We start from the raw sequence: 72,089 nt of genomic DNA on the forward strand, positions 1-72,089 counted from the left end.
CCAGAATCATTATGACATAAGGCTCCACCCAATTCCTGCATGTCTGTTCTCTTCCCCACCCAATGATGACCCTTTTCACACTAATATATGTCATGTAAGGGGGTGTAAACAGGGCTACCACTCATCTATTTCTGGATTTTGTTATGGGTCTATGGGATTTCTGAGCATACTAGAAGATATAAATGGTGCAATACCTCTCTAAGATATTGTATACCAGATGTGTTTGATCACCATTATTCCAACAAGAATACTGTACATAGCAATTTTTAATCAGTACATATTTACCATGTAATTTCCTTCACTTTTTAATTTCTTGTTCTGGCACCAGTTTTACTTCTGCACTTTATTCATAGTAAACACATTTCTGAACTCAGTCACAATCTGAATTTAAATGCAAAAACCTTTCAAGAGGTTTTTCTCATTTACCAGCACAGTGTAAAATGAGAAATGAACTGACCACAGAAAATATATGTTGCGGAACTGAGTATTTAACAACACAAAAAGCCTAATCAGTTCACCTTGCAATTGAAAAGCATTGAACATATATCACGACTGTTCTTTAAGGCCTCAATGCATATAGGATGTTTAAAAAATGCTCATCCTCTTGGCAGCAATGTTTTGGCAGCAAAAAAAACCTGACGCTTGTAAAAGTGTCTAATGCTTTTACAAGCATTTAGGTGCGTTTACAGGTGTCAAGCGCTGGGGTGTTAATTTATTTCATTGGCCAGAATAATTGATTCTGGCCACTGAAATTAACATAAAAGCTCTAAATGCACCTAATGTTGGCACGCGTTTAGACGCATTTACGTGTGTCAAGCGTTTTTTCTGTCAAAACGCTGCTGCTTCTGGACACACTGGCAGTTGGGTTTTTTCCTGCCTCTAAACTCTCCTGCCACTAAATGTTGCTAAAAGTCTATGTGTGCTAATATGGAGGGGCGTTTGTAAGCAGAAAAAAAAAAACCCTGACACCCCTGAGAGCTGCTGTAAAAGCATCCTGTGTGCATGAGGCCTAATACTTTGCTTTTTAGATCATCCAGAATTTTTTTTTTGTAATATAATGTCACAAGATGTGTGAATGTTGTATAAACCTTTCATCTATGTTTGTCTTGCAATTACATATATACACAAGGGTAACTATATTTGCTTGTTACATATGCTGGTTCTGCTTCCTGCTTTGCAGTATAACACAGTGCTCCTTCTTGCAATGCAAATCTATGGATCTAGTGAGTCCTAAAACAATGCATGATATCTTATCTCAGCAGTTGTTAGGCAGAGCTCTCTCTAGTGACAAATCTACAAATTAAACACAAAGATGAAAATATGTAAGAGTAAGTTTGTAAAATAAAAAAGTATAAATATACTGTATTTACTGCATATTCCTGAATTTGTAATATAATACTTTGTTGCTCATAACAGCCAATCATGTTTTTAAATTTGTATATAAAAATATGATTGATGGTGGTGGACAGATTTCTGAGTATCAGTGATGTTCTTTTAGGTCTTCTCTGGTCACTGATATGAACAATGTGTCTGGTACTGCTGGACTTTTCTGCAATTTGGTGGCATTAATGTTTTACTCCTAACACTAAATTTCTATGGAGAAGCCCACAAATGTTGGGCTCAGTTGAACTACACAGGTAAGGCTTAATGAGCAAATTACAAGAATGTTAGTTCTGACTTCATGCCAGTACTTCCCACTCCTTCCACTAGGTGTCAGGCCCATAGAAATCAACTGGAGACTTCTGTACCTCCAGGCCAGTGAAGATGGCATTTCACAGTACTGCCCTCTGCTGGACAAAATGTATAAAATGGGAAATTGTATCTAGGTCAGTGTTTTTAAACCTTTCAGTCAAGGCACCCTATAGAACTGTGTACAATCCCAGAGCACACAAATCTCAGGGCTCATTCACACCAGGAGGTGCATCGGAGCATGTGCTTTTTTTCATGTTCACGCACATAGCATTTTTTAATGTTCAGTGATCTTAGGTTATAAATCCTCTCCCAATATAATCCCCTCCTAGCACACTCCCCCCCACACACAGAAATCACCCCTTCTAGCACAAATCTCCCTCCAAATCCCCCCTCCTAGAACAACCCCCACCCCCCAAATCCCCCCTCCTAGCACAAACCCCCCCGCTCCCAAATCTCCACTCCTAGTACAAATTCTGCTCCAACCCCCCCCATTCCCTCTGCTAGCACAACCCCCTAAAATCCCCCCTGCTAACACAAATCCCCCATTAAATCTCTCCTCCAAGCACACACCCCCAAAATCCTCCTAGCACAAACCCCCCCAAATCCTGAGGAAATCACGTGATACGTGACGCAACGCGTCGGACGATTACGGAGATGTGGTGACATCACTTCCGGTGTAGGCACCATTTGGGTACACCCAGAGAGTACACCCAGCATTTCACACATGAGGCTCTGTAAGCTTGTTTTTATCAATGGAAATGTGAGTGAGCAATTTGCTGGTTTATGACATTTAAAATAAACATACAGTATTACACTATGGGAGGATTTATTTTCTTCTTTCCAATATATATGTGAGTTGGCTGATTTTATCATCCTGTCTAAAAGAAGCTTGGATATCAGGATTGGTCATACCTATTGTTCCATAAGGGGGATACCACCACTACTGCTAAACCGGATTCTTTTATGCTGATTGGCCGTAATGCTGTATCTTATATTGTGGAGGCTTATTGGCCCCTTGTGGACGCTGCATGAAGGTGAGGAGGCAATCTAGCCAGTGACGGATCTCAATTTTCCACCTATTTCACCTGTATTACCGTGGAATTTTTTTTCACTTGTTTGAAGAGTTCACATGGGGAAATTTGTTGCTCATTATTATTATACTATTTAATGTCACAATATTTGTGGCATTAAGTGGCTAGTAGGGGTTTTTTATGTTTTTTTATTATTTTTCAGCACATTATGATATATCGTTGTGACACTTTTTCTGTGTTTGTGTTCACACAAATAAGTCCCAATTAGGGGTTTGATCACATGAGTTATATATTGTTTATTTTGGTCACTTATCACATTTTATAACACATTTATGTGGAAGGACTTTTTGTGGTCCAAAAGTTTTGTTTTGAGTCAGGTTTTTATCCTGACAGTCTCACTGTATATTATTCACACCAGTTGTGAGTCTTCTAGTCACTTTTTCAGGCATATTTTATACCATTTACTTATCACTTTGTTTATTTGTGATTTATGTCAAGTTTTTCCCCTGTTTAAGGGATGTATGTACATTGTCTCACCATTTCTTCAGTGTGTGATGTTTATTTTTCATTTATATATTTTTTGCATATTATCACATGACATTGTCCTTTCTTGATGTGTATATTTCTTTTTGTTAGAATTTATTTGAGATTTATGGTATTTAAGTGTATTTAGGTTCTGTGTTTGGAAGCGCAACACCATTTTCTTTTTTATGTTTGCAACGTATTCAGGTATATAGCCAGGTGATAGCAGCTTCCTGATCTTTATATTTATCTTTATTCTGAGTAGCGCAGGTGGTTTACATAGAGAGTACTACACCACTCAGTGCCTGGCCTGTATCTACCCCTAGACAAGTTCTTTATGTACTAGATGCGGTGCCTTCACTAGCACTTTTGGTCCTGTCCTATCCTTTGCCCCTTTTGTGAATCTGTGGTTGGTGCTCTCAATGATACAGTATATATGCGATCCGGCCTTATGATTGGAACCACTTCTGCTGTTTTATTTGGATGATATTTTGTGTACCACATTAAAGTGGTACTTCACTATCTCAATCAGCACTGACTATTTTTAATCCTAATGCTGCTAGCATTAGTAAATAGATAGGAAAGTATATCATATTTACTTGTTTTAAACTTTTTTTTAATTTCTTCAATTACTCCTGCTTTCCATGCCTAGGCAAATGATGTCACACATCCTAGCAGTCTTTAGGAGGGGAGGGAGGGTTCTCAGCTCAGTCTATGCCTGAGCTAAGGGCAAATGCATTACAGGAAGTAAATGCTATCATCTGTCCTTACTAAAAATGCAAAGAACAGAGGTATACCGCTCAGGCAAACAATCCAGATCAATCCACGACAGGTGCAAGCTCCGGCTTGCCACCACACACGATGCAACAGGAAGAAGGGTCAGCCGCACACCGGAGGATTGATGAATATAGTGCAGGGGTGGGCAAACCTTTTGACTTGAGGGCCGCAATGGGTTCATATATTGGACCCGGGGGCCGGACCAAGAGTAGATGAATGATGTGTATGTGTCATCCATAGTAAGTATAGTAATATTCCCCCATAGTAAGCATAGTAATTAATCCCCCATATAGTAATTCATCCCCCATAGTAATTCATCCCCCATATAGTAATTCGTCCCCCATATAGTAATTCGTCCCCCATATAGCAATTCATCCCCCATATAGCAATTCATCCCCCATATAGTAATTCATCCCTCATATAGTAATTCATCCCCCATATAGTAATTCATCCCCCATAGTAATTCATCCCCCACATAGTAATTCATCCCCCACATAGTAATTCATCCCCCATATTAATTCATCCCCCGTATTAATTCATCCCCCATATAGTAATTCATCCCCCATATAGTAAGTCCCCCATATAGTAAGTCCCCCATATAGTAATTCATTCCCCATATAGTAAGTCCCCCATATAGTAATTCATTCCCCATATAGTAAGTCCCCCATATAGTAATTCATTCCCCATATAGTAAGTCCCCCATATAGTAATTCATTCCCCATAAAGTAAGTCCCCCATATAGTAATTCATTCCCCATATAGTAAGTCCTCCATATAGTAATTCATTCCCCATATAGTAAGTCCCCCCTATAGTAATTCATTCCCCATATAGTAAGTCCCCCATATAGTAATTCATCCCCCATATAGTAAGTCCTCCATATAGTAATTCATTCCCCATATAGTAAGTCCTCCATATAGTAATTCATTCCCCATATAGTAAGTCCTCCATATAGTAATTCATTCCCCATATAGTAAGTCCTTCATATAGTAATTCATTCCCCATATAGTAAGTCCTCCATATAGTAATTTATTCCCCATATAGTAAGTCCCCCATATAGTAATTCATTCCCCATATAGTAAGTCCCCCATATAGTAATTCATTCCCCATAAAGTAAGTCCCCCATATAGTAATTCATTCCCCATATAGTAAGTCCTCCATATAGTAATTCATTCCCCATATAGTAAGTCCCCCCTATAGTAATTCATTCCCCATATAGTAAGTCCCCCATATAGTAATTCATCCCCCATATAGTAAGTCCTCCATATAGTAATTCATTCCCCATATAGTAAGTCCTCCATATAGTAATTCATTCCCCATATAGTAAGTCCTCCATATAGTAATTCATTCCCCATATAGTAAGTCCTCCATATAGTAATTTATTCCCCATATAGTAAGTCCCCCCTATAGTAATTCATTCCCCATATAGTAAGTCCTCCATATAGTAATTTATTCCCCATATAGTAAGTCCCCCCTATAGTAATTCATTCCCCATATAGTAAGTCCTCCATATAGTAATTCATTCCCCATATAGTAAGTCCCCCTATAGTAATTCATTCCCCATATAGTAAGTCCCCCATATAGTAATTCATCCCCCATATAGTAAGTCCCCCATATAGTAATTCATTCCCCATATAGTAAGTCCTCCATATAGTAATTCATCCCCCATATAGTAAGTCCTCCATATAGTAATTCATTCCCCATATAGTAAGTCCTCCATATAGTAATTCATTCCCCATATAGTAAGTCCCCCATAGTAATTCATTCCCCATATAGTAAGTCCCCCATAGTAATTCATTCCCCATATAGTAAGTCCCCCATAGTAATTCATTCCCCATATAGTAAGTCCTCCATATAGTAATTCATTCCCCATATAGTAAGTCCCCCATATAGTAATTCATCCCCCATATAGTAAGTCCTCCATATAGTAATTCATTCCCCATATAGTAAGTCCTCCATATAGTAATTCATTCCCCATATAGTAAGTCCTCCATATAGTAATTCATTCCCCATATAGTAAGTCCTCCATATAGTAATTCATTCCCCATATAGTAAGTCCTCCATATAGTAATTCATTCCCCATATAGTAAGTCCTCCATATAGTAATTCATTCCCCATATAGTAAGTCCTCCATATAGTAATTCATTCCCCATATAGTAAGTCCTCCATATAGTAATTCATTCCCCATATAGTAAGTCCTCCATATAGTAATTCATTCCCCATATAGTAAGTCCTCCATATAGTAATTCATTCCCCATATAGTAAGTCCTCCATATAGTAATTCATTCCCCATATAGTAAGTCCTCCATATAGTAATTCATTCCCCATATAGTAAGTCCCCCATATAGTAATTCATCCCCCATATAGTAAGTCCCCCATATAGTAATTCATTCCCCATATAGTAAGTCCTCCATATAGTAATTCATTCCCCATATAGTAAGTCCCCCATAGTAATTCATTCCCCATATAGTAAGTCCCCCATATAGTAATTCATTCCCCATATAGTAAGTCCCCCCTGTGTCAATTCACTTACCTTTGCTCCGCGCGTTCCTCTCGTATTCCCGCGCCGTTCTGGTCTTCAGGGAGGACTGTGAGAGAAGAGTTCGTCACGCTGCCCCGCCTACATCCTGGCTGCCCCGCCTACATCCTGACAGCTGCAGAGTCCTGACGCCCGAGAGGAGGGAGGGGGCGGCCATCCGAGAGGGGGGGCGGCCATCCGAGAGGAGGGGAGGGGAGAGGAGGAGAGGAGGAGAGGAGGTCGCCCGCCCGCCCGAGAGGAGGGAGGGGAGCGGGCGCCCGGCACACAGGAGAGCCGCATCTAAGTTTGTAAAGAGCCGCGGCTTGCCGACCACTGGCCTTGCGGGAGCCTAGCTCCGCTGGCCGGATTAAAAGGTCCGCCGGGCCGTATACGGGCCGTAGTTTGCCCATTGCTGATATAGTGTATCATATTGATCCATAGGACACACAAAACACCAGGACATGAATACAGGACCTGTTTCACACAATCAATCTCGTGCTTAATCATAACAAAGAAAACAACAAAAGTGCTGTCTTATATAGGAGTTAGTTAATAAAGGACACCTGTCCTAATCAGCACTCCTGAATCCTGAGGGTACGCCTACTAGTACATTGTAACAAAACATATAAAACCATTGTGTCAAAAACAGTGATATCAGAAAACAACAAGGAAGGAAGAAAAGAAAAAAGAAAAACGAAGTGGAATAAAAAGAGAAACAAAGAAAGTTTGTTTTTCTTTTCTCTTTTCTTCCTTACTTGTTGTTTTCTGATATCACTGTTTTTGACACAATGGTTTTATATGTTTTGTTACAATGTACTAGTAGGCATATCCTCAGGATTCAGGAGTGCTGAATTCACAAGATCGTGTGAAACACGTTAACAGGTCCTGTATTCATGTCCTGGTGTTTTGTGTGTCCTATGGATCAATAATATACACTATATTCATCTATCCTCCGGTGTGCGGCTGACCCTTCTTCCTATTGCATCGTGTGTGGTGGTGAGCCAGAGCCTGCACCTGTCATGGATTGATCTGGATTGTTTGCCTGAGCGGTATACCTCTGTTCTTTGCATTTTGAGTAAGGACAGATGATAGCATTTACTTCCTGTAATGCATTTGCCCTTAGCTCAGGCATTGACTGAGCTGAGAACCCTCCCTCCCCTCCTAAAGACTGCTAGGATGTATGACATCATTTGCCTAGGCATGGAAACAAGGAGTAACTGAAGAAATTTAAAACAAAATTTAAAACAAGTAAATATGATATACTTTCCTATCTATTTACTATGCTAGCAGCATTAGGATTAAAAATAGTCAGTGCTGATTGAGAGAGTAAAGTTTCACTTTAACGTGGAACACAAAATATCATCTAAATATTACTAATGATTGCTAAACAAAGGTACAGGTATACTAACCTTCTATTTATCAAAATTGACTATCTAGAGACCAATTCAGTGAAAACATTCAAGCAGGCTAACTAACATAAAATATGTGCTAGCACTGCAACAAAAGAGAAAAGAAAATGGCAAACTAATCAAATCCCGGGAATCTATTCCCATATAACACTACAGCAAGTTGCAGAAGGCAATCGCAGAAAAACTTCATATGTTTCACAGCATTAAATCACCTCACCAGAAGCTTCAGATTAATGTTAAAAAATAAAATTCACCTTTCCTGGAGCTTTTTGTGAGAATTAGAAAAATGAAAAAACAATAAAAAGTTATAAAAACACACATTTACGTTTACATATTCAATGGCAATAAAAAATTAAAACATAAAAACTTTCTGGGGGGTCTCGTTTTACAGATATGTTATCTAGTTCTTCTTGTGACAGATTCACTCTAAACTTTTTTTGTTGAGTAGAAGGCATAGAAAATTCAAATAAGTACAAAGAAGAAAATTAATTTTGCATTACAAGCACTTACATACTAAGTTTTAGTATTTCATATTCGGAACTTTTGTTTAGCTTTACTTACTTTGAAGAAGAGTCTTGGCAACCTCATCACACATTTGATCCTGCATAATTCATCGTGCATCAGTCATTCTTCATTCTGCACCCAATGCAGCCGAATTGTGCATCTGATGCAACTCCACTGTGTTTGACCACTTTCTGCCTCTGATACAACATCAGCCTGTTTTTAATACAGCCTTATCATTATATTGTAAAGCGCTGAGCTGTTGGCGCTATATAAATCCTATATGATAATAATAATCCTGCATTTGATGGAATGTCAAAGTGTGTTTTATACAACTTCATTCTCAATCTGAGACAATTTCACTGTGTGCCTGGTCACAGCCTTATGTCCAGCCAAATCAATCACATTTGTCTGTGGCACAGCCTCATTCTCAATCCAAGCCAATGTCATTGTCTTCCAGGCATAGCCTCATCATATTTAACATCTTTCAAGAGAATGAATTAGCTCCAGAGCTTATGGAATGAGGTGAGGCTCTTATGACTTCTGTCATCCAGTGATGTACAAGCAAAAAAAAAAATGCATGTGCTTGTGTATTCTTTGCAATTTGAAACTTCACTACGTTCACTAAGCTTTAGAGAAAACTCCCTTGCAAAGTGAACAGTCTATTTGTCTTTAGTAAATCAACCCCTTATAATCACTAGAATGTCCGGGTAGATACCGATGCCCTGATATCCCTTTTAGGAACTCGAAATGGCAGACCACTCTCTGCTCAGTGTGTAACCAGTTTGTCCTATGCTCACCTGGTTTCCAATTATGTCTGTTTTGGTATCAGCTTTACATCTCTGCATAGCTAAAAACCCACACACATTTCATAAGAAACTTAGATACTTTAACCTTCTCATGCATTTATGTTTTATTAACCATTTAGTTATCATCCATTGGAATTGTGCACAGAGGTCTTTTGATACAGTTATCAAAAACACACAATTTCAGAGTACACACAGTTTCAGCAATATGTACAGCAATTGTGGTGGATGAGTAAAATGATTTGCATTTCTTAGGGCGCTATCACACTGCTCTGTTGAAAAAAACGTGCAAAAATGTTTATGCATTTTTGCCACGTGTTTACTACATTTTATTTCTGGTGCTTTTTCTGGTTGCCCTCGCCTGTGAAAAATGGATATTATACTCAAAAAAAGAACCAAAAACATAAATGTTTGATACGTTTTCCATTCATTACAATGGGGAGGTGTGTTTTTGTTGCTTTTCTTTACCGTACCAAACATGCACAAAAAATGCAGCAAGCAGGACTTTTAAAAGAGCAACTCATATACAACTGACCAGTGTGAAGCGTTCCATAGTATTTCAAGGGATGCATATTTTATGCATTTTTCTTTCACTTTTTTTAACTAAATATTTGAACAAAAACTGATCAGTGTGGTAGAAATCTTAAGATTTGCACAAAGATTTTCACAAAGATTTAATTAGAGACGATTGGGTGGCACAGTGGATAAATGGTTACCACTTCCGCCTGGCAGTACTAGTGTTGTTGGTTCGAATCCCAGCCACGGCACCACCTGCCTGGAGTTTGCATGTTCTCCCTTTGCCTGTGTGGGTTTTCTCCAGGTACGCTGGTTTCTCCCACACTCCAAAGACATGCTGGTAGGTTAATTGGATCCAGTCTAAGTTGGCCCTAGTATATATGTGTATGAATGTAAGTTAGGGACCTTAAATTGTACGCTCCTTGAGGGTTAGGGACTGATGTGAATGTACAATATATATGTAAAGTGCTGTGTAAATTGATGGTGCTATAGAAGTACCTGAAATAAATACATGTGAAAATAATCTCTGTTATAGGATGCATAATCACCCAAATGATCAGACAGAGTAAAAGCAAGTTGCAGTTTACTGAACAGGTGCAAAGTTAAAATCATTAATGCAAAATAATTTCAGAATGCCAAAGAGCATGCATGGACTGCAGAATTATACACAACAGGTTATTAAAACTGCACAAATATAAATTTCTCTGTGTCTTAGTCAGGGTAATCTGGTTACAGTCTAGCCAGGAATCACACAGTTCACTTAAGTAAAACAGTTCAAAACACAGACAGCTATTTCTGCTTTGCCTCATGAACAGCATTCCTTTCAGTGAAGTCCAGAGTATTTCAGGTAACACAGGAAAACAGCTGGTGGGATTCTAAGACTGAGAACACCCCATGGCAGAGGCAGAGGACATCCCACTGACATTGATATATTCTGATAGCAATCAAGAGGGGCTCCCCACAGTAGCAGGGTCTTTTGGAGAAGCTGCATTCTAACGGACAACCTTCAGCTGTTCCATTGGCTGAAAAACACTTGTCTAGCTTCCTGTGAACTGGCATTGGGGGATCCCATGAACCCCAAACTTTCACTTCACCAATGCACACAGGTACATGAGTGTAGTAATAAATATGTGCACGCTGAAAAAAATCAGGTTTCCTCTACTGGCACACTGTTAAGTATCCAGGGAAGTCTGGGGAAAGAGTTCCCCAGGAAAAATCACTGGTATCCAAATAGCAAGGAGCAGGGAGGCTCCCTACTCACCACTCCCTTGCTATATGGATATTAGCTCACATGTAGGCATCCCCTAGCTGGTAGTAGTGTCCCTGCTATGCAATCAGAGCCCTACAATAGACTGAGACATTCATTCCGATACTTGCTGCAGCCTATGAACACTGACCTCTCTGTGTACGATGGGGGGGGTCCTAAACTATTTCTTTCCTTATCTATACAACTTCCTAAGTCCCCATAGCTCACTTTTGTGTAAGGCCCTGCTTACTTATGTAGTTACAGATTAGGGCTCCATGATCTGACTATCTCACCATAGGCCTGGTACGTGACATACATATACTTGCTATACTTGCACCACCAGTATGACGATCACTTTCCCTAACCACCAACTTTTTGGCCAATCAACTTACAGATTCCCTGCTCATCAGAGCGAAATCTGCTCCATGTTAAATGGGTCTTAGGTAAGTAAAAGTGCATTTTGTTGTCCTCTAGAGGTAAGTGAGCAGTTAACCCTTGCAGTGCAGGGGCAGCCCCACTGCAAGGAAGGAGCTTCCGTTTCCCCAGAGTTAAGCTTTAAACTCATATCACAGTTGAAAAGAATACTATAACATTTATCATGACTGTTTTTTAATGCCCATAATTTTAGTACATTAAAACAAAAGTTGAATGAAGAATAGTTTTTTTTTCTTTCCTGCAATGCTAATGAATCAGCCACAATGATGAGACAAGTCTGTCTTGTAAACTGGTGGTAACATGTCAATTCCGTTGTCAGTTGTGTATAATGAAGAAAGTGTTGACTGAGGTAGGACTGTTGGAATTGGATCAATTTCAGAGTACGTATGTTGCTCCTCTAGGTTTTCTTTGTTCCCTGGTATGAAGGGTGTATCTGGAAGTGCTCGAGTGTCCTGCAGATCAGTGGTATTAACTTTATGTTCAGGAACCTAAAATGAAAAAAAAAAAGAGTCCACTCAACTGGTTCTGTGATCTACACAGGGAAAGGGAAGATAATTACAATAATTTCAGTTTTAACTTTCTGTTGTTTAAAACCCCTATCTGATCCATTTGTGAGATATGTCTTCCTTCCATCCCTATTTCTCCATTAGATGTAAGAATAACAAATGTGTACTGGAGTCTCAGCCACAGAGCAAGGAAAAGGCCAATGAGTCCAGACCATTGCACTACTGGATTACTACACTAGCAGTACCCAGAGAAACCACATGAGTAATGTGTGTAGCACTTCTGCTGAAAGTATGAATTGTCTAGAAAACTAGAACTACTAAAATCGCAACAACCAACTTTCTGAAAGAGGGACACCTTTTAGCTCAAGCTATTTTGCTAAAACAAATTATTTTCACATCCCAATCCACAATAACATATAGGTAAAGAATACCTCTCAACTTTCTGAAATGATAAAGAGGGACACCTTTTGGCACACAGTACAGTGGATATAAAAAGTCTACACACCCCTGTTAAAATGTCAGGTTTCTGTGCTGCAAAAACATGAGACAAAGATAAATAATTTCAAAACTTTTTCCACCTATAGCCTCCCTGGCGGTATTCCCTAGTGTAGCTTGGGGTAAAGTTTCAGTACCACAAGCGGTAACCCCGAGCTACACTTGGGAATACCCTGCAGTGCTGCTCCGGGATCCCTTAATCACTTACCTTGTCCTGCGCTCCCGCGATGTCCCTCCTGCAGTGTCCCCAGCAATGTAATCCGGCGGATGCTGGCATCTGTCTTCTGGGTTCTGTCCCCTGAGAGCGTTAGGACGTACAGGGGACGGAACGGCGGGAAATTTGAAAATGACAAAAAGTGACATTCACTAAAATCACTAAAATCACATAGTAAAACATTACTGTATCAAAGCATTTCACATACATTTTGTCCCTAGTGCTTTGTCCTGTGCCCTGCCTGCATTTTTACCGTTCTTTCTGCCTGGAAACTGAGAAACGTCCATGGCGTCCAAAAAGCGTCCTTTTAGGTCAAAAGCGGTTTTAGACCAGCTAGAGAACAGCGATAGTAAATCAGAACTACTTGCAGAATTGAGTGATAATGATTCGTGGGGAAATTCATCATCAGACACTGAAAACGATTTTGCGACTTTGCTCAGTGATGTGCGAACTTGGTGCTATATTTCAAATTTCAGTGTTTTTGGTTTGATTATATTATTCAATTAAATTTATTATTATTATATTATTATTTTTTATCATTATTTATTAAATTATAATTTATGATTTCGTGTTTCAAGTTTTATCATACCCGGGATGTTTACTAGACTCTTGTTCGGACAGATTTCAGTGAGTTATTCCTAAGAATTACAGGCCTACAATATAAAACGCCAAATTTCCATGCAAAATAATGGTACCGCTTTCAGCACCAAAAATCTGAAATAATCATACCGCCAGAGAGGTTAATGTAACCTATAAACTGTACAACTCAATTGAACAACAAACTGAAATCTTTTAGGTGGAGGGAAGTAAAAATAAAAAACTAAAATAATATGGTTGCATAAGTGTGCACACCCTTAAACTAATACTTTGTTGAAGCACCTTTTGATTTTATTACAGCACTCAGTCTTTTTGGGCATGAGTCTTATCAGCATGGCACATCTTGACTTGGCAATATTTGCCCACTCTTCCTTGCAAAAACACTCCAAGTTTGACAGATTGCAAGGACATCTCCTGTGCACAGCCCTCTTCAGATCACCCCACAGATTTTCAATCAGATTCAGGTCTGGGCTCTGGCTGGGCCATTCCAAAACTTTAATCTTCTTCTGGTAAAGCCATTCCTTTGCTGATTTGGTGGTATGCTTTTGGTTGTTGTCATGCTAAAAGATGAAGTTCCTCTTCATGTTCAGCTTTATAGCAGAAGCCTGAAGGTTTTGTGCCAATATTGACTGGAACTCTTCATAAATCCCTCTACCTTGACGAAGGTCCCAGTTCCAGCTGAAGAAAAACTGCTGCCACCATCATGCTTCACTGTGTGTATGGTGTTCTTTTGGTGATGTGCAGTGTTGCTTTTGTGCCAAACATATCTTTTGGAATTATGGCCAAAAAGTTCATCTTGGTTTCATCAGGCCATAACACATTTTCCCACATGCTTTTGGGAGACTTCAGATGTGTTTTTTAAAAATTTAGCTAGGCTTGGATGTTTTTTAATTCATAAGAAAAGGCTTCCGTGCCACTCTACCCCATAACCCAGACATATGAAGAATACGAGAGATTGTTGTCACATGTACCACACATGTACAGTGGGGCAAAAAAGTATTTAGTTAGCCACCAATTGTGCAAGTTCTCCCACTTAAAAAGATGAGAGAGGCCTGTAATTTGCATCATAGGTAGACCTCAACTATGAGAGACAAAATGAGAAAAAAAATCCAGACAATCACATTGGCTGATTTGGAAAGAATTTATTTGCAAATTATGGTGGAAAATAAGTATTTGGTCACCTACAAACAAGCAAGATTTCTGGCTCTCACAGACCTGTACCTTCTTCTTTAAGAGGCTTCTCTGTCCTGCACTCATTACCTGTATCAATGGCACCTGTTTGAACTTGTTATCAGTATAAAAGACACCTGTCCACAACCTCAAACAGCCACACTCCAAACTCCACCATGGTGAAGACCAAAGAGCTGTCGAAGGACACCAGAAACAAAATTGTAGACCTGCACCAGGCTGGGAAGACTGAATCTGCAATAGGCAAGCAGTTGGTGTGAACAAATCAACTGTGGGAGCAATAATTAGAAAATGGAAGACATACAAGACCACTGATAATCTCCCTCGATCTGGGGCTCCACGCAAGATCTCACCCCGTGGGGTCAAAATGATCACAAGAACGGTGAGCAAAAATCCCAGGACCACACGGGGGGGCCTAGTGAATGACCTGCAGAGAGCTGGGACCAACGTAACAAAGGCTACCATCAGTAACAAACTACGCCGCCAGGGACTCAGATCCTGCAGTGCCAGACGTGTCCCCCTGCTTAAGCCAGTACATGTCCGGGCCCATCTGAAGTTTGCTAGAGAGCATTTGGATGATCCAGAAGAGGATTGGGAGAATGTCATATGGTCAGATGAAACCAAAATAGAACTGTTTGGTAGAAACACAACTCGTCGTGTTTGGAGGAGAGAGAATGCTGAGTTTCATCCAAAGAACACCATACCTACTGTGAAGCATGGGGGTGGCAACATCATGCTTTGGGGCTGTTTCTCCACAAAGGGACCAGGACGACTGATCCATGTACAGAACAGAATGAATGGGGCCATGTATTGTGAGATTTTGAGTGCAAACCTCCTTCCATCAGCAAGGGCATTGAAGATGAAACATGGCTGGGTCTTCCAACATGACAATGATCCCAAACATACCACCCGGGGAACAAAGGAGTGGCTTCGTAAGAAGCATTTCAAGGTCCTGGAGTGGCCTAGCCAGTCTCCAGATCTCAACCCCATAGAAAACCTTTGGAGGGAGTTGAAAGTCCGTGTTGCCCAGCGACAGCCCCAAAACATCACTGCTCTAGAGGAGATCTGCATGGAGGAATGGGCCAACATACCAGCAACAGTGTGTGCCAACCTTGTGAAGACTTACAGGAAACGTTTGACCTCTGTCATTGCCAACAAAGGACATATAACAAAGTATTGAGATGAACTTTTGATATTGACCAAATACTTATTTTCCACCATAATTTGCAAATAAATTCTTTCCGAATCAGCCAATGTGATTGTCTGGATTTTTTTTCTCATTTTGTCTCTCATAGTTGAGGTCTACCTATGATGCCAATTACAGGCCTCTCTCATCTTTTTAAGTGGGAGAACTTGCACAATTGGTGGCTGACTAAATACTTTTTTGCCCCACTGTACCTCCTCTAATGTTGCTCTAGGTCTCTTGGCAGCCTCCCAGACCAGTTTTCTTCTTGCCTTTTCATCAATTTTGGAGGGACATCCAGTTCTTGGTAATGTCACTGTTGTGCCATATTTTCTCCACTTGATGACTGTCTTCACTGTGTTCCATGGTATATCTAATGCCTTGGAAATTCTTTTGTACCCTTCTCCTGACTGATACCATTTAACAATGAGAACCCTCTGATGCTTTGGAAGCTCTCTATGTACCATGGCTTTTGCTGTAGGATGCGACTAAGAAAATGTCAGGAAAGACCTACTAGAACAGCTGAACTTTATTGGGGGTTATTCAGAGGCACTTTAAAAGATGGCAGGTGTGTACTGACTCCTATTTAACATGATTTTAAAAGTGATTGCTTAATTCTGAACACAGCTACATCCCAATTTATAAGAGAGTGTGCACACTTATGCAACCACATTATTTTAGTTTTTTATGTTTACTCCCCCCTAAAAGATTTCAGTTTGTTTTTCAATTGCGTTGTACAGTTTTTTAGGTCACAATAAAGGTGATAAAAGTCCTGAAATTATTAAATATCCACTGTATGTAGGCAAAGGACACATCAATGCCAATGCCACTGCCCAAGTTACATGGACCACTAAGATCAAATACACATAAAATTATTGGCTAAACCACACAAGTGCATTTCTGACTTGTTTAGTGTAACTTTTGGTAGTAAACTGGTACTCTTTGTATTTAGATATATACATTTAGATGTATGCATCAATACAAAAAAAGGAATAACTGAAGCTACACAAGGGGCAGAGAGATTTGGTTTCAAAAGAGGGATAGTTCCTCCAAATGTTGGACATTTTGGAGCTATAGCAAAGATATAAAAGATACGCAGACCGAAAGGATACGTTCACTTTTTGGAACATGTTGCATGTTACACCCATTTTTAGGGTTGCACTTGTAACATGTCCCCAATGCTGCAGCTGCTGCCTGCGGTAACTGTGACAGAAGTACAGGAAGATTGGTTTCAGGGGGAGGAATAGTGCCCCATCATTGATGTCAGTTGGAGGAATAGTGCTCCATCATTAGTGTCAGTCTGAGGAATAGTGTACCATCATTTGTGTCAGTGGGGGGCATAGCACCCCATCACTGGTATCATTCAAAGGAACAGTGCCCCATTGTTGTTGTTAGTGGAAGGTATAGTGCCCCATTGCTGGTATCAGTGGGAGGAATAGTGCCCCATTGTTGGTATCAGTGGGAGGAATAGTGCCCCATTATTGATATCAGTGGGAGGAATAGTATCCCAGTTTTGGTGTCAGTCAGAGTATTAGTACCCCATTATTGGTGTCAGTGGGAGGAATAGTGCCCATTATGAAAACTGTTGGCACTATATAAATCCTGTATAATAATTAGAGATGAGCGAATTATTCAAAAATTCGGTTCGGCTGATTCTCCGAATTCGCCGAAAAAATTCGCTTCGAGCCGAATATATTCGCTGCGAATTTAACTTATAAAAAGGGTGTTTCTAGGCTTCAGAGAGCCTTTATATTAGTGCAGAACACTGTACCTTTAATTTAAATGCCCTTGGAGTCTGCTGGGGAAGAGAAATAATACTGTCAGTCAGTATGACATGCAGATGAGTGCCGTCGATCTTAGAATCACCGCACACTTCACTCATTTGGGCAGTCACGGGGCCAAAACCAGAGTGTGGAGCCACAGTGTGGCGGTGGAGGCAGCAGCAATGGGAGGCCATACAGCACCCTATGACAAAATGGAACCCACCAGCAGTGTGAGGAGACCTGAAAGTGGCACATGGCAGAGTGTGGCGATGGAGACAGCAGCAATGAGAGGCCGTACAGGGACCCATGACACACTCTGGACCTGGCAGCAGCATGAGGAGGCGGTACAGGGGCCCATGACAGATTACGGGCCTGGCAGCAGCATGAGGAGTCTCTTTGACTCTTTAACTCTTTGAACGTACAATAGTGGTTGTGAAGCAGAAAGTCAGTTTATTTAGCACAATCGGTCAATTGCAGCTTGCCGTTGGCTGTAAACTGTACGTTTATGTCACTGGAATGCACTAATCACCCAAAAAATATTACCGCCACCCGGCGTGTATATGGATTTAGCTCTTTGAACGTACAATAGTGGTTGTGAAGCAGAAAGTCAGTTTATTTAGCACAATCGGTCAATTGCAACTTGCCGTTGGCTGGAAACTGTACGTTTATGTCACTGGAATGCACTAATCACCCAAAAAATATTACCGCCACCCGGCGTGTATATGGATTTAACTCTTTGAACGTACAATAGTGGTTGTGAAGCACAAAGTCAGTTTATTGTACACAATCGGTCAATTGCAGCTTGCCGTTGGCTGGAAACTGTACGTTTATGTCACTGGAATGCACTAATCACCCAAAAAATATTACCGCCACCCGGCGTGTAAATGGATTTAACTCTTTGAACGTACAATAGTGGTTGTGAAGCAGAAAGTCAGTTTATTTTGCACAATCGGCAAACTGCAGCACCAACTGTGCACGACAGTCACTTTAAATTTTCGATTCTTTGATAGCTGTGGCCCTAAGTAACGATTCTGTGTCCCTGAGTAACGATTCTGTGTCCCTGAGTAACGATTCTGTGTCCCTGAGTAACGATTCTGTGTCCCTGAGTAACGATTCTGTGGCCCTAAAGTCTCTGTGGCCCTAACTCTGTCCCTTAATACACACAGGTCTGTCTCTCTTGAATGACCGGAGGCTAATGGAGAATTCTAAGATGGCCGTGATTTATAGCTCCACCATTACACAGTGCTGGCTGGCTGCTGATTGGCTAATGCGATCACATGTCATGAATGCATTATGGGTCAGCGCGCCTTGTCTGCGCGCCTTCCCAGAGATCCCCGCCCCATCTTCTCTGTCCATTTTCTCCATCGCCACACATGTCGCCGCCATTTTTGGGAAAATTCGATTTGTGCATCCGAAGTTTGCTAATCTTCGGATTCGTCGCGAATAGAATTTTTCCAAATCTTTGGAACGAATTCCACTTCGTCATGTTCGATTCGCTCATCTCTAATAATAATAATACTTATTGCTACTAGTGGGAATAATAGTGTCCTGTTATTAGTGTCAGTGAGATGAATTGTGCCCCCGTATTGATGTCAGTAGGAGGAATAGTGTACCTCTTGGTGCTAGTGGCAGGAATTATTTGGTACATGTTTAACCACTTGTTGACAGCGCTATAGCGGAATGAGGGCTACAGCGCAGTCGCCCAGTTCTCGGAGGGTTGTCATATGACATCCTCCCAGAACCACGCCTCCCCAAACACCTGCTGTGCATATGGGTACAGTGTTGCATGACCGCGCAATTGTCATTTAAAGTGCGACAGCGTTGAAAGCTGAAATTTGGCCTGGGCAGGAAAGGGGGTAAAAGTGTCCAGTAGGAAAGTGGTTAAACATGGACACTGTGCCGCAATAATAAATGGTAAACAAACTGCATAAATATATTTGATATATGTCAAAACATGGCCACCGTGCTGCTATGGCAATTGGTAAAAAAATCGGCTTAATATAACTGTTTGAGTCACCCATAGGCAATTCCCTAATGAAGTAATGTGGTTAATGACGATACGCAAAGGGACAGTTGGGTGACATCACATCCGTGAAGCAGTACTGACAGTGCTGGAGCGATTTTGAATGCTTCTTTTTCTGTAGTGCAACAACAAATGTAAGTGGATTGATTTATTTTATCAAATACTTGCTGCACAATGGGAGTTTTTTCTTCATTTGAGCACCTTAACACCAGTCTGTTTAAAGGAAAAGGTCCTTCCCCTCTTAAAGGGGCACATATCTGGGCAACCTGTATGAGAGATCTAAAGATGGAGAAGGAGAGCTGGGAACCAATTAACCCTATAGAGGGAAAGGATCCTTGTGACCTATATCTTTTAGCATGTGCGCATTTATTATTTGAGGTGATGCACTGGAGGACTTGTGAGATATTGCACCAGAGATCACTATATCAGAGATTTTTTTTATGTACAGATATTGCATATATTGTTTGGATGGTGTGATACAAAAAAGTTTTTTGATTTATACGGATTGACACATATATGGAAGATATAATTTGGCTATGTTTATTTATTGGTGCATATATGGTAGTTTTGTTTGGGCCCTTATGTTTAATCGTGTAGATTAGAGCAGTGCAGCACTTACAGTATTTATGCTTTTGGATGTGGAAATACATAAGGCTCCTTTCACACTCCTCTGTTACAAAAACGTGGTAAAATGTATATGCATTTTTGCAGCATTTTTACTGCGTTTTACCATGTTTCCGGTGGGAAGGCTGGACTGTGTAGTCCGATCCAATAGAGGAGATACTGCAGCTCAAAAAAAGGTAATTCTGGTATGATAGAAAGGTGTCACAACACACAGTGTATCACAGCTTGTTGCACATGTGGGCTGCATAACCGCAGACCAGTCAGGGTACCCATGCTGACCTGTGTCCAAGGCCAAAAGCAATTACAATGAGCATGTGAGCATCAGAGCTGGACCACAGAGCAATGGAAGAAGGTCTGCTGAATCCACAAATGGCTTGAAGAACAAAACAACAAGTGTGAGGTGTTGAGCTGGCCTCCATATTCTCCAGACCTCAATCCAATGAAGCATCTGTGGGATGTGCTGAAAAATGTTTGATCCATGGAGGCTCCACCTCACAACTTACAGGACTTAGATCAGGTTCACACTAATGCAGTGCGGGAAACGCTGCAAATCCTGTGCTTTTCCCACACCGCATTGCAATCGCATGGCGTTCATGCGATCTGGTGCTGGTGTCAATGTTAAATGAATGACACCCTGAAACAGATCACAAAATGTGATTGCCAGAAATCACATTGCATGGGTGTTCTCACATGCGAGTAATAAAAGGGTCCTGCACCTTTTTGGTGCGGATGTCATGCCATTTGAGCTATATAAAATGTATGGCTCATATGGCACTGCAAAGACATTGCATGTAATTCGCACAGGAATGCTGTGCGATTCCTGTGCAATTTACATGCAATGTCCCGCACCACATTAATGTGGACCCAGTCTTAAAGTGGAACTTTAGGTAAAAAAAAAAAATGGGAACAGGCAGGAATTTGAATTCAGAAGAGACATGCTTTGTCTCTTCTGCATTAAAGTTACTTACTTGCCTGTCCACCCCTGTACAGTGAGCTGCGCATGCAATGTTGAATCTGACAGAACTCCCACACATATGTAGGAGTAATGTCCTCCCTGCCCGGCCAATGGCAGCAGCAGGCGATTGAGACTTGGAAGCTGTCCGCCCGAAAATTTCAGTGGCCAGGCGAGGAGCAGCCGGACGACGCATCACTGGAGCAGAGGTGCATATAGTTCCGCTTTAAAAGATCTTCTTCTGAAAACTTGGTGCCAGGTATCATAGTTACATAGTTAGTCTGGCTGAAAAAAAGACAAAAGTCTATCCAGTTCAACACAGTTCACAGTTGATCCAATGGAAGGCAAAAAACCCAGCAAAGCATGAACCAATTTGCTCCTTCCTTCCTGATCCCCCGAGAGGCAATCAGATATTCTCTGGATCCATTTTACTATAAATGTTAGAATCCAGTTATATTCTGTGTATCTAAGAAACAATGCAGGCCTTTTTTGAAGCAATCCACTGAGCTGGCCAGAACCAACTCTTGGGGGAGTCTATTCCACATTTTTACAGCTCTCACTATGAAGAAACCTTTCCGTATTTGGAGATTACATTTCTTTTCCTCCAGACGTAAAGAGTCCCTTGTCCTCTGTGATGACCTCAGGGTGAATAACTATACACCATATGAACCACTGATGTATTTATACATGTTGATCATATTGTGAGATGGGGAAACAGCTTTCATTGTTTGAACACTGATTGAAGTAAATTAAAAATGTTCTGACTGACATTCTGCAGTTTAGCCACAAGATGTCACTGTTTTTTCTAACACAGCCTCAGACTGCATAGAGATTTCTGTATTCATGAAGGGGTGGGGTTTTACACTTGGAGAGTGAACAGGAAAAGAAGAGGAGAGCAGCCATGCTTGAGAGAGAGAAGGGGGGCTGTGTGATCTGAGAATCTGATGCCATCTAGATGTGGGGACAGCCCTCCATAATCAGAAATTCAGTTGAGTGAAGCTGATGGTGTTCAAGACGCTAACCCTGTTCAAAGAAAGGAAGATTGCTGATGGGAAGCTGAGGAACTAAGCAATATATATACTGTGATATTGCATGCTCCGTGGAGAGACATTTGTTCTGTTCAGAGTCACCAGCGTATACAAAGCAGACCAGGGTCAGTAGGAACGTGCACGCACCTCATTTCAGTGTTGGCGCCTATAGGACTGAGACAGTCCTATAGTTAGTTAGTTGGGGTCTCTGTTTGTGTCAGGCCACAAGTGTTGTTACTGATCATTGGAAGGACTCCACAACTTAAAGTGACATTTCACATTGGAGAGCTGATAAAATCCTACAAACTCAAGCCAGACTGGCGTTTTGCTCAGAAGGAATACTCAGGCACGTGCTACAGGACCAGTTATGGGAGAGGGAATACTGTAGATTTGTGTAAGATTGTAAGCTGTTGTGCTGCACCGCAGGCTAGCCCATACCATACACCCATACACTGATTCTTGTTCTTTTAGGGTAATAACAGGTAATGTATGGCAGCTTAGTTGTGCCCGCCAGTAGGTAAATTACTACACCTTCTACCTTCATCCATCAGGAGGCACCGTGCTGTGCAGCACAAGGGTCTCAGTCTTTGAGCTGAGTGTATGTAAATTTATTGTATGTTCCAGCATTTGTGGTTTTGTTTATTTGCCACATCTAAGTAAAATTCTGTTGTGATAAAAGCTTGTGTTGGGGTTGCTTTCCTCGTTCGTGACTTCACTGAATCCTGGGGAGCCCACCCAGGTACACGGCTTACAAGATCCCCCCTTAATCTCCTCTTCTCAAGAGAGAATAAATTCATTTCCTCTAATCTTTCCTCATAGCTGAGCTCCTCCATGCCTCGTATCAGTTTGGTTGCCCTTCTCTGTACTTTCTCCAGTTCCCCAATGTTCTTTTTGTGAATTGGTGCCCAAAACTGAACTGCATATTCCAGATGAGGTGTTACTAATGATTTGTACCGGGGTAATATGATATCTCTCTCTCTGGAGTCTATACCTCTTTTAATACAAGAGAGGATCACAGAATACCTTCAGAGGTCTAGTGAAGTCCATGCCTCGACAGGTTATGGTGGGTGGTCATATTGTTATGGCTGATCAATGTGTCTTTGATCTTGACTTATTACCAGTTTCTCAATAAAATTCCTGGTTTGAGTACTGTTACATTTCTATATTACTTACCTATTATGTGCTATTTGCAAATTTATTTATTTTTTTGCAAATACATCCTTGATGATATTTTAGTGCCGACTGCCAGAGACTCTATGAATTAAAATTATGATATATGATTTCTTTGATTTTGAGTTATAGGACTCAGGTTTTGAGACAAAGTAGATAGGCCAGAAATCTAATGTGTCTCAGGGGTGTATTTACCACGAGGGGCAGCAGATTTGTTCGTGTTGCCTAGGGCAGTACAAAACCTAAATACACAATTGGTGTCACATTAACGTTTACCTATCCCAGAGAGACAGAAACTGAATATTAAGTCCATGAATGGGATACTTGTACACTCACGTAACCACTGGGTCCAGAGAGAAGAACTTGTTTTATGTTTGCCACGCTTAATTTATTTTTATATTGGAGGTACTGTCATACATCGATCGACTAAACAATCAGTATCGCTGAAGTAATTGATTGTTAAAACATCCTGACAGAACAGTCTCTGACTCAAGAAACTAGCTGAGGAGCATCTTCACAGCAACAACATCATCTCAGGATACATGGCAAATATTGACATTTTTTTACTATATAAGTTAAATAGGAGATATGTGACTTACAAGTGACACGCCTGTTTTGTTTGATTTCCCTAAAGAGAAAAAAACAGTACATATTGCTTATTGATTCACCAGAATGATATATATATATATATAAGTTATAAAGACTTCTATAAGAATTTGTCATACTCTATTTTCAGAAATGTGCAACTTAGTAATGCACACAACTTTCAACCACAATGACCATATATAGACCGATTTGGTTGGTCCCTGCTGCACACAAATTGTCACATAATGCCTCCTCCCTGCCTTAGAATTAGCTTCAATAATGATAGTAAAATGACAATCCTCAGATTATTGTAAAATTCAGTTTTCACCTACTGGCCTGCCAGTGACTTTCTTTTTCTCCACTGCTGAATGAAGTATTCTCATTTTACAGCCCAGCATATATGATTTCCCTGCTGTCAGAGTTCACTAGCTCAGTGGGGGAGGATTCCCTCATCCACATCTAGTGTGAGGACAGGGGAATCAAATGAGGGAATTGAGTCAGCTTTTTGTGTGCTGGTTGAACGGAAAAACTGACTCATCTATGGGCTGATACACAGCAATGTGTTTCTTGAGCTGATGACTGCAGATTTAGTTGAAATCTTCCATCATCCAATCCACCCCCCTCCTCCATTCATAGAAACTTTTTTATAGTGTCTATAAATGAAATATAATTTATGAACAGAGGAGGTGGATTCATTCACTGCTTATCCTCTGTTTATAAATTGCTTTTCATTAAATGAAAAACTAAATTTTTGGACCCCAGGTGCGGGACTCCTGTAAGTACTCAGCAGGAGTAATATCCACCCATTTGCCCCTCCCACAGCTCTTTGACTTCTCACTGTTTGCTCCAGGGGCAACTGACAAGAACATTTTTGTATGGTGGATTACTCATCGCTTTAGAACTATACACTCTATGTTAACAACAAAAGTTATACGCACTTTTGCTCATATCTGCGAAAATTTTCAGATCTCTCCCAACAAACTTTTCCGCTACCTACAAATACGTAATTTTATTGAATGACGTGAAACATTGCCTTCCCAAAGACTCTTACAGGATTTGAGTCACTCTGTAGGTTCGCTGCCACCACTAAGGCCCTCTGTCTGCCATTTATACGTCCCTCCTTGATCACATTTCTGAACCTCTGCCTTTTTACTGTGCCCAGTTGGAATGGGATCTACGGGACTCATTCTCTGGAAGACTGGACAACAATCTGGCAGTCTGCTCTAAAATGTTCCCAGAACATACAGGCTCTGGGGAACTCATACAAAGTCCTCTCTCTATGGTATTTCACTCTGGCACGCACAGCAAAGTATGTTCCCAGCTACGATCCATTTTGCTTTCGAGGATATAGGGCAAAGGGGACAATTAGCCATACATGGTGGTCCTGCCCCATGGCCCATCGCTTATGGATACGGATTTATAACATGATCCACTCTGTCACACAACTCAACCTAAGGAAAAATCCGGAAGAAGCCCTCCTTCATATACCGATCAACAATGTTCCGAGATGCTCTTAAGCAATTGTGTTCTTCTTAACCACTTGCCCTCCAGAGGATTTACCCCCTTCCTGACCAGGTCATTTTTTGCGATACGACACTGCATTAATTTAACTGACAATTGCGTGGTTATGCAATGCTGCACCCAAATAAATTTATGTCCTTTTTTTTCCCACAAATAGAGCTTTCTTTTGAGGTTATTTGATTACCTGTGCGTTTTTTTATTTTTTGCACTATAAACAAGAAAAGACTGACAAAAAACAACATTTTTGACTTTTTGCTGTACAACATATCAAGTAAAAAAATTAAAAAAAATTTGATGTCTTCATAAATTTAGGCCAAAACGTATTCTGCTACATTTCTTTGCTAAAAAAAATCCCAATACATGTAAATGAATTGGTTTACGTGACAGATATAGCATCTACAAATGGCAGTATATATATACTGGAATTTTTATTTTTATTTTTTTTATGCTAGTGATGGTGGTGATCAGGGACTTATAGAGGGACTGCGACAGGCATTCTGACACTGGGGGGGGGGACTGACTAACTGTCACTGACATCCCAATGACACAAATACAGTGATCAGTGCTAATAAAAAGCACTGACACTGTACCAATGACACTGGGCAGGAAGGGGTTAACATCTGGTGCAATCAAAGGGTTAGCTGTGTGCTGTTTTGCAACATGTGCTGTGTGTGTTTTACTTGGGAAACATGCTGCTGTGTATTTCTCTGCTGTGCAGAGAAATTCACAGCAGCATGTTCTTGCTGGCAGGAAAGAGACCTGTGTTGTTTACACACAGGTCTCTCCCCTGTCAGTGTTACTCCGGGATTGCTTTTTATTCAGGTATTTTCTTGGCTTTCATGTTTAATAGCAATTTTGGATGTTTTGATACTTCAATAAAGCTTTTTTGGTACTAGAAAAACAAAATTTGTGGAACTATTTTCAAGCTCAAGACATTATTTTCACTTATTTGCAGTCACAAGACATTTCAGTATGTCAGCACATCATTTTGACTAAACGCACACTATTGATTACAGAATGTCCAATTCTCTCTCCAGTTAACCACAGAAGCTAGAAAGAAAGCTCCATAATAATATATGTACTCAATAATGGAATACAAAGCACAGTAATTTGTAGCATGAAAGTGCATCCCATACCAATTACGAATTTCTAAGTGACCTAAGGAAGGGGACGCATGTTTAGAAATAATTCCTTGGCCCTATGCAGCACACTTTACATGAGATTTGCCTGTTCCTAAAGTTGGCCATGCACTAGTAGATTTTCAAACTAATGTTCTTATGAAGTTTTGTATGAATATTTGTATTCAAATTCTTAGTACATTTGATGATTTGACTAATTTTATTTGAAAGTACTTATACAAAATTGAATTTGCTTTTAACGTTCAATTTTGATACAAATGGACTTTACAGAAAGAGAACCACATACAATGTTAAAAGTGTGCTTGTATAATAAAACATGTTCATCTTGTTTCTTAAAATGTTCTCGTCACTGCAGATGAAAATAAGCATAGATTTGACCCCACTTACCACTAGAAAAACAAAAAAAAAATTCTTGAAATTAATATTTTCAAACAAAATTCTGCTAGTGCACGGCCAACTTAAGTCTTCCTGATGTTATCTGATATGCATTGTGGTCTGTACATATGAGCAGCTGTACATCTGACGGTTTTCCAAACTTGCTAAAAGTCATGCAAAAAACTGCTATCAGTTAATGGATGGATTGCAGTGGTGCTTACATTCTTGGGGCAGAAATCTCAGTCATCTGCACAGTAATGCCTACAGTACAGTATGCCCCCATTAAATCACAAGTACATTTCATGTCCAGTGGGGTTTTTGTACAGGTGCAGCTTGAGCCAGAGGACATATACACAGCAGTAGGCTGCTCTTACCATGAAGAGGTAATTATTCACTTGGATGAGTTAGAGAAGTAGGATAAATCTAGTTTAGATGAGCTTAGGGAGCTGGGGAATGGGGAGGCAATGGTGATATTTTTGTACAAAAGTGCAGCTGTATTTAAATATGTCAAAATGAAAGATTGTTCTTAATTTGTTGTTATGCTTTTGATCTTGCATGTTACTGTTTATCATTCCTGTTGTTGAATTTTTAGTGGAGAAGTTATCTAAAAGCCACAACTCTAGTGTCTATGTGTGTACTAGGAAACCATAATCCACATTTCCGGTCATCTTGACCTGCCTGAGTGAGACTGCTAAAAACAGTATCTGATGCAGTAAAGGATGTGGCTGAATTCTGCAAAACATGACAGCTGAACTTTGAAGTAAGCAAGAACCCAAGAAAAATGTTACAGACTTACGTTTTCTGAAAAGGGGAGCCAAGATAAGGCTGTATATCAGGAATAAAGTTGTTAAAATGATGAACATAACACCCAAAGTATACCAGAAGAAAGTATCTGAAATAAGAAGCATTGCTTAGTATGCTGATTATTATTGTGTTTTGCTTTATCTAATGTTGTTTTTAAATTGTGTTCACTGATTTGTACTCACTTTTCTGAATGTTTTCGCTAATTGAGATATTAGTTGCTTGACTGGGAAAATAGGTGGTTATCAATTGTATTTTCCCCACATGTACAGCAGATGTGGTCAATTCAATGGTAACTGCATCAATTCCTGCTTAAAAAATAAATAATATAGATATATATAATAATTTATATTTTTCATGTACCTAGCCTACTAGTCTTTTCAAGCTTTGAAAAACTGGCAAACCTAAACCATGGGAATCATGCGTGGGTTCCCTGCTTTTTTAGGCCCATAGAGTATGAAGGTGTCCTGCGGTAATCTGAACAAGTTTGTTAAATTACTATTTTCTTCTTTTGCTGGTGGTGTCTGCAAGTAGCATATGGACACTAGATTTTTTTCTGTTTTGGTTGAAATGAACCAGCTTAAGGAACAGTCAACTATTGTCTATAGAGATCTTCACCAAGCAGGGGCGGACTGACCACTTAGAAACTCAGGCACTGCCTGAGGGCCCGGGGTCAGTAGGGGGCCCCATGAGATGCCCCTGGTACCTTTTCCATAGGCTTTTTTGAGTTTGGGCAAGGATACAGGGGCCCCATGATCCCCTATTGCCCGGGGGCCCCATGAGTTGTCAGTCCGCCCCTGTCACCAAGTATATACAGGAACCAAAAAATAAATATTATAAATATTATACTGACATACATGATCTTGGCTCAGAATTTAAAGTTAAATTGGAAATACTATGTTACCCCAAAATTTTTACATATGTAGTTTGATCACGTAAGCCAAACAGTGCCTGTTTCTTTTAGGCCTCCTAAATTTCATGGTGATCCTACCGGTTCTCCTTCTCTATTTTTCATTCCTGCCACGCCAAGCACTGAAGCAGATCCGTGTTGGCGTGGTCAGTTTGCAGATTCTTGAAGATTCTTGCTTCCCGTCTGGAGAGACGGCAAGGTTTGCCTACATGTGGTGTGCTTGTATCTCCTGTGGTTAGTTTGGCAACCACACATCTGCCCAGCCCTGTTTTCTTGACTGCCAGTAACTCCCAGCAGGAATCTCACTGTCCCAACATCAACTAGAATGCAGAATCATCCTTCTTGAGCATAGCATACACAACAGTGGACATACGTTGACACCCCCGATAATAAAAGTGAGGGCATTATGGAAGGCTTTGTAGTTGTGTCACTGCAAAATAAAATTGCAAAAAAAAAATATTTACTGTTTTTAACCTATGATTTATTTAATGTGTGTTCACAGGAAACATTGCTACAGGCCTTTGCATTTAATTATCTTGCAAACTCTTAAGTTTTTATTTAACGCTATATATTTTTCTAAAGCTGGCCACTGCACAGTGGCTAAATGTTTAGCATTTCTGCCTGGCAGCACTAGGGTCATTGGTTTGAATCCAAACCATGGCACCAACTGCCTGGAGTTTGCATGTTCTCCCTGTGCCTGCGTGAGTTTCCTCCAGGTACTCCGGTTTCCTCCCATACTCTAAAGACATGCTGGTAGGTTAATTGGATCCTGTCTAAATTGGCCCTAGTGTGTGTATGTATGTGAGTTAGGGACCTTAGATTGTACACCCCTTGAGGGTTAGGGATTGACGTAAATGTACTATATATATGTAAAGCGCTGCGTAAATTGATGGCGCCATATAAGTACCTGTAATAAATAAAGAACTGCATCACCAAACATGTTAAAACCATGAAAAATTAAATAGCATAAATGCACAAAATGAAAACAAATATTAAGTATATCTCTGCAATACACACACAATTTGCCATGTTTTATTCCTTTAAAACTCCTGAAGGTACAGAAAATACCTGCAGCAATCCAGTGAGCTCCTAACATCCTGTTGGCAACATGACTCAAACTGCCTGTAGCGAAATCAGCTTTACCAAGAATTCTTGTGTTGGGTTTGCAAAACACCACCAACTCCTTATTGCCTTAACACAGGGGAGGTGTTCTGTGGTCCAAGAGGGGCCAATTCAGGAACATAGTATGTAAACCACCTGCGCTACTCAAAATAGAATAGAATAAAGATCAGGAATTTGCTATCACCTGGCTATATACCTGAATACGTTGCAAACATAAAGAGAAAATGGTGTTGCGCTTCCATACACAGTACCTAAATAACTCAAAGGGCATAATTAATGCATAAATATTAAATCTCAAATAAATTCTAATAAAATATACTCATCAAAAAAGGACAATATCATGTGATAATATACAAAAATAAATAAATATAAAAAGAAGTAATAAACATCACACCCTGAAGAAAATAGTGAGACAATATATCCCTTAAAAAAAAGGGGGAAAAAAGTGACATATATCACAAATGCATCCCTTAAAAAAAGGGGGAAAGTGACATATATCACAAATAAAGAAAGTGATCAATAAATGGCATAAATTATGCCTGCAAAAGTGCCGTGACAAAAGACTCACAACTGACGTGAATAATATCTAAAGAAATATATGACTGTCAGAATAAAAACCCGTCTCAAGACAAAACTTTCGGACCACACAAAGTCCTTCCACATAAATGTGTTTCAAGATAGTGATGAGTGACCAAAAGGAACAATTTATAACTCAAGTGATCAAATCTCTAATTGGGATTTATTTGTGTTAACACAGACACATAGAAAGTGCCACAAAAATATATCACAATGTGCAGCAAAATAAGAAAAACCCTACTAAGCCACGCAATGCCACAAATAATGTGCCACCAAAAAAATATAACAATAATAAACAACAAATGTCCCCTGTGAAATCTTCAAGCAGCTGAATAAAGTGAAAAATTCCACAGTATTATAGGTGATACAGGTGAAAAACTGGGATCCGTCACCGGCTGGATTGCCCCCTCACCTTCATGTAGTGACCACAAGCGGCCAATAAGCCTTCAAAATATAAGATACAGAAATTCGGCCAATCAGCAGGTATGAATCTAGTTTAGCAATAGTGGTGGTATCCCCCTTGTGGAACAATGGATATGACCAATCCTGATATCCAAGCATCTTTTAGGCAGGATGATAAGATCAGCCAATTCACATATATATTGGAAAGAAGAGAAATCCTCCCATAGTGTAATACTGTATGTTTATTTTGAATGTCACAAACCAGGAAAAGCTAACAATATTGCTTGGAAGGGCAGACTGTGTTGATGGTTCAAAAAGGAAGTTAGGAACTCCCTGGTTTTCTAGCAGGTATTTTTTTAACCTTGCAGTGTATTAAAAAAAATACAACATGGGAAAATGTGCATTCATTGCAGAGATGTACTGCATGTTTTTTCTGTTTTCCCCTGACATACATTTTAATAGTACACTAATCTAAAAAGAGAAGCCAATTGTCAGCCAAATTGTCTGATTAATGGATATCGTAGCCTCCCTGGCGGTATTCCCGAGTGCAGCTCGGGGTAAAGTTGCAGTACCACAAGCGGTAACCCCGAGCTACACTCGGGCTTACCATGCAGTGCTGCTCCGCGATCCCTCGATCACTTACCTTGTCCTGCGCTCCCGCGATGTCCCTCCTGCAGTGTCCCCGGCAATGTAATCCGGTGGATGCCGGCATCTGTCTTCTGGGTTCCGTCCCCTGCAAGCGTCGGGACGTACGGGGGACGGAACGGCGGGAAATTTGAAAATGACAAAAAGTGACATTCACTAAAATCACATAGTAAAACATTACTGTATCAAACCATGTCACATACTGCTTTGTCCTGTGCCCTGCCTGCATTTTTACTGTTCTTTCTGACTGGAAACTGAAAAACGTCCATGGCGTCCAAAATGCGTCCCTTTAGGTCAAAAGTGGTTTTAAACCAGCTAGAGAACAGCGATAGTAAATTAGAACCACTTGCAGAATTGAGTGATGATTCGTGGGGAAATTCGTCATCAGACACTGAAAACAATTTTGCGACTTTGCTCAGTGATGTGCGAACTTGGCGCTATATTTCAAATTTCAGTGTTTTTGGTTTGATTATATTATTGAATTAAATTTTTTATTATATTATTACTTTTTATGATTATTTATTAAATTATAATTTACGATTTTGCGTTTCAAATTTAACATACCCGGGATGTTTACTAGACTCTTGTTTGGACAGATTTCAGTGAGTTATTCCTAAGAATTACAGGCCTACAATATAAAACGCCAAATTTCCATGCAAAATAATGGTACCGCTTTCAGCACCAAAAATCTGAAATAATCATTCCGCCAGGGAGGTTAAGTCCCGCTTTAAACCAAATGCGACATTGAAATTGTGCTACTTCATTTGAAGTAGTGCGATTTCAAAGCCACGGACTGATGCGATTTCATATGCAGCTTGCCTGAGATATGTGTGACTTCATGCACAGATATCAATGCAAGTTGCACCTGAAATCACCAAAAATAGCGCAAGAACTATTTATAAAATCTGTGCAACTCCGACAGGGTCAGAATTGCACAGATTTGAACAGTTCCAATGCCAACAATAAGGTGTAATTTGGAACTGTCAAATTGCATAACAAGTCGCACCGGTGTGGACCGGAGCTAAATCTTTATAAACAAAAATACGATAATAGTTAAGAATAAGAAACAAGTAGATCCCACCAAAGAAAATAAATACTCGTCATTTATTTTGTATGTAGACTAGACTGTCATCCCCATGTCTAATGACTGTCTAATGCTTGAACACATTTCTAAAATGTCACATTTTGGTTAGAGGTGATTGTAACCGTATTAGTGCATTTGCGACAGAAACAATTGAATACTGTCCATGAGACTTTTTTTATACACTCCTTGAAAGCTTGTCCTCAAAATTGTATGTTAGTGCAAATAAAAAAAGTACCACGGACCGTACTCAATTGTTTCTGTTACATTTTGGTTAGCAAATTTGGTTCAGATACATCTTTATAGGTTCAGTTACACCTGTATAAAACTCTGAAATAACACTAGAAAATATTGACTGCACTGACCAGCTGATCTTTTTTTAACTAAAATGTGTCATGTGTGCGAAAGGTACATGCTGAGATTTCTCACTATACCTTCAGTGGTATGTAGAGGTGTTGTTGAGGTTGTTGCAGAGGATAAAAATGCAAGATCTGCAAAATAATAGGTTTTAAATGTAATTAGTCCAGTTAGGGATTTTGAGATTGGATGATACTTTTCTCATACATATTATAAACTTCAATCCTCCCTTATACATTCAAACACAATACTGCTAAAAAAGGACCAGTACTTATGAACTACATAATATTTACACATATGATCCCCACATCCCTGCCTTTCCTGCCTTATACAGTGCCTTGAAAAAGTATTCATAGCCCTTGAAATTTTCCACATTTTGTCATATTACAACCAAAAATGTAAATGTACTACACAGTGGACTAGTGTGCATCATACTTCTCTAAATCACATACTGTTATCATTATTTCTACTGTTATATATTATGCATCTGCTTTATTGTAGGACTTTGTTTCAGGATGATCTACAATTTAATTAAATGTCTTGGTCCCGTCTGCGTTACGGGAGAACATGTAAGAGGTACATGCGCAGACTGCGATCCGTATCTGTATATGACTTGTTATGCCTTTCATATTTCAATAAAACTTTTTTTGGAAAAAGAAAAAAATGGAAATTATTTTATTGGGATTTTATGTGATAGACCAACACAAAGTGGCACATAATTGTGAAGTGGAAGGAAAATGATATATGTTTTTCAAAATTGTTTAAAAATAAATATCTGAAAAGTGTGGCGTGCATTTGTATTCAGCCCCCCTGAGTCAATACTTTGTAGAACCACTTTTTGCTGCAATTACAGCAGCAAGTCTTTTTGGTATGTCTCTACCAGCCAATTTCACCGGGCATGAATACTTTTCCAAGGTACTGTAACATAAAAGATATCAGAATACCTCACATACTTTCCTTAGCCTCAAAAGTCACCACTCAACTAGCCAACTTGATTATACATTTAAGCAGCCCATACTGTATAATACAGTTTTTTTTTTTATCAACCAGCATGTTAGCTAAAAAAAAAACTGACTTGATTCCCCCATCCACACTTTTGAGATGATTGGGAGAATCTTTCCGCTGAGTTATTGTATTCTGACAGCGTGGAAGACTTCCCTCGCAGTCAGTATACACTGATCAGCTCTGACAGCTATAGCCAGCAGTTCTAATCGAGTGAGAAAAATTAAACAGAATGATTGTACAGATGTCTATTGGTAGATCAACTTCTGTATAACCTACTTGCCTATACATAAATTGAAATTGGCTGGTCTCTGCTGAACCGGAAAAATTTTGATCCATATATGGCCAGCTTTAGGTACTTGATCATGTTAAAAAAGGAAGACCTGAAGCCACTATGACTAATTCTTCTCTTCAACAAAAACCACGTGATCAAACACCAATGATCTTTTTGAGTGCACACTGTGGGAGTCCAAAGCAATGGTTTATCAAAACAATATAAGCAGAGTTTTACTACCATATTTGTGTTTTAACCGCTTTATGACCGCCCCATGCAGACATACTGTGGCAGGGTGGCTGGCTGTGCTGGATCATGTACCTACTGATGTACTCGCCAAATCACAGAACAGTGCCCAGTGTTCTGTGCTGGATCACGTATCTAGTACATGATCCATATGTCCAGGTAGGGGGCCCACGCACTTGCACCTAGTGCCCCAGCTATGCTGTGATTTTGCACAGCACAAGCCAATCAGCAGTTCTCAGTCAATGATTGATGACCAGGACCTGCTGATCGGCTCGCCGAATCACAGAACAGTGCCCAGTGTTCTGTGCTGCATCACGTATCTAGTACATGATCCATATGTCCAGGTAGGGGACCCACGCACTTGCACCTAGTGCCCCAGCTATGCTGTGATTTGGCACAGCACAAGCCAATCAGCAGTTCTCTGTCAATGATTGATGACCAGGACCTGCTGATCGGTTCGCCGATTCACAGAATAGTGTCCAGTGTTGAAAAACAACACTGGGCACTGTAAACAGAAAAGCGATCCTGTAAAAAAAACAAGATCACTTAGTAAATGCAGCACTTTTCTCAAGAAATGTCAACTGGACTGCTTACTGTAGCCTAATGTTGGCCAAAGACATCACCCGCCAATGTCATCAGTACTTACTGCACCAACAAATGTGTATTAGTTCCAGACACCCTGCTAGGGAGTCATCAGTATGTGTCTCCCAATGATCAGACCTTCTCCATGTGTAGCATACCATTTGTACATTTTAACTGTCGTAAGGCTCATTGTAGTATATTACAAGATGTCACACATAAAGAATTAGACATTTTTGGCTTATGTAAAAATAAATTAAATATATTCTCTATTCCCACCATCCCATGAACACCATCTAAATTTTAGACACACAGTGGAAGTTTCTGCATTGAAAAAACGTGAGGTCAGTAACTTTTATATTCTACATTTTCAGGAATAAATACACATCCACCATTAAATAGATCTCATGAGTATATTTATTTTCCTTTTTGTTGTATGTTTTTTTCTTTATGTAAACCTGTCAAGAGTGAAGTATAGGGACATAAAATGTTAATTATACTATGACTGAAAATGAAAAAAAATAAAACGATGTACTATTCTTTTATGTGATGCTATTATTCTGACCCACTGGCTTTGAGTTGAGTTGAGCTTAGTTGGTTTGGGATTGATTTACTAAGGGTAAATAGACTGTTCACTTTGCAAATGAAGTTGCACTTTGCAAGGGAACTTTCCCCAGAGCTTATTGAATGGAGTACATTTCTGCTGACTTCCATCATCCAATCATGTTCAAGTAAAAATATTGTATTTTATTTTCCTTGTGTGTGATTAGGTTTTCTTTACAAAGTGAAATGTCACCACATTCTTTAAGTTCTGGGCAAAATTCCTTGCAAAGTTCAACTTCCATTGGAAACTGAAAAGCCTATTTTCCTTTAGTAAATCAACCCCTTTGGGTCACTAGGTTCATGCAAGCGGAAGTGTGAGAAAAACCCTTATTTGCACAGTCGTTCAGCATGACAATCGAATTCCATTTACAGTACGTGGTATAAAAATGACAGCCTTCATCTTTTTCTCATGATAGTTTTTCATCATTACATATTTAATGCTAAGTAAACTCTTACCAGATATATTGATCATTATTGATTGGCTTTCTAATGAATCAATACATCTATCCATTATCTCTATAGTATAAATGCAAATGTATTTGCCAGCAATCTCAATGCCAGACTTCTTTATTCTATACGTTGCATTAATATGTGCTAGTTTGTTGGATCCTCCAGGTTCCACTTTGTAGAACAATGTTTTCTTTATTGTGACACCATTGGGTAGAGAGCATTTCATGTAGAAGGAATCTTCTATTTTGTACATGGAAAGTGAAGGTGTCAGAATAATGTTTGGAGCTGATGGCTTTTCTACAAGAGAAAGGATATAAATATTATTACATCATGGGAAAACACTAGTATCTAGATACAGGATGAAAACATGAAAACTGTTTAGTAAACATACTGTATGCCTAAGACATTTCCTGCCATGATGGGTATATGATAATACACATGAAATCTATGTGGATTACCTGTTTTTGCTCAATACATGGGAAACCTGTGCAAGATCAGAAGAGCATTTATAATACATTGATTATAGTAGTGCATTACAAGAGAAGTATGGACTTGTAAAAAAAACATTTATACTCAGCTAGGTGGATGCAGCATTGTATCAATGCTGCATCTGTTCACCGGCGGCTGTGCAGTGAGAACTGAGTGATCAAACACTGCTGATCTCTCAGTTCTCCCATTCACTCTGAGCAGAGAGCCATGACTGTCAGACTCCAGCTCTCTTCTCTGCCCCTCTAGTGCACACTGGAGTGCTGGACTGTGGAAGCTAGCTCAAGCTCTCGGTGGATCACTGAGATGCTGAGTAAGGTGCCTGTCCAGGCTTCTGGGTGGATCCCGATCATGGGTATAAAGGCATGAGAAGTTGCCATCATCCTATTTCCAAATGACAGTTCCAGCGTATTTGCAGGAATTGTTCTAGAGAGGAAGATTTTTTGGCCCAAGCCAAAGTTTTGAAGAAGAGGTTCACCCAGAAGGGATATCAGCTGGAGGGTTTAGAACAGGATCTTCATGCTGTATCAAATATGGAATGAAACCACATATTGAGTCCTAAATTTAGAACTGAAGAAGAAACTAACAAAACACCAGAGGTCATTTCTGACCACCTTTTCCACTCAGCACCATTGGATCAATAGAATATTGAGGAAACATTAGTGTGTTTTGAAGGGGGACAAAGTATTGGGTCCAGTACTTCCAGACAGGCCTAGTGTGATTTTTAAGAAAGCCAGATCTCTTAGGGGCATCATTGGCCCTATTTCATGGAAAAGACCTCCCAAAGCACAAATGTTTGGTAATCTGATGGGTTTTTACCCATGCAGAAGCTGTAACATCTGTAGAAACTCTCAGACGACCTGCACTGCATCCTTATCTTCCACTGTTACGTCTAGACAATATGCCATACAGGATTTTATTATGTGTTGAAATAACGGTGTTATATATCTTCTTCAGTGCTCGTGTGGTCTTCAATATGTGGGGAGGACCACATGAGCACTGAATGTTCACAAAGGCGAGCATCTTGCCAATATTAAGAGGAATTTTGGAGGACATAGAGGTATATTTACTAAAGCTGGTTCACTCAGAATCTGGAGCAGCTGTACAATTCAATTAAGCTTTGGCTAAAAAACCTGAAAACTGATTGGTTTCTATATAGAAGTGCACTGAATTTTGCGCTCTCCAGCTTTAGTAAATAAACCCCAGAGTCTCTCTAAACACTTCTCTCGATATCACAACAAAGATCCTTCATCCTTGCAGGTGACTGGCATTGAAAAATACACTCCACATTAGCGAGGCAGTAATCTTAAAAGACAAATTTCCTGCTGGGAGACCCAATGGATTTTTCATTTAAAAACATTTAATTCATGGGGCCTGAATGTGGAGCGGGACATTAATTCTTATATTAATAACAGCTGATATGGCATTTTTCCTGTCTTTTTTTAAAAAAAAAAATGTATCTGTTTTTAATTTATTTTGTATTTGAATATATATTTTTTATGGTTAATATAATAAAATATTTGAAGTACCGTATTTTACGGCGTATAAGACGACTTTTTTTACTTAAAAACATACCCCAACAATTGGGGGTCGTCTTATACGCCGGGTATAGAACCGCTGGATCTGCGGTAATACTGTACGGTAGCTTCAGCTACATACAGTGTACCGCGCTGAGCCAATCACGGCGAACGATGTATTCTATTAATGAATACAGAGCCTGCTCGGATTGGCTGAAGTTGTGACATCATCAGCCCGCCTGTTTGACGCAGCTAATACGAGCAGGCTCTGTATTCATTAATAGAATACATCATTTGCCGTGATTGGCTCATATGACGTCCTCCCATTCTCCGCGCATGCACGTCGATGCGCTGTGTCCCTTGGACACAGCGGATCACCGATCACGGAAAGAGCCGAAGATGTCGGCTCGGTCATGTGATCAGCTGTGTCCAATCACAGCTGATCACATGTAAACAGGGAAATGCCGGTTATCGTCATTTCTCTCCTCTCGAGCTGTCACGCTGACAGAGGAGAGCCGGTAATCAGCTTTCCGCGGAGGGGACATGTACACTGATCATCAGGGCACTGATGATCAGTGTGCCCTGATGATGAGTGTAGCCCCAGCAGTGCCAGCTGTCAGTGTCCATCAGTGCCACATCAATGCCACATATCAGTGCCTACCAGTGCACATCAATGCCACATATCAGTGCTTACCAGTGCACATCACCGCCACATATCAGTGGCCATCTGAGCTGCCTTTCAGTGTCACCTATCAGTGCCAGTCAGTGCCACCTATCAATGCCAATCAGTGCCACCTATCAGTGCTGCCAATCACTGCCACCTATTAGTGCCAGTCAGTGCTGCCTATCAGTGCCATGTATCAGTGCTGCCTTTCAGTGCCCATCAGTGATGCCTGTCAATGCCCATCAGTGCCACCTTCCAGTGCCTCCTCATCAGTCCCCATCAGTACCACCTATTTCATATGGGTACAGTGTTGTATGAATTGTCATTCAAAGTGTGACAGCGCTGAAAGCTGAAAATTGGCCTGGGGGGAAGTGGGTATAAGTGCCCTGTAGGCTAGGGGTTAAATGGTGTTGCCTCAGAAGGGGGGTAGTCTTATACGACGAGTATAGCCCAAAACCTATGTTTTAACTGGAAAATTAGGGGGTCGTCTTATACACCCAGTCGCCTTTTACGCCGGAAAATACGGTAGTTAGTTTTTATTTTGGAATAATGGACATGCACAATTTGATGTTAGATAGCAGTTCATCTATGTGGCCACTAGATGGGGTGGTGGTAAAACTATTCTGTCAAGTGTGGAGTTTTATCATCCACACCAGATGGTGCTATTTAAATCTGTTTATTTATAGCCGATTGTTTTGTGTTTTTATTTTTAATAAGATTATATTTTTTTTGGTTGTTTTTGGTGGCGCCTTTGTATTTTATTAATATCAAGGGTTTTTTTTATCTTTGAGAGCCCCTTGGCTTACATAAATGTGCTGTGTTCCTTTTCCTGTTTTGTATTCACTATAAATACGCTGTAACTGATGTCTCAGACTAGTCTCCTTTCCCAGAAGAGGCATATTACAGGAAAACACATTGGGTAGAGCTGGGTCTGTGACATCACATACTAACGTGCTGGCATGTCTTGCAGCCATGCTTTGTGAATGTGTACGCCGCTCATTACTTCTCATATACTGCAAATGCAATAACTATTTCAATAAAAGGTTTTCAGTAATACTTCACTATGAGGCTTTTCCTTCCTGGTTTTAAATGTTCCTTGGTCTGAATTGTTTGGCGGTTGGAGTCTGAGAGCCTCTTGAGGGATTCCTGTGTGGGGAAACCTTTGCTGCAGTATATTGATAGGGCCAAAATGATGCCGCTCCAGGTCAGTGACCGGCTTTCACAATTTGCGAACTGGAACCCAGGGTGTTACACATCTCGTCTGTGAGATTCAGTAACATGCACAAATCCGGAATATTGCTGCACTCCTTGGTTTATGTATTGAAGCAGTAAAATGACATCACAGGCATAACAGGAACATCAAAAAGGTGACGTGTTTCTCGCTATATTCAGTGCTGAATTTAGCACAAAACGCATCACCTTTTTGATGTTCCTGTTATGCCTGTGATGTAATTTTGATACTTCAATACATATACCAAGGAGTGCAGCAATATTCCGAATTTGTGCATGATACTGACGGGGCCACAGACTCATCTGGAGTTTGAACAGTGGGAGCATTGGTTCCTTTTTATTGAAAAAGCGAGTGCAATCTCTGTTACTATGAGATCATGTCCATCTGGTAAGAGGTTTAGATGTGGGGAAGCACTTTGGCACATTGGAGCACTTAAATGGTTTTATTCATCACTGTGCACTATAAGGCACTTGGAGATAATATGGACATGGACTACATATGGACTCTTTTTTCTTTACTTATGATAATTGCATGTTTGATATGATTATTGATTTATGTTCATATTTCACAGTTACATATTTGAATTTAGATATTCATTCATATGATCTAATGATTTAAAGAGGCATGCACAGCTCTTTTTTACATAATCAGCTAATATATATTTAAATGGTAACTTAAAGCTGAACACTAGTAAAAATTTAAAATCGACCCTTGCAGTGGTGCTCCACCTCATTGCAAGAGTAAATGCTCATTTTTGCATAGGTGCAACAAAAAAGCATTTATTTTTACTGTATCTCTTGTTGCTTCAGGCTTTCTCTCAGCCGCACTACCAGTCCTCCAAAGCCCCTTCTCTTTGCCACTCCATCGGTCACAGACATGCCAAAGTTATCACATACAATGCAGGACCAGCAATCATGCATTTTGAGGACACTGAGGGCATGCCACCACGCAGTATGTCAGAGAAAGGAGAAGACTGCTGGCTGCTGGGGGAATGAGGGCTAAAGTATAGTTCCTTTTTCTGTTCCCCTTAGAAAGGAGCATCTAACCCTTGCAATATTAGGGGAGCGTAGTTTGAGTATCAATTTTAATATTAGTTATTACCTTAAACAAATTTCAGGAACATCATCACTGTGCTGTACATAGCCTGTGCAGAGAGCATAACTGTGTTAGTCCAGGGGCGGACTGACAAATCATGGAGACCCCGGGCAATAAGGGATCATGGGGCCCCTGTGTCCTTGCCCAAACTCAAAAAAGCCTATGAAAAAGGTACCAGGGGCATTTCATGGGGCCCCCTACTGACCCTGGGCCCTCGGGCAGTGCCCGAGTTTCCAAATGGTCAGTCCGCCCCTGTGTGGTACTCAGACAGCCAGACACAACATGCTGCCAGCAGAAAACTACATGACTGGTAGTTCAGATACACCTGTTGCCTATGCCAACTCTAAACTGCCCCCCATTCCTATCCCCTTGTTTCCTTAAATAACACCCAAAATGGATTAAATGGCCGAATCGGCCCTTTATTAAACAAGACCATAAATAACAAACAAAACAAACCTTCACCGTTACAACAATCCAGCTCCAAGAACAGTTGCGGATCCTTGATGACGACCTCCTCACACCATTTTGGAGTCCGTGGTACCATTAAGCTAGGTTCTATCCCCAGCCGCTAAACACCGCCTCAGGGACTATCCTAACTGACCACAGAACCCTACCAACCTTACCTCCCCGGTCAGTCTAAACTGAACCAGACCATCCGGAGGACTTCATACCTTAGATGGGTCCCACCAGTTACCAACATACCACATTTTTAGACCTCCATCAAGGACCCCAACTGCACCCCACCTCCTACAAACCAAAGCAACCCAATTACCAGGGCGGGAGGGAGGGACGTTCCACCGAAGATTTCCAGGTTGCAAGTGATGCCCCTCACTCTACCCCCACCAATTGTTCTCTCGTCAGCTCCTCTAATCACCCCGTCTACTCCACCAATCCAGTAAGTGTGCTCAGATTTCATCACTCAACCACATCTTAATCTTAACCCTATACTGTCAGGTTTTACTTCCACCCTGTCATGTATGCCCTGCGCTTATTCTCTTCTTTCAAAGCTCCAGGCATGTATGGAGAGGAGCAGATACAAAACCGGTCACTCTGCACAAGTAAATAGAGCAGCAATTCTGCAACAAGTTGTTTACATTTAAATCAGATATTTGTTTTGCAGCAAATTACAGCAATCTTTAAGGCCCCTTATATGCTGATGGTCCGATCGGACCATCCATAGACCTCTATGGACCAATGGGTCTCAGCCGACAAGTGTCCACTGACACCCGCTGGCATGTGATTTGATCCTGTATGTCAAGAACAGATGGATGGGGATCCGTTCTCCATCCGCCTGGAGGATTGGATCAAATGACAGTCAGGTGAAAACGGACAAGCGGGTCTGTTTCCATTTGACCGCTCCATAGGAAAAAATAAGCTGTCTGCTCTGCAGCAGTGGAGCGGACACAGACTTGTCATCCGCTTGTTCAGCGTGGATCAGCGGAGAGATCCCCGCTGAGCAAACTGATCTGCTGACGGGTCTGCCCTGTCTGAAAGAGGCCTTAAAGTGTTACTAAACTCACAACAGTAAAATCAGTCTGTATATGCAGTAAAGCATGCTTGTTATACTCAATGTGGGACCTAAGAGGTTAATCCTCTGCATTGTGTAAAAATGCTGTTTGATCCTCTCCTTCTTCCAGTGTCCCCCTGTGCTGCCACGCAGCTTTACTGTTTAGCAGTTGTTATTTACATGTTATGTTATAATGTTATTTGGTATCATCCACACACCCCTGCTGTTTCTGACTAGTTGGTTGCTTCCACCTTCATTTCCTGTTGTAACACCATTTTAGTTTAGTGGTTATCAAGATGCTGTAGAGTGAGGAGGCTATGTACATCACTGGAAATTTACCTATGAAAACACCTTTATGTTCATACCTTTGCTACCTTGAAGCATAAAGAAGCATTGGAAAATACCTCTGAAGTTGTTATTCATTGAGTAAACTATCTGTTAAGGCGATCATTCAACTTGCTGCACACATTCTGACAGACTGGGTCTAACGAATCTCGCCACAAGTACAACCGATGCCAAGACAGAACACCCCCTCTTATCTCCTAATAAGACATTGCCTGTGTAACACATATGTGGCAAAAGGGTTTGCTCTAACGCCCACACACTGCACATATGTGTCACTGGGGGGCTGACGTTTCTGTGTTGAAAGCGTGCTTACAGCTCTTGGCCCCCACTAGTGATTGGTAGCCAGCTCCTAGTCATGTGACCACTGTGACAGCTAATCCCTGTGGTCACATGATCGACAATTCTTTTCAGCACTCTGGACCCTATAAAGAGACCCTATTAAAGAGACTAAGGGGTTAAGTTATTGTGAGCATAGATTCAAACAATAATAAGGAGTCTTTGGTGACAAGAGTCCTAAGCAGTGACCGATTTGTGTATGGCCATCCTTGGTCAACATATGTCCGCCTGTATCAGGGGTCTCCAAACTTTCTAAACAAATGGCCAGTTTACTGTCCATCAGCCTTTATGAGGGCCAGACTGTGGCCAGTGGGAGTAGAAAAGGTCCCGACATCAGTGGGAAAAAAATAATGCCCCTTTGTTTGGTGACAGTGGGAGGACTTCTGCCCCCTCATTGATGTCATTGGACCCTATTACTTGTGTCACTGGGAGGAATTGTGCCTCATCATTGGTGTCATTGGAAGAGTTGTGCCCCCTTCATTGGTGTATGTGGTGGAACGCATACTCAGTTGGTATCAGTGTGGATGAAATAGTGCCCCAAGATCCAGATAAAAGCAAGCAAAGGGCCGCATCTGACCCCCGGGCCGCAGTTTGGAGACCAATGGCCTATATCCAATAAGCTTCAGTAAACAGATAAAAAGCTGTGTTGAAAGAAATACTCTACTCTCTACAATAAACCATCAAAAATATTAGTATTCACCCCCTACCTGCCAAGACCAATTTTCACACTTTGAATGATAATTACTGTCAGGCAACACTGTATACATATAATATTTTTATATTTTTTTTTAGGCAGATAAAGCTTTCTTTTAGTGATATTTAATCACCAATGGGTTTTTCACTTTTTGCTAAACAAATGAAGAAAAGCTGAACATTTTGAAAAAAAAGTTTTCTCTAAGTTTCTGTTATACAATTTTGCAGATAAGTAATTTTTCTTCACTGATGTGCGCTGATGAGGCTGCACTGATGGGCACTGATGAGGTTGCACTGATGGCCATTGATAAGCTGCACTAATGGGCACTGATGAGCAGGCACTACTGAGGCTGCACTGATGGGGTGGCACTGATCGGTGACACTGATTGGCATTGATGGGGCTACACTGATTATTAGGGCACTGAAGATCAATGCCTTGATTATCAGTGTAAACAATTTACTCTCCTTTCCTCACACGCTGTGTCTACTGATAACCAGCAAATCTGTTTACATATGATCAGCTGTGATTGGATACACCTGATCGCATGGTAAAGGGCTGCAGTGGTTGGTCCTCTACCTTGATCTGTGATCAGCCGTGTCCAAATGGACATAGTGGTCAAAGAACATGCCCATTGGGCGCCCCAGGGGGGCACACGGGAGACAAGGTTCTGGAGGACATCCATGGACATCCTCTCAGAACTGGACAACCGCACTGTAGCTGTCTTTCAGCTATAGCGCAGTCTGGAAGTGGTTAAAAGTGGTTTTTAATGATATAGAGAGTCTAGTATTGGCTTGTCACTGAAGGCCGAAACAAGGCTGTCAAACTTTCAGCACAAAGCACCACATCAGTGCTGAAGACATCGAAAGGGACCAACTGTTACACTGATGGACAAACACCAGTGATTACATGAGAGCTGGAATGGGTATTCCTTCTGTCCTCCACTTTCCCTGCAGGATGGATGCAACAGCGCCACCTGTGAAGGGAGGTCAACCTGCACCTGCCTACAGTACATGTGGCTTTAATGAATTGCTCATTTCTAAAAAAGTGCAGTATTTGTGTGCAGAGGTTGTTATATTTTGTAATAATAAAGAGAAGAAAATAAAGTTAACCTTACCAGTTAAAAATATAGTGATTTCCTTGCTTCTGGTAGATTCATAATTGACTTCCCAAAATTCGCAGGCATAACTTCCAGCATTGGGATAATCCAGACTTTGGATTCTATGTATATACGTGTTATCAGTCTGGATATATTTTGAGTCTTTATAAAAAGAGAAGTGTTTTCTGTCGTTGCCATCCAAGGTATTACACATCAGAGTCACAGATTCTCCTCTCACAAACACTTTGTAGTCAGGTGACACAGTGAGGACTGGATGTGAAGCTGTAAAATCACCTGCAAAAGAGGGTTATTAGTGCATTCATTTACAAGTATTATTCGCATGGGTGTAATGCAACATTGTCCCATGCAACTTAGCAAGGAAGTGTTTTCATTATAACATAGTCACTTACAGCACTGCTCTGCCCGGCAGCAAGGACTGGGCTACTATCACTGCTGCTGCCATGCCAACTTCCAGCTTAGGAAGGCTGTGGGATGTTTCCCCCTCTGCCTGTAGGTTGAGATGTCTGTTGGGAACTGATGGGCAGCAGTGTTGGGAACTGATGGGCAGCACTGTTGGGCACTGATGGGCAGCATTGCTGTGCATTGATGGGCAGCACTGATGGGCACTTTTGGGGCTGCACTGATAATCAGTGCACTGATTATCAGTGCAGAAGTCTCCTTTGACAGTTGCTGGTTATCGGCAGTACTTTCCTCAAGCTGTGACAGTGTGTGGAAATTACTGTCAATAACTGGCAAGTGTATTTACATGGTGGTCAGCTGTGATTGAATACAGCTGATCACATGGTAAAAGGCCGCTGTGATTGACTTTTCACCATGCCATGTGATCAGCTGTGTCCAGACACAGACAGCTCCAGGTGCGCACCGCTGGGGGCGCATTCTGGGAGGACATCATATGATGCCCTCACAGAACTGGATGACCATGCTGTAGCCGTCATTGGCTATATTGCAATAAGGAAATGGTTAAATAGTGCTAAATATGATTTCCCTGTTTTGTACTTTCATCATTTCAGTGTTAACTTGCAGTAGTTACATAATTAAATTCACCTATTATGTCCTCTCGGAAGAGACAAAAGTGTACTATATATTATCATTACTTTTGTATGAAATACGTAAAATATTAGCTACAACACATTACCTCCAGAACTTATAAGAACCACATTTAAAATTCCAGCTGAAAAGACAAAATTGAAAATACTTTAATTAAAATTCTATATTTGTTATATGAATGATATATCAACAAAACAGCACATTCTATGAAGGGACAAAAGATGTACTGAATTTCTGCAACTTTGTATGTATAAAATTGTTGGCATTCTGAGAATTTCAGGGGTATCTTTATTTTGCAGGCAATGGTGATATAATATTGTCCACCATGGGATGATGGGTAATTAATTGTGAAGTCTTTGTCCTTGTTCACAAGAGTCTTAAGCAGGGTATACACTATTAAAATTTATACAAACATTTTCAAAAACTTAATTCAAAATAGTTTAAGATTTTGTTTGCTTTTAACATTTGATCTTGGCATGAATGGATTTTACTAAACGAAAACAAGACACACTGTTACCCTTGGTCATGGATGGACTGACCATTTGAGCACTCAGGCACTGCCCAAGGGCGTGGGGTCAGTAGGGGGCCCCATGAGATGCTCCTGGTACCTTTTTCATAGGCTTTTTTGAGTTTGGGCAAGGACACAGGGGCCCCATGATCCCCTATTGCCTGGGGGCCCCATGAGTTGTCAGTCCGCCCCTGCCCTCAGTTTACATCTGTGCGAGTGGTGTCACTGTGGGACCCACACAAATACCTGTAGCCGCACCACCCGCACAGAGGAATGCAGGACCCGCAGGTGGGTGCCATTAATTCTAACTGTACGCTGCCCACACTGGACATTGCAATTGTACTGGGAACCTTGGTTCCCGTGTGGGCTGCGATTTCCAAAGTAGTGCAGGGACTTCTTCTCTGCGTGTCTCGGGGCACGAGAGTCCATTCAAATGAATGGGCTCTCGTGCCCACGCAAATAGCGGCCCGCACGACCGTACAGATGTGAACCAGGACTTAGAAAGTTGTTCGTTCCAAAAAATGCTCCATCCTGCTGCTTTAAATTTTCTCATCACTGTGGTGGAAAACAAAGGGCTATTTAACCTGACCATTGAAGAAAAACAAACATTCTTACAATTAACAATGTCAAACTAAATTCTACTAGTGTATACCCAGCATTAGAAATGCCCTATTACTCCTTCTTCCTCAGCATATCATGCTTGAAATAAAAATATTACCTCTCTGCAGCAGTCCTATAAGGCCCCGTTCTCACATCTGGACGTTTGCGATCTTGGGCCCATGACCCCAAAACACTGCAAAAATGACAAATCGCACCACCACTGTTTGGGTGTCTTTCATTTTCATTGGCACCAAAATATGGTGCGGTTCTGCCATGATTGTTATGAGATAAATCATGATAAATCTTGGCAAACCATATCATGCGCAGCTTTTCACTCTAAAAAGAGCAGGAACTTCTTTTGGGCGACAAGTTTTGTGCGATGCCGTTTGCCATGATTACAGTGAAAAATGAATGGCACCAAAACAGGCATGGTGCGATTCATAATTTTTGCAGAGAATTTTGGGATTGTAGGCAGAATCACGGCTATTCTGCCCATTATTGCAAATGCCCAGATGTGAAAGGGGCCTAAAGGCTTGCTGAAATTTGAAGTAAGGGTCATATATTTTCTTCAACGCCTTCACGACTGCAACACACTTTTTTAAGTCCATATGTAAAATGTCACCTGCCATAATAATGTTAACTAACCTTGTGACAAAAGACAAGGAAAGTGCAACTGTGTGCATTTCCAGTTCTCACACCCTCTGTTAAACAAATTAGGCCTCTTTCACATGAATGTTTCAATCGAGTCCGCTTGTCTGTTTTTCAGGTAGACCCGTTTGGAACCTCCATTCACCTCTATGAAGCAGCAGGTGTAAATGGACATATGTCCGTTTACACCCGTCTAATCCAATCTGATCCAATCTGCTAAAAGCAGATGGATGGGGATCCGTTCCCTTTCCATCCATTCGATCGGATCGAATGGCACTCAGCTGTAAATGGACAGGCAGTCCATTTACATCCAACTGTCCATAGAGGACAGTGGGCTGTGCAGAGTGAACACAGACCTGTCACCAGGGGCAGACTGACAACTCATGGCGCCCCTGTGTCCTTGCCCAAACTCAAAAAAGCCTATGAAAAAGGTACCAGGGGCATCTCAATGGGCCTCCTACTGACCCCGGGCCCTCGGGCAGTGCCCAAGTTTCCAAATGGTCAGTCCGCCCCTCCCTGTCAACCTCCTGCTCAGTGTTTATTAGCAGACTGATCTATTGCTAAGGAAGTGGAACACAGCTGGAGTCTTCCCCATGTGAAAGGGGCCTTAGTCATAGAGCTATTATAAGGTTAACTGGAGCATACTGACACTGCTACACTTGCTAAGAGGTAATCTACCAATCATACTGTTTGTCTCAAAAATTGTAAAGTTGAGGTTCTGGACATCCCCTGCAGCCATATGTACATAATTTCCTTAGTAGCTGTAGAGTCTATTTGAGAGGTATAGTTGGGGAGCAAGAGAGCTTATAATTGCTCTCTGTGGGTTGTAAATGTAGCACCCTCTAGGTTGATAGGATTTTTGTGGTTAGTCAGAGGCTTGTTAGAAGCCTGGAATGAGTCAGCCTGGGAGAGAGACAGTGAGGTTACCTCGGGTTAGGCTGGGAGGCTCTACAGGTCAGGGCTTCTGGAGTCCTCCCACCCTTCTAGAAACTGCTGGAACTTTCTGGAAGAAGGATGGAGGGGAGGAGGAGGCCTGGATTTGCATGTTTAGGGGAGACTGGCCAATCCCCAGATGGGAGGCCTGGCATGATGACTGGGACAGCCCTTAAATGTGAGAGAGCCTGAACAGCAGAGGAGTTGTTGGAGTTGGGTGGAAGATGGACTGAAGGAAGGTGCTGGAGTGTGGAGCCTCAGAGGGGGCCCCGAGGAGGGGGCCCTACCAGGGGTGTATTTTCCACAAGGCAAACAAGGCATTTGCCTAGGGCAGCATTTTTCAGGGGGCAGCACTGCCCCTTGGAAGAAGGGACAGAAGAAAGAACGCATGCAGCATGGGGACCTGGCGGGTTCCGGGAGAGGCTGTGGGTTTCATGACGGTGTATGCACAGCCCGTCTCTCGTTCCCGGGGATGTCCACAGCTGTGAAGGTGAGTGTCTATCTCTCTCTCACCGTGGGGGATGGTGTCTGGTGTATGGGAGCAGTGGTACTGGAAGACTCTCTTGGGTGGGGGGCAGAAATGTTGTTGGTCAATGTCAGGCTCTCTCTGCAAGTGGGGGGGACACCAATTTTTGTGCTGCCTAGGGCAGCACAAAACCTACATACACCACTGGGGTGTACCAACAGGCTGGAGCAGACAGAAGGGTCTCCACCAGGGGCGGACTGACCATTGGAACACTCGGGCACTGCCCGAGGGCCAAGGGTCAGTAGGGGGCCCCATGAGATACCCCTGGTATCTTTCATTGGCTTTTTCATAGGCTTTTTTGGGTGTTGGTGAGGACACAGGGGTCCCATGATCCCCTATTGCCCAGGGGCCCCATGAGTTGTCAGTCCGCCCCTGTTCTCCACTGTACCACAGTCTCCTAGGGAGGACAGCCTGTCAGCAGGGAATGAGCCAGTCCAGTGAAAGGCCTGAAAGCAGCTGCAACCTACTAACCTACAGGAAAAGGACAGTGTGAGTACTTCTACACCCCCTTGGCCACAGAAGAGACAGAGCAGTCAGGTGCAATACCCAACCAGCTCTCATCTGAGACTGCTCAGCTGTAGATCTTGGAAACCCTTGCTCAGGGATACCCTCAGGACAGCCAGGTGGATGAGTGGAGTTTTCATTTGGGGTATGAGTTGGTTCACCAAAGGGGACTCGGTGCTCCTTGCAAAAGATTGTTGCTGATTTTTGGACCACATTTTGTACTGTTTGCTAAGAAGTTGTCCTCAAAGTTCTACAGTTCCTCTGGCATCCCATGTACCCCTAGACCCCATCCAAGTTGTTAACCCCTAATAAAAACAAAAAAAAAAAGCTCAAGGACTGTTTTACTAACTATGAGAGAAAGTGTCGAAAATGCATGTTGCCTGGCTGTGCAGAGCTTAGGGGGACCCACCAAAATCCAGTGGCTCTCAAGAAGGTAGCGTTACATAAATACTGGGGAGGTACTAATGGGAATCCTCAGTACAAAATAAAGCACCTCGCCACTTCTCTTGTGCATGTTAGGAAAAGGGCACAACTGCTGTGAAAGTTCATTGTAGCCATCTGCTTGTTGATTAGATCATTTGGAGATTTAAACACTAAGTTGAAGATGGAACCATGCCATCTTGTCATGGCCCTGTGCAGAATACCCCAAGGAACCATCAGACCTTTACTTACCAATCAAAATGTTTGCACATGGAAGCATACTGTAGCCTGCAGATGTGAAGAGGAAGCAATTTAATACAATATGTTATTTATACTGTATACTCTGCATTATTTTTATATACTGTATGCATATATTTATATTTGGCAACAAAGGGGACATTTTAGTACTATTGTTTGGGAAAAAAACTGTTGTTGCATATATACCTGGAAATTAAAAATAAGTGAAGCCAGGTTCAAAACAAGACCCATCTTACACTATTTTCACAATGCAAACATTTGTCAAAATACATTATGTCCTAATTACTTTTGGGGTCCCCTAAATGATTCCATATGCCCTCGTAGGTGAGGTGCAGCACAACACCACCGGTGCAGGGGGGCCAAACTACACCTGTCTACACCTTTCCATCCCCCACTGCCTTCTTATCCTTTATACTTTTATCAAAAGAAAGACAATAGTGCTGTATAAAACCATTAGTATCAGAGATTACATTTGTCGTTGTGGGGTTTCTGGAACTTTGCTCCAAATGTAAAAGTAAATGCTTTACCAATAAGAGCATAAGTTGGAATTGCCACTGATTTTCTATCTACATTAAGTATATTTACTGTGGTGTGATTAGACACGAACAAGTACTGCACAGCTTGTTTATTGTGGTGTAAATGTTTGTGGTGGCAACGTTTGTACTGATCCTGACTAATACTGAAAGAAGCAGTACTTTCATTTCTCTATGCTTGCACATAAGCACGTTACTTGTTTCCATATTAGGTATGTTCTCTTGCTCAAAATGCTTGTCGTACAATGCGCAAGGTTTGAGTTGTCTAATTTAAACTGTGGCAAGAGTTAACTCTCAAAGAATCAAAGTCCTCCTGCGCTATAAAGGAAGTGTGCCTAACCTAAAGCTGCCAACACTCAAAAAAACGGATACCCAAACAGTGTTATTCATTAGTATAAATAGTGTAGCACTCATAATAAATAATAAATACAAAATAAAAAATAAAATAAAAATTCATATAGTGTAACTCATCACTACAATAGTGCTAAACATGTATAGTGTCAAACCCAAATAAAAAACAATATCTGTGCCCTTCGCTTAAAAACGTGCACACACACCAAATTAATACAGTATCTGTAACAGTGCCTTTCACTTAAAAAACCATGTACACACACTTAATAAACTACATTTAAATAATATATCAACAACCCCTAAAATCAAAACAAGGGGCTAAACAAAAAGTGCTAAAGTGCAATAAAGTGTCCACACTTCAAAAATTATACTCAAATGATTAAAAAATGTCCAAAAATAGTATATAAGTGATGGATAAAATCATGCAATGTGCAATAGTGTTCAACAATTCTGTGATTGTGCCAACACACTTCTATTTGCGGCTGAAATGCCTCCTCACCTCCTCCCTGTGACCCCTAGGGGCCAACACGCTTGCAGGATCACCCTGGATCCTTAAATCATATGGACCAGCAACCTTCTTCCTCCAGTGGATCTCCTTCTCTTGCAATAAAAGGAATCTGGTTTGCACTAATACTACACTTAGAGGGTCTGTTTTTCTTGGCTTACTGGGCTGGTGAGCTATTGTCCCTTAGAGACATCAGGTTTGATCAGGGGCAACAGGAGCCCCATAAGGAGATCCACTGGAGGAAGAAGGTTGCTGGTCCATATGATTTAAGGATCCAGGGTGATCCTGCAAGCGTGTTGGCCCCTAGGGGTCACAGGGAGGAGGTGAGGAGGCATTTCAGCCGCAAATAGAAGTGTGTTGGCACAATCACAGAATTGTTGAACACTATTGCACATTGCATGATTTTATCCATCACTTATATACTATTTTTGGACATTTTTTAATCATTTGAGTATAATTTTTGAAGTGTGGACACTTTATTACACTTTAGCACTTTTTTTTTAGCCCCTTGTTTTGATTTGAGGGGTTGTTGATATATTATTTAAATGTAGTTTATTAAGTGTGTGTACATGGTTTTTTAAATGAAAGGCACTGTTACAGATACTGTATTTATTTGGTGTGTGTGCACGTTTTTAAGCGAAGGCCACAGATATTATTTTTCATTTGGGTTTGACACTATACATGTTTAGCACTATTGTAGTGATGAGTTACACTATATGAATTTTTATTTTATTTTTTGATTTTGTATTTATTATTTATTATGAGCGCTACACTATTTATACTAAAGAAATAACTCTCCTTTCTCCACAAGTAGTGATGCTGCAGGAGACTCATTTTACAGCAGTGTCCCTGCCTAAACTACTGACCTGCTTTTATATTTCAAGGATTTTATTCAGTAAAACAAGCCAAGAGTACAGACATGTACATTGAAATCGCATATCAACTCTTAATGGCAGTATAAAAGGAAACACACAAAAAAAGCATAGAGGTCTCTCACAGTGACAATGAGTAAAAACAGAGGGGGGGGGATCATATAAGACCAATGTTCAGTGGATCAAACACTCAAAATGCATTACAGAACACTCAATGAAGGATAAAGAACAGATCCTGCAACAGGTAATGATATGATAAAACAAGCAAAGCATACATGAATAAACCAGTAAAACTCTTTTGCATGAGTGGGCCCCAAATAGGGGAACTGTAGAGGTGAGGGGAAAGAAAGAAAAAAAAAAGAAAAAGATTTTTGGAAAATGGGGTGGGAAAAGGCCAGGAAGCACCTCCGCTTTCCCTCGGGAAAGAAAGAGGTATATGATCTGGGATCCAGATTTACTAAGTAGACTTGTCGTTCAGATAATCCATTGAGTCTAGATAGTGGAACCAACAGGCCCATGTATAGGTGAATTTAGTCGGGGTGTCATGCTATGTGTATACGTTCTTCCATTTCGGCTGTACCAGCCTGCTTTTATACCCATTGGTTTCATGCCCTTTCTAGTAAATCTAAAGGGGTTTCAATTGCAATTCAGAAATCTTGTCCTTTTTTACTCAAGGAGCATCTGAATGATGCAGAAGGACCCTTTGTTTTCGTAAAGGGGCTATTTGCTGGTTAAATGTGCACATTGGAAGCAATAAATGCACCTAATTCACACACAGTAGATTTCCACTCTAAGATATTGGTTAAACTTACATATTTTTCAGAAGGGTTCCTGATATGAGGAGGTGATTTTAATCTTTGCATTGATCCATCAATGGACACCTCTGGGGAGAAGTCAACTATTTCCTTTAGAGCAATTAATCATTTACATAAGAAATTACAATCACTCCATTTGGTAGATATTTGGCAGGTATTGAATCCCACAACTAAAGATTATAGCTGTTACTCTTAAACACATAAAACATACTCATGGCTAGATCATTTCTATCTAGATCAATATCACTTATACAAGGTAATCTCAACTTCTATTAACTAAATCGCGATTTCAGACCACGCCCCAGTTATGGTAGTACTAAACTTAAGAATAGAGTCACAAAGGTAATGGTCTTGGAGATTGAACGAGAATTTGCTTGATGAGAGTATGGTAAACAGGGAAGTCACAGTAGCTTTAGAAAAATATTTTGTTAAGAATTTTAAAGGTATTGCATCCCCCCAGATTATTTGGGAAGGACAAAGGCATGGCATTAATAAGGGGGTCTTATTGCACATGGAACACGCTTTAAGAAACAGAAACGACAAGAATTAGATAATCTTATAGCTGAAATTCAAATCATGGAAAAAAAACAGAAACAGGGAATAAATGTATGTGAGGAGCAGAAACACTCAGAACTTTGAGAAAAATTAACCAAATTATTAGAATGCAAAATAAAAGTTAAACATAGATATAAATCTCGTAAAGCTTATGAATTAGGTAATAAATGTGGTAAGATGCTTGCAAACATTAAAAGAGGGAATAGAGAGTACCCACATCCGTTAAGGGGCGGATCAGTGTAGTACATACGAATAAGATAGTTCAGATTTTTCAGGATTACTACTCTTAACTATTTGATATTAAAACAAATTACTCGGTAAAGTCCATTGAGCAATGACAGCAGTTAGTCAGGGATTATTTAAGGGGGCTAACTTCGCAAAATTGGACTTGGTTGTTGCAAGAGTCCTAGAAAAACCAATTACAGTTGGTGAGCTTGGGAAGGTAATGTCCTTCTCTTTAAATGGGAAAAGCCTGGGCCCAGATGGCTTCAGCAATGCTTACTATTAAAGATATAAGACAATCTTACTATACGTTATGGTTGAGTACTTTAATTCTGTTTAAAGCCATTACCTAACAAAACTTTATTAGTCAATATTACTGTTATTCTAAAACCAGTGAAAGATCACACACTATGACAAAACTATAGACCAATCTTGCTTATTATCTGTGATACATTTTGTTCAAAAATCTTGTCTCAGAGATTACAGCCTATTATTGCTCGTCTAGTCCACCCTGACTAGAGATGAGCGAATTATTCAAAAATTCGGTTCGGCTGATTCGCCGAATTCGCGGAAAAAATTCGCTTCGAGCCGAATATATTCGCTGCGAATTTAACTTATAAAAAGGGTATTTCTAGGCTTCAGAGAGCCTTTATATTAGTGCAGAACACTGTACCTTTAATTTAAATGCCCTTGGAGTCTGCTGGGGAAGAGAAATAATACTGTCAGTCAGTATGACATGCAGATGAGTGCCGTCAATCTTAGAATCACCGCACACTTCACTCATTTGGGCAGTCACGGGCCAAAACCAGAGTGTGGAGCCACAGTGTGGCGGTGGAGGCAGCAGCAATGGGAGGCCATACAGCACCCTATGACAAAATGGAACCCACCAGCAGTGTGAGGAGACCTGAAAGTGGCACATGGCAGAGTGTGGCAATGGAGACAGCAGCAATGGGAGGCCGTACAGGGACCCATGACACACTCTGGACCTGGCAGCAGCATGAGGAGGCGGTACAGGGGCCCATGACAGATTACGGGCCTGGCAGCAGCATGAGGAGTCGGTACGGGGGCCCATGGCAGATTACGTGCCTGGCAGCAGCATGAGGAGGCGGTACAGGGGCCCATGGCAGAGTGGCGGAGCGTAAGCAGCTAAAATTGAAGGCCATACAGAGGCCTATGTTAAAAAGTCCCCCCAGCAGCAGCGTGGGGAGACGACTATCAAGAGTCCAATGGCAGAGTGGTGGAGCAGAAGCAGCTTCAATTGAAGGCCATACACAGGCCTAGGTTAAAAAGCGGAAGCCGACAGCAGCGTGAGCAGATGACAGAGACACATGGCGCAGGGTGGCGGTGGATGCAGCAGTATTCGGAAGCCAAACACAGGCCTCGGTTAAAAAAGCGGAAGCCGTCAGCAGCGTGAGCAGACGACAGAGACACATGGCGCAGGGTGGCGGTGGAGGCAGCAGCAATGGAAGGCCATACAGCACCCTATCACAAAATGGAACCCACCAACAGTGTAAGGAGACCTGAAAGTGGCACATGGCGCAGGGTGGCGGTGGAGGCAGCAGTATTTGGAAGACATACACAGGACTAGTTTAAAAAGCGGAAGCCGTCAGCAGCGTGAGCAGACGACCGAGGCACATGGCGCAGGGTGGCGGTGGAGGCAGCAGTATTCGGAAGCCATACACAGGCCTAGGTTAAAAAGCGGAAGCCGTCAGCAGCGTGAGCAGACGACAGAGACACATGGCGCAGGGTGGCGGTGGATGCAGCAGTATTCGGAAGCCAAACACAGGCCTCGGTTAAAAAGCGGAAGCCGTCAGCAGCGTGAGCAGACGACCGAGGCACATGGAGCAGGGTGGCGGTGGAGGCAGCAGCAATGGAAGGCCATACAGCACCCTATCACAAAATGGAACCCACCAACAGTGTAAGGAGACCTGAAAGTGGCACATGGAGCAGGGTGGCGGTGGAGGCAGCAGTATTCGGAAGACATACACAGGACTAGTTTAAAAAGCGGAAGCCGTCAGCAGCGTGAGCAGACGACAGAGGCACATGGCGCAGGGTGGCGGTGGAGGCAGCAGCAATGGAAGGCCATACAGCACCCTATCACAAAATGGAACCCACCAACAGTGTAAGGAGACCTGAAAGTGGCACATGGCGCAGGGTGGCGGTGGAGGCAGCAGTATTCGGAAGACATACACAGAACTAGTTTAAAAAGCGGAAGCCGTCAGCAGCGTGAGCAGACGACAGAGGCACATGGCGCAGGGTGGCGGTGGAGGCAGCAGTATTCGGAAGCCATACACAGGCCTAGGTTAAAAAGCGGAAGCCGTCAGCAGCGTGAGCAGACAACAGAGACACATGGCGCAGGGTGGCGGTGGATGCAGCAGTATTCAGAAGCCAAACACAGGCCTCGGTTAAAAAGCGGAAGCCGTCAGCAGCGTGAGCAGACGACAGAGGCACATGGCGCAGGCTGGCGGTGGAGGCAGCAGTATTCGGAAGCCATACACAGGCCTAGGTTAAAAAGCGGAAGCCGTCAGCAGCGTGAGCAGACGACAGAGGCACATGGCGCAGGGTGGCGGTGGAGGCAGCAGTATTCGGAAGCCAAACACAGGCCTCGGTTAAAAAAGCGGAAGCCGTCAGCAGCGTGAGCAGACGACAGAGACACATGGCGCAGGGTGGCGGTGGAGGCAGCAGCAATGGAAGGCCATACAGCACCCTATCACAAAATGGAACCCACCAACAGTGTAAGGAGACCTGAAAGTGGCACATGGCGCAGGGTGGCGGTGGAGGCAGCAGTATTTGGAAGACATACACAGGACTAGTTTAAAAAGCGGAAGCCGTCAGCAGCGTGAGCAGACGACCGAGGCACATGGCGCAGGGTGGCGGTGGAGGCAGCAGTATTCGGAAGCCATACACAGGCCTAGGTTAAAAAGCGGAAGCCGTCAGCAGCGTGAGCAGACGACAGAGACACATGGTGCAGGGTGGCGGTGGATGCAGCAGTATTCGGAAGCCAAACACAGGCCTCGGTTAAAAAGCGGAAGCCGTCAGCAGCGTGAGCAGACGACCGAGGCACATGGCGCAGGGTGGCGGTGGAGGCAGCAGCAATGGAAGGCCATACAGCACCCTATCACAAAATGGAACCCACCAACAGTGTAAGGAGACCTGAAAGTGGCACATGGCGCAGGGTGGCGGTGGAGGCAGCAGTATTCGGAAGACATACACAGAACTAGTTTAAAAAGCGGAAGCCGTCAGCAGCGTGAGCAGACGACAGAGGCACATGGCGCAGGGTGGCGGTGGAGGCAGCAGTATTCTGAAGCCATACACAGGCCTAGGTTAAAAAGCGGAAGCCGTCAGCAGCGTGAGCAGACGACAGAGACACATGGCGCAGGGTGGCGGTGGATGCAGCAGTATTCAGAAGCCAAACACAGGCCTCGGTTAAAAAGCGGAAGCCGTCAGCAGCGTGAGCAGACGACAGAGGCACATGGCGCAGGCTGGCGGTGGAGGCAGCAGTATTCGGAAGCCAAACACAGGCCTCGGTTAAAAAAGCGGAAGCCGTCAGCAGCGTGAGCAGACGACAGAGACACATGGCGCAGGGTGGCGGTGGAGGCAGCAGCAATGGAAGGCCATACAGCACCCTATCACAAAATGGAACCCACCAACAGTGTAAGGAGACCTGAAAGTGGCACATGGCGCAGGGTGGCGGTGGAGGCAGCAGTATTTGGAAGACATACACAGGACTAGTTTAAAAAGCGGAAGCCGTCAGCAGCGTGAGCAGACGACAGAGGCACATGGCGCAGGGTGGCGGTGGAGGCAGCAGTATTCGGAAGCCATACACAGGCCTAGGTTAAAAAGTGGAAGCCGTCAGCAGCGTGAGCAGATGACAGAGACACATGGCGCAGGGTGGCGGTGGATGCAGCAGTATTCGGAAGCCAAACACAGGCCTCGGTTAAAAAGCGGAAGCCGTCAGCAGTGTGAGCAGACGACAGAGGCACATGGCGCAGGGTGGCGGTGGAGGCAGCAGCAATGGAAGGCCATACAGCACCCTATCACAAAATGGAACCCACCAACAGTGTAAGGAGACCTGAAAGTGGCACATGGCGCAGGGTGGCGGTGGAGGCAGCAGTATTCGGAAGACATACACAGGACTAGTTTAAAAAGCGGAAGCCGTCAGCAGCGTGAGCAGACGACAGAGGCACATGGCGCAGGGTGGCGGTGGAGGCAGCAGCAATGGAAGGCCATACAGCACCCTATCACAAAATGGAACCCACCAACAGTGTAAGGAGACCTGAAAGTGGCACATGGCGCAGGGTGGCGGTGGAGGCAGCAGTATTCGGAAGCCATACACAGGCCTAGGTTAAAAAGCAGAAGCCGTCAGCAGCGTGAGCAGACGACAGAGACACATGGCGCAGGGTGGCGGTGGATGCAGCAGTATTCGGAAGCCAAACACAGGCCTCGGTTAAAAAGCGGAAGCCGTCAGCAGCGTGAGCAGACGACAGAGACACATGGCGCAGGGTGGCGGTGGAGGCAGCAGTATTCGGAAGCCATACACAGGCCTAGGTTAAAAAGCGGAAGCCGTCAGCAGTGTGAGCAGACGACAGAGGCACATGGCGCAGGGTGGCGGTGGAGGCAGCAGCAATGGAAGGCCATACAGCACCCTATCACAAAATGGAACCCACCAACAGTGTAAGGAGACCTGAAAGTGGCACATGGCGCAGGGTGGCGGTGGAGGCAGCAGTATTCGGAAGACATACACAGGACTAGTTTAAAAAGCGGAAGCCGTCAGCAGCGTGAGCAGACGACAGAGGCACATGGCGCAGGGTGGCGGTGGAGGCAGCAGCAATGGAAGGCCATACAGCACCCTATCACAAAATGGAACCCACCAACAGTGTAAGGAGACCTGAAAGTGGCACATGGCGCAGGGTGGCGGTGGAGGCAGCAGTATTCGGAAGCCATACACAGGCCTAGGTTAAAAAGCAGAAGCCGTCAGCAGCGTGAGCAGACGACAGAGACACATGGCGCAGGGTGGCGGTGGATGCAGCAGTATTCGGAAGCCAAACACAGGCCTCGGTTAAAAAGCGGAAGCCGTCAGCAGCGTGAGCAGACGACAGAGGCACATGGCGCAGGCTGGCGGTGGAGGCAGCAGTATTCGGAAGCCATACACAGGCCTATGTTAAAAAGCGGAAGCCGTCAGCAGCGTGAGCAGACGATAGAGGCACATGGCGCAGGGTGGCGGTGGAGGCAGCAGTATTCGGAAGCCATACACAGGCCTAGGTTTAAAACTGGAACCCAGCAGCGTGAGCAGACGACAAAGACGCACATGGCAGAGGATGGATCTGGCAGCAGTATGAGAAGGCGGTACAGGGGCCCGTGGCACAGTGTGGTGATGGGGGCTACAGCAACTGGATGCCAGAAAGTGGCTGATAGGGCTATATACTGCATGGAATTATAAAGTTGTAAAGACAGCGGCCTATAAGGCTATACACACTATAACAATCATGACTTGATTGACCATTGGCCTATAAGGCTATACACAGCATGAATATCATGACTTATTCTGAGAGTGGTTTGGAAGGCTAAATACAAAAAGTAATTCATGAGCTGTCCGGACAGCGGACAATAAGTACATATATACAAATCAATTCATCAGCTGTCCAGCCAGCGGCCTCAAAGGCGACACATATAGAAAGCAATTCATGAGCTGTTCAGACAGCGGCCTCTAAGGCGACAGATATACTAAGCAATTCCTGAGGTGTTCAGGGAGCGGCCTGAACGGCTAGGTTATTAGGTCAGTTGTGTCAGGAACTGGTGGTTTGTAATCCAGACTAATCCACGCCTGATTCATTTTCACAAACGTGAGTCTCTCCACACTTTGGGTGGACAGTCGTGTCCTCCGCGGAGTTACAATACCTCCTGCCGCACTAAACACGCGCTCCGATGCCACGCTACTGGCCGGGCATGACAGCCTTTCAAGGGCAAATTCAGCTAGTTGGGGCCAAAGGTCAAGTTTCGTTGCCCAGTAGTCAAGGGGATTGTCTACCTCGGTTGGCAGGGTGCTGTCCAAGTAGGCCCAAGCCTGTTGTTTGAGGTCCTGCTCCAGGTCCACCTGATGCTGCTGCTGCTGCAGCTGGTTAGTAGTTTCCTCACTGCGCTGGTGAAGAAAGCTACTCATCATCGACTGCAGACTGAGGCAGCCGCTGCTGGTGGAGCTGCCACTGCTCCTACCACCCCACCCCTCCCCTGCTGCCATGGCAGCGGAACGCGAGCGCACAGGGCCCACAGTGTCTGAGGATGGACGTTGGCGCAGAAAGGCAGAGACCAACTGACTACATAGGTGGTTTTTATAGTACTTTATTTTGGCCTCCCTCTCAGCAGGTGTGAAAAAGGCCACCATTTTTGAACGGTAGCGAGGGTCCAACAAGGTGGACAGCCAAAAGTCATCCCTCTGTCTGATGGTTATTATTCGGCTGTCGCTACACAAGCAACCGAGCATGCTATGGGCCATTTGTGCCAAGGAATGCGAGGGACTCCCTGCCTCCATCTCCACAGCATACTGCCACGGTGCGTCTGGGTCCTCTGTCTCCTCCTCCTCCTCTACCAGATGCTCTTGCTCCTCCACTCCTGTCCGCTGAGTGGAAAAACCACCCATTTCACTCAATAATTCCTGAGCACCAATGTCCTCCTCTACCTCCTCCTCTTCTTCCTGTCCTGCCCCCACAGGGGTCATGTGGCGTTGAGATCTGTGCGCCACGTCTACCGCACCCTGACCAGCCATTGTTAACAGCATTTGTTCCAGGATGTGCAACAGAGGAATGACGTCGTTCATCCCATAGTCCTGCCGACTCACGAATAGCGTGGCCTCCTCAAAGGGCCTGAGCAAGCGGCAGGTGTCACGCATGAGCTGCCAATGGCTGACATCTAAGTTACACAGGGGAGTACCTTTATCCGCTTGTAACATCAGGAAATCGGTGATGGCCTTTCGCTGTTCGTAAAGGCGGTCTAACATATGTAGGGTTGAATTCCACCTTGTTGCAACGTCGCAGATCAGGCGATGCTGTGGAATTCCGTTCTGCCGCTGCAGCTCAAGGAGGGTGTGCTTTGCGGTGTAGGAATGGCTGAAATGCATGCAAAGTTTACGTGACATTTTAAGGATGTCTTGCAGTGGGATGGTGGATTTTAGGAACCGCTTGAGAACCAGATTGAACACGTGAGCAATGCATGGCGCATGGCACAACCTTCCTTGACGCAGAGCAGACACCATGTTCTTTCCGTTGTCGGTCAACATGGTTCCGATTTTCAGTTTGCGCGGAGACAGCCATCTGTCGATTTCTCTGTTCATTACACTCAGAAGTTCCTCCCCTGTGTGACTACGTTCACCATGGCATACCAGGTGCAGCACAGCGTGACACCGTTACGCCCTGCACATGTGATATGCCGGTCGGGTAATGGGACTTGGCACGGGGGTGGCGGCTGAGGACACGGCGGAAGAAGAGGTGGTAGAGGCGGACATCTTTGCTGGACCAAGGACGTGCAAACGTGGAGGCAAAAGCGGCGTGACCTGTCCAAGTTGCTGGTGCGGCTGTGCCGGCACCACGTTCACCCAGTGGGCCGTAAATGACATGTACTGTCCCTGACCGTAGTTACAGCTCCACACGTCGGCGCTGCCGTGCACTTTGGCAGAGACCGACATGCTCAAAGACTGGCCCACCATCTCTTCTACATGTGAATGCAGGGCTGGCACTGCCTTTTTGGCGAAGAAATGCCGGCTTGGCACTCTCCACCGCGGCTCGGCACAAGCCATCATTTCTCGGAAAGGTGCTGAGTCCACCACTTGGAAAGGGAGGGACTGCAGCACCAGCAACTTGGACAGGAGGACGTTCAGCTTCTGCACCGTCGGGTGCGTGCTCGCAAACTGTTGTCTCTTGGAAACGGATTCCAAGAAAGACTGCTGACGGAATCCGTGAAGAGGAGTAGCAGGAGAAGGAGCATCTGAACGAGCGGAAGATGCCAACGAGCGACAACTCCCCTCAGCAGAGGTGTTGGAGCCTTGACTGGCTGATAGAGGGCGATTGACGTCGGGTGACGGAGCAAGTAACGGAGCGGGTGATGGAGCGGGGGCTGGGGCAGGCAGAACCGCCGTATCTTTATCACGGTTTTCCCAGGCCACCGAATGGCGACGCTGCATATGCTGACGCAACGCTGTAGTCCCAACATTGGCCCCCTGGCCACGCTTGACTTTCTGGCCACATAGTCGACATACGGCTACGTTTACTTCCTCGGGCGGCTTGACGAAAAATTGCCACACCGCCGAGTAGGAAACTTTGCCCCCGCTACTCCTCACTGGCTGACTGCTACTTCCTCCGTGCACACCGGCACCACTACTGGCCGTGGTGGTAGGCTGCAGTGGAGCTGGTGCTCTACTCCGTGGCTGTTTGGCTCCACTGACACTGCTGCGACCCTGCTGCCTCCTGGGCAACCCACCGACTGTTTTGCTCGCTGGCAAGCTGGCACCCTCTTCTCCTGATTATGCGGAAGCAATAGCCTGATGACGACGAGGCTGCCAAGTGCGATCAGCCTCATCATCATCAATTAGGGTCTCCGCGTCACTACTAGCCCCCTCGGCTGCGTGTGGGTCAGGAGACAGACCTGTCTCTAGACCAGCTACCGAGCCACTCTCCTCGCCAGTACTTCTTCGCCTGGCTGCTGAAGAGGCGGATGTCTCCCCCCGTTCCTGACCGCCCTCTGTTAGCTCTTCCTCACTGTACAGTGGGGCTGAGCCCACAGCATGCGATACTTCGCTTGGTGAGGGAACACCAAAGGACAGGGGCAGGTAGAGGACACGTGATTTCAGTGGGCTTGCTCCCGGGCCATGCCAACTAACGGTTGTGTCTGACGTACCCACCGACCGTTGGCTGTAGGTGTCAGAGGTGACCTGGGAAGAGGAAGACGACCGAGTCAACCAATCGATGACGGCAGGGTTGTCGGTGGAGACACGACCGCTGGATGACACCGGGAGCACTGGCCTCTGGCTGCGACTAGTGCTGCCTCGACCCCTTCCTCTGCTGCCACGTCTGCTCGCTCCTGAAACATTGCCTCCTCTGCCACTCCTCTGCGTGTTGTCTGACATACTCTTTAATTCAATAAGCACCCCAAAAATAAAACCGGATTTAACTCTTTGAACGTACAATAGTGGTTGTGAAGCAGAAAGTCAGTTTATTTAGCACAATCGGTCAATTGCAGCTTGCCGTTGGCTGGAAACTGTACGTTTATGTCACTGGAATGCACTAATCACCCAAAAAATATTACCGCCACCCGGCGTGTATATGGATTTAACTCTTTGAACGTACAATAGTGGTTGTGAAGCAGAAAGTCAATTTATTTAGCACAATCGGTCAATTGCAGCTTGCCGTTGGCTGGAAACTGTACGTTTATGTCACTGGAATGCACTAATCACCCAAAAAATATTACCGCCACCCAGCGTGTATATGGATTTAACTCTTTGAACGTACAATAGTGGTTGTGAAGCAGAAAGTCAGTTTATTTAGCACAATTGGTCAATTGCAGCTTGCCATTGTCTGGAAACTGTACGTTTATGTCACTGGAATGCACTAATCACCCAAAAAATATTACCGCCACCCGGCGTGTAAATGGATCTAACTCTTTGAACGTACAATAGTGGTTGTGAAGCAGAAAGTCAGTTTATTTAGCACAATCGGTCAATTGCAGCTTGCCGTTGGCTGGAAACTGTACGTTTATGTCACTGGAATGCACTAATCACCCAAAAAATATTACCGCCACCCGGCGTGTAAATGGATCTAACTCTTTGAACGTACAATAGTGGTTGTGAAGCAGAAAGTCAGTTTATTTAGCACAATCGGTCAATTGCAGCTTGCCGTTGGCTGGAAACTGTACGTTTATGTCACTGGAATGCACTAATCACCCAAAAAATATTACCGCCACCCGGCGTGTATATGGATTTAACTCTTTGAACGTACAATAGTGGTTGTGAAGCAGAAAGTCAGTTTATTGTACACAATCGGTCAATTGCAGCTTTCCGTTGGCTGGAAACTGTACGTTTCTGTCACTGGAATGCACTAATCACCCAAAAAATATTACCGCCACCCGGCGTGTAAATGGATCTAACTCTTTGAACGTACAATAGTGGTTGTTTATTTTGCACAATCGGCAAACTGCAGCACCAACTGTGCACGACAGCCACCAAAAAAAAAGGGTGTATGTCACTTTAAATTTTCGATTCTTTGATAGCTGTGGCCCTAAGTAACGATTCTGTGTCCCTGAGTAACGATTCTGTGTCCCTGAGTAACGATTCTGTGTCCCTGAGTAACAATTCTGTGTCCCTGAGTAACAATTCTGTGTCCCTGAGTAACAATTCTGTGTCCCTGAGTAACGATTCTGTGGCCCTAAAGTCTCTGTGGCCCTAACTCTGTCCCTCAATACACAGAGGTCTGTCTCTCTTGAATGACCGGAGGCTAATGGAGAATTCTAAGATGGCCGCGATTTATAGCTCCACCATTACACAGTGCTGGCTGGCTGGCTGCTGATTGGCTAATGCGATCACATGTCATGATTCATGACTCATGAATGCATTATGGGTCAGCGCGCCTTGTCTGCGCGCCTTCCCAGAGATCCCCGCCCCATCTTCTCTGTCCATTTTCTCCTGTCGCCACACATGTCGCCGCCATTTTTGGGAAAATTCGATTCGTGCATCCGAAGTTTGCTAATCTTCGGATTCGTCGCGAATAGAATTTTTCCAAATCTTCGGAACGAATTCCACTTCGTCATGTTCGATTCGCTCATCTCTAACCCTGACCAATCAGGATTTATTCCGGGTAAGGAGATAAGAAAAAATACTATACGGACCATCAAAACTATTTACTGGGCTACTCACCTATTAACCTCCCTGTCCTCCTTAATTCTTTCAACAGATGCTGAAAAGGTTTTTGACAGGGTGGATTTGATTTTTATGGAAGAGCTATTACAGTATCTAGGGATAGGTACTCGCATGGAAGGATGGATAGCTGCATTATATCAGAAACCAGAAGCCAGGATACGAGTAAATGGAACTCTTTCAGATAGGATCCCATCAGAAATGGACAAGACAAGATTGTCCCCTGTTTCCTTTATTATTTGCTCTAGTGCTAGAACCCCAACTTTGCAAGGTCAGGCAAAATTTGTATATAAAAGGAATATCGATAGGACTTATTGAAAACAAACTTTTGTATTAATGACAGAGTTGAGTAACTATGGAAAGTTATCAAATTTTAAAATAAACTATAGTAAATCAGAAATCTTTCCTATTAACCTCCTCACAAATACTCAACAACAACTAGAGGGAATCTTTTCCTTTTATCTGGGTAAAACAGTCTATGCGGTATTTAGGCATATTCATCTCTGCAGATCAGAAAAGATTATACTCAGAAAATGATGGACATTTGTTGAAAGCTTTAAAAAAAGATCTGCATACATGGTGAGAGAGTGCTGTTACATACCTATGTCTCTATCACACAGTGCCCTCCTGAGAATTTACTCCCCCCCCCCCCCCCGATCAGGCTATTTTTTGCGATACAGCGCTGTGTTTATTTAACTGACAATTGCGCAGTCATGCAGCACTGCACCCAAATAAAATTAGTGTCCTTTTTTTGCCACAAATAGAGCTTTCTTTTGGTAGTATTTGATCACCTCTGTGGTCTTTATTTTTTGCGCTATAAACAAAAAAAGACCGATAATTTTGAAAAAAACTATAATTTTGACTTTTTGCTATAAAACATATCCAGTAAAAAAAAAAAGTAAAAATCCAATTTCATCATAAATTTAGGCAAAAATGTATTCTGCTCCATGTCTTTGCTAAAAAAAAATCCCAATATGTGTAAATTAATTTGTTTACATGAAAGTTATAGCATCTACAAATGGCAGTATATATACTGGAAATTTAAACCAAAAAATTTTTTTTACTAGTAATGGCGGCAATCAGCGACTTATATCGGGACTGCGGTGGGCATTCTGACACTAATTGCCACTGACTAACTGCCACTGACATCCCCAGTGACGCTAATACAGTGATCAGTGCTAATAAAAAGCAGTGACTGTACTAATGACACCGGGCAGGAAGGGGTTAACATCTGGAGCAATCAAAGGGTTAACTGTGTGCTGTTTTACTATGTGTGCTGTGTGTGTTTTACTGTGTAAGCGTGCAGCTTTGCATTGCTCTGCCACGCAGAGCAAAACAAAACAGAATGCTGGAGCTGACAGTGGAGAGATCTGTATTGTTTACATACAAACCTCTCCCCTGGCAGTGTGCTTTGGCGATCGCCGGGAGCCGCCGGACAATCTCCGGCCAGGACCTGGTGATCAACAACCGTAGCTGCCAATGGAGGTGCTGGTAGGATGGCGAGCGCTCCCTATCATGAAATACAAAATCACGTATATATACACGTGATTTTGCACAGTCCTGCCGCTCTGTAGCAGTATTTGTGCTGTAGGGCAGCGGGGAAATGTTTAAATTCATAGATAAGATGTGGACAATGTCTAGTTATCAAAAAAACACAGAATATCTTTCTCTACCTTGCAGCTAAAAAATAGGGGGAGTTTGGGAATGCCAGATACTAAGTTATACATAAACATGACACTAGTGAGGATCCTCAATTGGAATCATTATGAGAGTGATAAGATTTGGGTTAAAATAGAAAATTATATGGCCGAATGCCATCTAGCACACGCCCTGTAGGTACCTGCAGCGCGCAGGGGCTTGTCGGACAGGGTCTCTCCTCTAACAATGGCTACATTAAAGGTCTGAGTTGGAGTAAATTAAATGGTAAAATTTGCCTTGCAGTATCCCTTCTCACCCTGCTTGGAGGATTTATCTGGTTTCCCCCAGGAGAAGATATATCTTTCTTTGGTACCTGGGGTGGGGACATGGATACAAGCTGTGGTACAGTTGTGTTCAAAATAATAGCAGTCAGACATCACTAACCTGATCAATCACTGTTTTTGGTAGAAATGATATTCCTACATGGCAAATAATTTACTAGCAGGTGTAGTAGAGTAATAGAAATCCAACAGACCCAACAGTCATGACATGCATGCTGCTGATTCTGTGTAATTGAATCCCTAATTGAAAGGGGCATGTTCAAAATAATAGCAGTGTGGAGTTCTATTAGTGAGGTCATTCATTCTTTGAAAAATATGTGGCAATTATTGCCCTTATTTAAGGAAAGAAGGCAGCAAATGTTGTACATGCTGGTTACAGTGCATTTCTCTCTGAAATTCTGAGGAAAATGGGTCGTTCCAGACATTGTTCAGAAGAACAGCGTACCTTGATTAAAAAGTTGATTGGAGAGGGGAAAACATATAAAGAAGTGCAGAAAATGATAGGCTGCTCAGCTAAAATGATTGCAAATGCTTTAAAATGGCAACCAAAACCTTAAAGATGTGGAAGAAAAACTACCATTCAAATGGATAGAAGAATAGCCAAAATGGCAAGGACTCAGCCAACAATCAGCTCCAGGAAGATGAAAGAAGGTCTAAAGTTACCTGTGAGTACTGTTACAATTAGAAGACGCCTATGTGAAGCCAAGCTATCTGCAAGAAGCCCCCGCAAAGTCCCACTGTTGAAAAAAAGACGTGCTGAAGAAGTTTGCCAAAGAGCACATTGACTGGCCTAAAGAGAAATGGCGCAACATTTTGTGGACTGATGAAAGTAAGATTGTTCTTTTTGGGTCTAGTGGCCGGAGACAGTTTGTCAGACGACCCCCAAACACTGAATTCAAGCCACAGTACACTGTGAAGACAGTGAAGCATGGTTGCGCAAGCATCATGATATGGGGATGTTTCTCATACTACGGTGTTGGGCCTATTTATCGCATACCAGGGATCATGGATCAGTTTGAATACATCAGAATACTTGAAGAGGTCATGCTGCCTTATGCTGAAGAGGAAATGCCCTTGAAATGGGTGTTCCAACAAGACAACGACCCCAAACACACCAGTAAACGTGCAACATCTTGGTTCCAGACCAACAAGATTGACTTTATGGAGTGGCCAGCCCAATCCCCGGATCTTAATCCAATAGAAAACTTGTGGGGTGACATCAAAAATGCAGTTTCTGAGGCAAAACCAAGAAATAGGGAAGAACTGTGGAATGTAGTCCAATCATCCTGGGCTCGAATATATATAAAAACAAATAACTGTGCTGCGCTCCTATATTGATGTAAATAAACTATAAAAACAGTGTAAGTCCTTACAATATATTATCCAAACATTACACAAAATTACTTGAATGATCCCTTTAGGATATAGAGAAATATTAGTGTAATAACAATATTATGTGTCCAATATCAATAATAAAGTGAAATCCTCCTTTTCTGAGAGATGGGTACAAATAGGTGAATTCACTCCAACATATAGATGATTGCGGTATATATGAAGCTCAATTATGCGCTCACCTCCATTTTTAGCCCAAAAATACAGGGTAAACAAGCTGTTTATCCTAAAAGGATAAAATGTGCACTGATGTACACCACCTTCTTTGAATGTGTTCACAGCGTGATTTCTTGATTATCCACCTGGTGTCTCTCCTCTCATTACTATCCTATGCAGATCTGTGGATGGATGGATGGATATTTCCTCCTTCTCACCTCCAAGGGGAATAATCCTCTTAGATCCACTTCAGAAGTCTCCAAGGGGAATAATCCTCCTAGATCCACTCCAGAAGCCTCCACACATATAATGCCAAAAAAAGAACAAAAGATAGTGCTTTACCCTTATAAAACACTTTATAGCATAGCCATTGTATTGCACTCACATTTTAATAATTAAAACAAGCCTTAATGCATATCTCCTTGTGCGCACCGCACACTAGCTGTACTCACCGTATAGAAGCCGACTGGCCGTGGTGACGTCAGAGCCCCTCCCCTACGTGTTACTCCACTGGTCACGTGGCTTCATCAGGGGGAATTGACCGGTGGAGTAACGCGTAGGAGAGGGGCTCTGACGTCACCACGCCCAGTCAGCTTCTATACGGTGAGTACAGCTAGTGTGCGGTGCACACAAGGAGATATGCATTAAGGCTTGTTTTAAATATTAAAATGTGAGTGCAATACAATGGCTATGAAATAAAGTGTTTTATAAGGGTAAAGCACTATCTTTTTTTTTTAGATGATTGCGGTATATATGAAGCTCAATTATGCGCTCACCTCCATTTTTAGCCCAAAAATACAGGCTAAACAAGCTGTTTATCCTAAAAGGATAAAATGTGCACTGATGTTCACCACCTTCTTTGAATGTGTTCACAGCGTGATTTCCTGATTATCCACCTGGTGTCTCTCCTCTCATTACTATCCTATGCAGATCTGTGGATGTATGGATGGATGGATATTTCCTCCTTCTCACCTCCAAGGGGAATAATCCTCTTAGATCCACTTCAGAAGTCTCCAAGGGGAATAATCCTCCTAGATCCACTCCAGAAGTCTCCACACATATAATGCCAAAAAAAAAGATAGTGCTTTACCCTTATAAAACACTTTATTGCATAGCCATTGTATTGCACTCACATTTTAATATTTAAAACAAGCCTTAATGCATATCTCCTTGTGTGCACCGCACACTAGCTGTACTCACCGTATAGAAGCTGACTGGGCGTGGTGACGTCAGAGCCCCTCTCCTACGCGTTACTCCACCGGTCAATTCCCCCCGATGAAGCCACGTGACCAGTAAAGTAACGCGTAGGGGAGGGGCTCTGACGTCACCACAGCCAGTCGGCTTCTATACGGCGAGTATAGCTAGTGTGCGGTGCACACAAGGAAATATGCATTAAGGCTTGTTTTAATTATTAAAATGTGAGTGCAATACAATGGCTATGCTATAAAGTGTTTTATAAGGGTAAAGCACTATCTTTTGTTCTTTTTTTGGCATTATATGTGTGGAGGCTTCTGGAGTGGATCTAGGAGGATTATTCCCCTTGGAGACTTCTGGAGTGGATCTAGGATTATTCCCCTTGGAGACTTCTAAAAGTGGATCTAAGAGGATTATTCCCCTTTGAGGTGAGAAGGAGGAAATATCCATCCATCCCTACATCCACAGATCTGCATAGGGTAGTAATGAGAGGAGAGACACCAGGTGGATAATCAGGAAATCACGCTGTGAACACATTCAAAGAAGGTGGTGAACATCAGTGCACATTTTATCCTTTTAGGATAAACAGCTTGTTTACCCTGTATTTTTGGGCTAAAAATGGAGGTGAGCGCATAATTGAGCTTCATATATACCGCAATTATCCATATGTTGGAGTGAATTCACCTATTTGTACCCATCTCTCAGAAAAGGAGGATTTCACTTTATTATTGATATTGGACACATAATAATGTTATTACACTAATATTTCTCTATATCCTAAAGGGATCATTCAAGTAATTTTGTGTAATGTTTGGATAATATATTGTAAGGACCTACACTGTTTTTATAGTTTATTTACATCAATATAGGAGCGCAGCACAGTTATTTGTTTTTATATAGATCCTGGGCTGGAATACCTGTTCACAGGTGCCAGAAGTTGGTTGACTCCATGCAACACAGATGTACAGCAGTTCTCAGAAACAGTGCTTATACAACTAAATATTCATTAAGTGATTCAAAGGAAAGCAAAATCTTCAAACATTTTTCAGTTTATATAGTGAATGTTTGAGTTTGTAAAGAAGAATACAAACACTGCTATTTTTTTGAACAGTCTAATATTCACTTTTCCTCAATTTCTTTAGAGGAACAACACAAATTTGATATATTTTTCTTCATGTTTTGATTTGGAATAGAATGTGTAGTGTTCCCAATGCATTTGTGTGTATGGAAATAAAAGCTATTAGAAGGATTTTCAGCTTTATTCACTTTTTTCAACACACTGCTATTATTTTGAACACAACTATACATTAGCTCCAGGTGGCAACTTACTTTCCCCAGCTGATTTACGGCAGCGGTTTGGTTCTTTCCAAATGAATTTTTGGAGACATTTACAACGTACACATTTTTTTACAAATAAGGATATTCTTCCCTGTTTGATAGACTCATTAACCACATGCAAAAAAATGTGTATTAGTAAATCCAAAGACTTACATCTTCTATCAAAATGATACCACCTCATTTTACTGTTATATATACCTGAGGAATTACCTTTTTGGAGTGAGTGGGAGAGAGAATTGGAACAAGAAATTCCACTTAGTAATAAGTTGCAAAGCTTTGCTCTCACTCACTCCACATCAATCAAAGCAAAAATGGAAGAACTAAATTATAAAATAATTTCCAGGTGGTACAGAACCCCAGTCAAATTAGCACGGATGTCTCAGGGTCACTCGCTAAATAGTTGGAGAGGCTGTTCCCAACCTGGAACACTTATGTACTTGTGGTGGCAGTGCCTTAAAATTCAAAAATATTGGCAAGATATCCTAATATGGATAAATTGAATATCACCTTTGCCAGTTAGAAAGGAACATCTTCAAGTGTCATTCCATTATACAGCAATTTCAGTTAAAAGCTATACGAACAGTGTACTTCCTTTCCTTTTAAGCACAGCTAAAAGTCTCATACCGCATTATTGGAGAAGTGGTAAATGTCTGACACTGCTTGATTGGAGGTTAGAAGTAGAGAGGATCATGGAGACAGAATGCTGGATTCATAAGATAAGGGGAGCTATGATAAATTTTATAATACATGGGCTACATGGATTCAATGTTTCTCTCAGATATGACCAGGAAAGAGGGTATACAGTATGGTTTGTGAGTGTTATTCATGGTTACCAATGCTTATGATTAAACACGTGATTGTGTGAAATGCATTAACATCCATGTACATGTCCTGGTGCATCTTTCGACTTATGGATTATTAAATTATATTCATCATTCCTCCAGTGTGCTGCCAATCTTTCTTTCTGATGCACATTGCGTGGT

General features: G+C 42.5%; 1 protein-coding gene across 1 annotated transcript; it reads right to left on the bottom strand.

Moving 5' to 3' along the window:
• Positions 1-10,335: 10,335 nt before the first annotated feature.
• LOC149454881 (uncharacterized) lies at positions 10,336-48,395 on the bottom strand. The gene is made up of 9 exons (XM_089686997.1): positions 48,335-48,395; positions 45,989-46,024; positions 44,851-45,126; positions 35,868-36,158; positions 32,785-32,841; positions 27,800-27,922; positions 27,610-27,705; positions 23,793-23,821; positions 10,336-11,938 (listed from the first exon to the last, which is right to left on the bottom strand). The coding sequence occupies exons 1-9, from the start codon at positions 48,393-48,395 to the stop codon at positions 11,705-11,707; spliced, it is 1,203 nt and encodes a 400-aa protein (XP_089543123.1). The 3' UTR covers positions 10,336-11,704.
• Positions 48,396-72,089: the final 23,694 nt, after the last annotated feature.

This window comes from Staurois parvus, unplaced genomic scaffold (assembly GCF_062004578.1).
Source record: "Staurois parvus isolate SC_StPar_1 unplaced genomic scaffold, SC_StPar_1.0 ptg000415l, whole genome shotgun sequence".
Lineage (NCBI taxonomy): Eukaryota > Metazoa > Chordata > Amphibia > Anura > Ranidae > Staurois > Staurois parvus.

What these genes read in the sequence shown, in the direction of transcription:
- LOC149454881 (XM_089686997.1), bottom strand. Translation starts at nt 48,395, where the DNA reads ATGGCTGCAGGGGATGTCCAGAACCTCAACTTTACAATTTTTGAGACA. An exon ending in TGAGACAAACAGTATGATTG is followed by an intron (nt 46,025 to 48,334) that starts GTAGATTACCTC and finishes TTGTCTTTTCAG; the next exon opens with CTGGAATTTTAAATGTGGTT. An exon ending in GGTTCTTATAAGTTCTGGAG is followed by an intron (nt 45,127 to 45,988) that starts GTAATGTGTTGT and finishes CCTCTTTTGCAG; the next exon opens with GTGATTTTACAGCTTCACAT.